The 72,089-nt window shown below is 42.5% G+C and overlaps 1 protein-coding gene across 3 annotated transcripts; it reads right to left on the bottom strand.

Moving 5' to 3' along the window:
- Positions 1-37,349: 37,349 nt before the first annotated feature.
- Positions 37,350-44,341, bottom strand: LOC109411911 (uncharacterized). Of its 3 annotated transcripts, XM_062845253.1 has the most exons (6): positions 44,134-44,341; positions 43,360-43,552; positions 43,156-43,298; positions 40,786-40,896; positions 39,641-39,850; positions 37,350-38,565 (listed from the first exon to the last, which is right to left on the bottom strand). In XM_062845253.1, exons 3-6 carry the CDS (start codon positions 43,203-43,205, stop codon positions 38,385-38,387), a joined length of 552 nt encoding a protein of 183 aa, XP_062701237.1. In that variant the 5' UTR covers positions 43,206-43,298; positions 43,360-43,552; positions 44,134-44,341; the 3' UTR covers positions 37,350-38,384. The 3 variants fall into 3 exon arrangements, 2 of the variants coding, with proteins under 2 accessions (XP_062701237.1, XP_062701236.1); XR_009996162.1 differs by lacking the exons at positions 40,786-40,896; positions 43,156-43,298; XM_062845252.1 differs by lacking the exons at positions 43,156-43,298; positions 43,360-43,552; positions 44,134-44,341 and having other exon boundaries at positions 40,786-41,649.
- Between the last annotated feature and the right edge of the window lie 27,748 nt (positions 44,342-72,089).

The raw sequence follows: 72,089 nt of genomic DNA on the forward strand, positions 1-72,089 counted from the left end.
CGTGCAACCCGATCTGACCTGCTGAAGGCAAGGGTATCACTACCCTTCAGGCCCTATCAGCTGCACCAGAAGGTTGCTGACAGCAGGGTCTCCACCTGCCCCGACCCTTGCAGGGGACCCCTTTCCAACCGCGGGCTCGGATCCAACCCAGTAGACCGACGTCACGACAGCACCGCTACCGGGACTTCCTCTCCGCGGCCACTTAATCGCTGTAAGGGTCGATCTCGACCGCAGGGCACCGGTATGCCCTACGAAGCCGACTCCGAACCCCTGGACCACCTCTTGTACTGCATCTGGACTAGCCATTCTCCGAGTCCACGCGCCACCTGCTCTGTAGCTCCCAGACAATATGGGTGATAGCCGTTGAAACGGCGTTCCAGCCAAACTCATCCCTACACATCCTCTGGACCAAGTTGTCCGGGTTTGTGTCCTCCCCGCATGTGGCAAGCATGCGGTCACGCATTGTGCGAAAACGCGGGCACACGAACAAAACGTGTTCCGCCGTTTCCTCTAAACCATTGCACACTGGGCATTCGGGAGAATCCGCATGCCCGAAACGGTGTAGATACTGTCGGAAGCAACCATGACCTGTTAGGACCTGTGTCAGGTGGAATGTAACTTCCCCATGGCGCCTATTAATCCAACTATCTACCCTCGGTATCAACCTATGGGTCCACCTTCCTTTGGTGGAACTGTCCCACGCGCGCTGCCATTTGACCATAGAGGCCATCCTGGCAGTCCTGCGTATACCTTTTGTGCCGCGCATTTCGAAGCACTCCATGTCCTCACTGATAAGAATGCTGATAGGCACCATACCAGTAACGACGCAGAGAGCGTCGTGTGACACGGTACGGTACGCGCTCGCAACCCTCAGGTACATAAGCCTGTAAGTACTTTCCAGCTTCCGTTGGTAGCAATTAGTACTTAGCGCAGTGCCCCACGCCGGGCCGCCATACCTAAGTATGGACGTAGCAACACTAGCCAGAAGCTTGCGCTTACTGGCGTACACCGCAGAGCTATTGGACATCATCCGGGACAGTGCCGCAATAGCTGTGGAGGCTCTTTTACAGGCATAATCGACGTGGCTACCGATGGTAAGCTTATCGTCGATCATCACGCCCAAGTGTTTGACGGAGCGCTTTGACAGGATAGTGCACTCTCCTACACTGATCTCCGTCTGCTGACCTCTGTCTTGTGGTGAGCCAGCTCCAGTTTCCTGGACCGCATCCACGCCTCCACAACCTTGATCGAGTGGTCGGTAGTCAACTTCACCTCCTCGATCGTTTCACCGTTGACTTCGAGCGTAATGTCGTCGGCAAATCCGACAATCTCCACTCCTACTGGGTACTCTAACCTCAACACTTCGTCGTACATGACATTCCATAACACCGGACCTAGGATGGAACCTTGCGGGACTCCTGAGGTTATGTGAAAGCACTTCCGACCCAACTCCGTGTCGTAGACTAGTAACTTCCGAGAATCTTGTACAGCTACTCCGGTATCCCCAGACGCAAGAGCGCATCGGCAATAGCAGACCAGCTGGCGCTATTAAACGCATTCCTTACATCCAGAGTCACTACCGCGCAAAAGCGAATTCCTCTCCTCTTAGGCTCGAGTGCTTTCTCGGCGGTTTTTGTAACCGACAAGATAGCGTCTACGGTTGCTCGAAAGACCCTTTTCGCCCTCGGTCAACCTCAACATTCTATTGAAGATGATCTTTTCGAGCACCTTTCCCGCCGTGTCAATCAAGCATATTGTTCTATATGCCGACGGGTCTCCGGGTGGTTTCCCCGCCTTTGGCAAAAGTACCAGGCTCTGCCTCTTCCAAGCTTCTGGGAAAACTCGTCCAGGCATTTCTGCATAGCAGACCTGAACATCTCGGGAGCCTCTGCAATAGCTACTTTTAAGGCCAGGTTCGGAACTCCGTCCGGACCTGGGGCCTTACCTACGCTAAGGGACTTAGCTATCCCCGCAAGTTCCACATCGGTGACCCTCTCCTCATCGCCAGCCCCAGTCCCCGGCTGTCCTACGAAAGGAGGCCAAGGACTAGGATCATGACGCGGAAAAAGTCCTCCAATGATCCCCTCCAACATCTCTGGAGATTGCTCTGTAGGAGCCATCACACCTCTCGTCTTGGCCATAACGATCCTGTAGGCGTCACCCCACGGGTTCGTATTGGCACTCTGACAGAGACCCTCAAAGCAGGCCTTTTTGCTTGCTCTTATCTCGGTCTTAAGCGCGGATTTTGCAGCGGCGAACACCACCCGCCGTTCGTTTCGCTCTTCCTCTGATCGTGCTCGCTGCATCCGCCGCCTAGCCCGTAGGCAGGCGCGGCGCAGGTCCGCAATTGCGTCGGTCCACCAGTAAGCCGGTGGCCTCCCATTTCTAGGGTGGACTCGCCTAGGCATGGTCGCATCACACGCACGTGAGAGCACCGCTACCAGCACGTCGCCGTCTAAACTGATAAAGTTTCGCTCACGGCGGAGCGCCTCCCTAAATACCTTTTCGTCGAAGTATGATGTCTTCCACCTGCGAGGGCTTGGCCTTGGCCTAGCCGCCTGTTCTTCTATCCGCTGTCTGCTGTTGTTGTAGTCGATACAGTAGCGAACCGCCAGGTGGTCGCTGTGAATGTAGCCATCGTCTACTCTCCAGTTCGAACTACTTGTTAGGCCAGGACTCCAAAAGGTCACGTCAATAATTGACTCCGCTCCGTTTTGACTAAAGGTACTCTTGGTACCGACATTAGCCAAGTCGACAGCTAAGATGGCCAGTGTTTCTAGCAGGATCTGACCCCGCTAGTTCGTGAAACGGCTTCCCAATTCCACGGCCCAGGCATCAAAGTCACCCGCTATTACCACCGGCCTTCGCCCTGTTAGCACGGTCGTTAAGCGGTCCAGCATTTGCGTGAGCTGCTCGATCCGCCACCGCGGAGGCGCATAACAGCTACAGAAGAAGACCCCGTTTACTTTGGCGACCATGAAGCCCTCATAGGTAGTAGACACCAACTCCTGGACGGGGTATTTACCCGTCGTCCATATCGCCGCCATTTTTCTGGTCCCATCCGCAACCCAGTTGCCGTTGCCGGCGGGTACTCGGTATGGGTCAGAAATGATGGCGATATCCGTCTCCCACTCTGAATTCGCCTGACAAAGCAGTTGCTGAGCCGCATCACAGTGGTTCAGGTTCAGCTGCGTTAACTACCCAGTGATTTGTTGTTTACTGCGGCTTTCTTGAAGGCCGGGCACCCTGGACCACCCATCGGATGACTGTTGTTCGAGGATTTCCCGGTACAGATCATGCAGATGGGCGAACTCATGTAGCTTTGGGCCTTATGACCTGCTCAGTTTGCGCCTGTAGGGGCCTTTGCTGTCCCACGACTTGTGTCCTGGTTCCAGACACCTAAATCAAAACTCTGGTGGCTCGTGGAATGTCAGGTGACATACACACCAACCCACCTTTATGCTCCCTACTTCAACGGACTTTTTGACGTCCGCCACAGGTAGCTTAATCAAAGCTATCTGTGTCCCTGCTGGCCCTTTCCGTAGCTTAACGGCTGCGGCGGCCACCTGCATATCGCACTGTTGCCGCAGTGCCGTGACGAGCTCTTCCACTTCGGTGATCTCATCAATGTCCTTGACCTTCAGAGTCGCCTCATGTGTCAGAGCCCTCACCTGCACACCCTCACCAAGGACCTCTTCTGCCAGCCTCTTATAGGCGGCGCCCTTGTGCTCCTTCTGGTGCTTCAGCTCCAGGATCATCTCGCCCGTACGAGTACGTCTAATACTGCGTACGTCGGCTCCAAGACCCTCGAGCTTGGCGTCGTTTCGCATCATCTTCAAGACGTCCGAGTACTTGGACTATTCCGTCTTGATGACGATCGCGTCGCCTTTCTCGCGCTTGGCACCTGCCCTCCTAGGCCTTGGCTTGGCGTCCTGCGCTACTACCTGCGGATTCGCCTTCATCTTCCTCTTCCGCTGTACCTTCGTCCAAGGGGGGTCCTCCCCTTGGGTCGCCCTGCTCTGTGGCTGTTGAGGGCCCACCAGCGGTCGCAACCCCTTGTTCCCATCGTTCCGGAACGGGCCAGCCTTTACAGGCCCACCCTTCCCAGCTTTCCGGGAACCCGGGACCTTCCGGCATTATTACCGACTTTCGGGGTAATGATTCGCTCCTCTCCTGACGGTTGCCTCATCGCTCGCTTCTGCGATTGCTTGCCCCGTTTGTCGCGAGCAGTCGCTTCCGCCTTATTCGGACTTCCTGCGAAGAAGGCCTCCATTTGGGTAAACTTCGGCATTTTCTCAATTGCAGGCTCCGCTGCTGCAGCAGTCAGCAACGCGAGTGCCGCGTGCTCCTGCTTGGCATCGTCGATCGACGCCCTAAATCGAAGCAAGGCCGTTTTCAGGTCCTTGCTTATGTTCGACTTAGTGGACGCAAAGTCGATGATTTTGCCAAGCTGCTACTCAGCCACCTCTATTGCGGATCGTCCTTTGGATTCTCGGTTAACGGCCCTCAACAACCACGCTCCGTCCATAACCTCCACCGGCTTGCTTGCCGGGAAGTGGACTGGAGCAACCACGCTTGCGCTGCGGACGCACCTCCCAGCGCCTATCTCCTCACTTCTCCTTGTCGAAGATCTCATCAACCCGCTTCTTCCGAAGGGGTTGATCCCTCCACTACTTCCACCTAGGTTCTGATTTGTTTTATTTGATTTCATGATTAAATCCCACGAGTAGCACGGGAAAGAATGTCCACCACGCCAGAACCCTGCATTAACGCGGTAAGGGACAGCTTACTGTGGGGGTGCTCAGGTAGGGTAATTCATGTATTTTGGACAGGCTGAGGACAACGTTTGAAAAATCGTCCCCTAGCTTCCTCAGAAAGCAATTGATTATTTTGCAAAGTTACTAATAAGCTTATAATATGATTGTACTTTGCGTTCCTGGTGACAAAAACCTTAACGAAGGCACTTTAAGCTGAGAAAATTACAATTTCCAATCGCCTGTTAGAATTGCATTTTGGACACCGAATATATGTTTTGGACACTCTCATGTATATATAATTTGGACAGGGCAATTATCTCAATGTTTAGCCATGAATACTAAATCACGGAAGTAGCATAAATTAACAAATATTTTCTTGCAAATAATCAAATATCTCCGCTTAACAGGCATCCATTTTGATAACTATTACAGTTTTTGTTAAAATCGAGGAAATATCGCCAGACCCACAGAATACGCCTCCAAGTATGCAATCGCATAGCATCCCCATGCAGTTCGTCAGATGACCAAAATATATGTACAGTAGAAAACATGCAATGTATTTTGGACACCTCTTATTTTAAGCGTTCTAGTTGAATGTTAAGAGATTGGCTGCCTAATGCTTCTTTATTAAACATTTTTTACTGCAATAAGGCATTTAAATTTCTTACAATTATTATTTCAACGATTCTGGGATGAATATTGTATGTGACTGTGAAGTGTATGTCGTCTTGCATACCTGTGCATTTGAGAGGTTTTAGTGAAATAATTTACATTTTCGATAATTTTGAAGTAAATCCGTAATTGCTAAGCATATTTTCAACGCAAGTCATCAGAATGGGGTCTGTTTGATTCAATAATCCATATTGAGAAGTATCTACTTTAATTAGCTCTCCGGAACAAGACATACATTGCCGTGCATGTCCAAATTATATACATGTCCAAATTATATTTTTTACCCTACCCCACAGGCTCCGTTAAAGATCGAGCATCTTTTTCACCCCCTCGATCACTCATTCCTCAGCACCGGTCGCTTGACACCTTGAATTGGGGTTAGTAGTCGTATTCTTAGTCGGCGACTACGCGGCTGACTCGCAAGCGGTGCGTCAGGCCACAGGACTTTCGTCCCTGCTGCCCGAAGTTTGGTGTACCTAACACATCTGTTGAGTACACCAAACTTACACATCATCACTTTGCTGTTTAGCTGTACCTACGCCAAGCCACGGTCAGTGATCTCATCTAGGCTCTTCAAATCCAGAGTCGCCTCCGTTTGTGAAAGCCCTTCCCTCGACACTCTCGCCAACGGTTCTTCCTCTTCTTCTTTCTATCCACGGGTTCATGGGGCATCCTCCCCTGACCCACCATAACTTGTAATATCTACGAGGAACTACCAATGGTCGTAACCCATCGATCCGAGATGAGCCGGCCTTTTCAGGCCCACCTTTCCCAGCTTTCCGGATCACCTGGCTGGAGTCCAACTTACCGGTTTGACTGCCCTTCACTTTCGGGGTTAACTACCTTATGACCTTGTGAGCGCGGTCTGGTAGCTCCTAACATTACGGTTGCCACGCACGCTTCTTCGATAGCTAGTCGTTAGCAATGGCGTCTGGTGTAATATTCGAGATACCAGCGAATGCGAAGACACATCTAAAGCCCCTAGAACTCCTCTGCAACCTCTTGGAGCCTCATGGAAGTCCCTAAGACCCCACTGAAAAGCTTTGAAATCCATGTGCAAAAGCCCTAAAGTTTTCCGGAAAACCCACCGAAGACAAGACTCAAGCCCTATTTTGGACGCTCTTTCCGGGTTGTCGACTCAACATTTTACATTACAAGTGGAACCAGTTGCTTCAGTTGTTCTAGGTTAAACCGGGGCGGCCGTCGGTACTGTACATGATTAAGAAATAGAGGTTTGGGCATCATACGATCATCACCAGTTAGTGGTCAGAGTCGATGTTACCGCGAAAATAGGTCCTGACGAAGAAGCGTCGTAATTAAATTGGGCTTACCTAGTGCGTAATAAGGAGTTACAATCACCAGAGAAGAAAAAAGAACATTTCTCCATTCAGTCCCAAAAATTGATCCTCGTCACTTTCCCACACCGTCATCATCACCACCAGCCAGCCACCCAACCAGCACCCGTCACTAATGTCCGTTTAATGTAGCCGAATGAATAGAAATTCACTTGGCGCCACTTGCTATTGCTCCGACTCATCCTCGTTTTCTCCGGGCTTTATTTGGTAGGTGCCTACTCGTCCAAATCCCGAGCACATGACTCTCCTTCTCAGCCGAGAAATTATTGGATCAACAAACAGTATATCGAAAAGTCATTATCACGCTTTTAAATACACTACCTACTTGGTGGCAAGGCGGAGATATCGAGGCCGAGGCAGGCCAGCAGGATGGTGTCAGCCGGGCGCGGCAATCGAAGCCAGTCAGCACCCTTAATGGGCTTGATCTCTCCGTTTCTTCTCCGGTCGGTCGTCCATTCTCCGCGCATTAGTTCTGGCTGCTTGAGGAGAGATGGCCGAAGCGCGATTAATCCGAACGCGACGCCAACGCCATCAATTGAGCCTCCGGAGAGTGCGCAGCCAGCGCACTGTTTTCAATTGTTAGGGCACCAAAATAGATCACCTCCCGATTGGACATGGTTCATTTGCTCGGTTCGATGATTGAAGGATGTTTTGCCCTATCGGTTGCCTTCGCCTCGTGTAGAGAGTTTGTTCAAGGTTTATTATTAGTTTATTGATTTCTTTCGAAGCTGTCGGCGCAGTTCAGCTCGGTCGTCGTCATCATCGTCAGGGGTTTAACGCTGGGCCACAAAAGAAGCGAAGCCTGATTATAGAGTGATGAAACGAGATTGGAAATCAATTTGCCACTTGCTTAGCGCACTCATTATACCCGCCGCTGTCCGCAGTCCGCAGTCATCTTTCCGCGAACCGTGTGAACATTTTGACCTGGTTGAAATTAGCCCCTATTAGTTGGTTGTGGCGGCGGAGAGCCGCACTGATATCAGAGACTGGCCGACCGATCTGCGTCATTGGGTGATAATAGTGCTTCTCTTCCCCGTGCCAATTGCATTCGAACAGCTGAATTTGAATTCACCCTCTTGGATTGCAGCCTTACAGCTATACACAGTTGGCGTACTTTCCCAATAATGAAAAATTCAGGCTTATAAAAAATGTTTGCACACTCGCGGGTAACTAGTAGTTTGCCTTCTTCTGGAGCGCAATTATTGGCTGTAATTTATGTTGAATATGCATAGTTCGCATACTGTGCAAAAAACATGTAAATGTGATAATCACGTATTATTACAGAGCAATTCAAAGTCGGAATTGATTATCCCAAGGAAAGGTTTGTTAATATTTGAGGAATTAATATTTAACGTGAAATCTAGCTAATGGTATGAGGTAAATTACTAACATGTGATCAACATGTCTAGGTTCAACGAATGCATCGTATGAGGTTTAGATCGATTTTGCAGAAAAGGAACGCAGCGCGGGCGGTAATGCTGCAGCAATAGACCCGACAGAACACGGAACGGTACTACAAGAAGCTTAACGCATCCCTCAACGACTTAGTACCACGAGCCTGATTGTGCATTCCCGAGGTGGTCGAAAGGTGGAAGAAGGATTTCGGCGAGCACATGAATAATGAGAGAAATGCAGCAGAACTAACTCCCACGCAGAGATGGGGACACTCACTTGCAAGAGTTATTCTTACTTGCTACTGTCTCAGTTCTGATGCATGCTCCAAAAAAAGTGTGGAGTACTATTTTCCTGTAATTTTATCTGAAACTTTGCCGAATACAGTAAGGGTCGCACAGCCATACCATCCACCAAAATCTTCTCATAGTTCTCTCATAACTTTGGGATATGCGTGTGCGGGTCTCCAGTTAGCCTAGTAGTTAAGGCTATGGATCGCCAATCCGGAGACGGCGGATTCGATTCCCGTTCCGGTCAGGAAAATTTTCTCGACTCCCTGGGCACAGACAAACAGACGTAACCCCTTGAACGAATTTCTTGGAAATCCATCGCCCAGTTCACACTACCATCCTCTGGTGGAAAAGTTGCACGAATCACTGTGTTGTGCCATGTCGTCTACAGGAGGCGCTAGTGTGAAACGTCAAACACATAGAAAAACGATGCGCGCGCCTCTGGTTGTGGAAGCTCCTCTCCTCTTTTTGGGGTAACGTCCTCACTGGGACAAAGCCTGCTTCTCAGCTTAGTGTTCTATGAGCACTTCCACAGTTATTAACTGAGAGCTTCCTCTGCCAATGACCGTTTTGCATGTGTATATCGTGTGGCAGGCACGAAGATACTCTATGCCCAAGGAAGTCAAGGAAATTTCCTTTACGAAAAGATCCTGGACCGACCGGGAATCGAACCCGTCACCCTCAGCATGGTCATGCTGAATACCCGTGCGTTTACCGCCTCGGCTATATGGGCCCTCAACTATGAAAATTTAAAATGATCGTTAAAAGCTTGGTAGATGGAAATTTCGCAAGTGTTACGTCTGTTTGTCTGTGCCCTGGGCATAATGTATCATTGTACTTGCCTCACAATATACAAAATCATGCAATGGCAGGCAAACGAAAGCCCTTAAATTAATAACTGTGGAAAGCTCAGAGAACACTAAGTTGAAGCGATGCAGGGCCAAGTTTCAGTGGGGACGTAGAGCCATAAAGAAGAAGAAAGAAGAAGTAAAAAAATACCTTTTTCAGCTTGCACACCATCGTTTTCCGTGTACGAAGCAGGGGATCTGCTCCACGTGAATCTCTTCGTCGAGATCTCCTTGCAGAAAGGCCGTGACTGCCTCCATCTGGTCTACTTCGAGGTCATGCTTCACAGCCAGGGCAAAAAGGTATCGCAGCGAACTGTACCGCACGACGGGAGCATATATGCTTCATCGTAGTCTACGCCCTTTCTCTGATGGGAATAGCCTTTGATGACCAAAAGTTCCTTGTGTTTTTGAGGGTTTCCGGCCGCATCGATGCAAGATACAATCGCAACAAGACCGTGTCGTCAGTTTGGTCTGCCAGTGCTGTCGTCTTCGGGGAACCCATGGAATTCGCTTGAATCATCGTCGGAGATTGGCTGTGGAAGTGGTAAACCGGGGAGGCCAGTGGTGTCAGCAAGAAAATGTTTGTATTGCCAGGCCGGACGTGCTACCGTTCGCTGCACCCCAACATCTTTGACCGAGATGGTTCTGAAGATTGTCACGAAGGGAGCAGTTGGTCGATAAATGCAGAGGTGCTTGTATCACAATCTTGGCTTGAAACGCATTCATCGTAGTCGTCATCTGATTCCGCTATATCTTCAATTACTGGATGTTCTGGTCCCTGATGCTGATACGATTGATCAAGGCGACGATGGATCGAGTGATGTGCGTAGTTCGAGTATTAGGGATACTCTTGAGTGCCTTCGAATCTCGCAGAGGGCTACTGCAAGGTGATGGTCTTTCGTGCTTGCTTGAGAAGGTGTAATAAGGAGAGCGTGGATAAACACGAGTAGAACGATTCTCCCCGAGGTTCGTTCAGCGGTTTGGTTTCGCTGATGATATAAAAGCTCGCAAAGTTGAGACGATGGCGGAAACGTACATCTGACTTAAGAATTAAGCCAGGCGAATCGGATTATGATTTTATTTATCAGTACTATCGAGATTTTTAGCCCTAGGCAAGTTCATCTCGGGATCCACGCTTTACTTTTCTTCCGAAGGAAGAACTCTCATTTTGTGAGTATGTCGGGATTAGTCATTAATGTATCGAAGACAAAGTACATGATGGCAAAGGGCTTCTGGGAGGAATCACCGCACCGGCCACCCCGAATTTCTATCGACGGTGATGAAATCGAGGCGGTAGAAGAATTCGTGTACTTGGGCTCACTGTGGACCGTCGACAACCAGAAAAGAAATTCAGAAACGCATCGTGGCAGGAAATCGAGCTTACTTTGGACTCCGCAGAACGCGTAACACGAAGTTAACTATCTACAAAACGCTGATTAGACCGGTCGTCCCCTATGAGCAGGAAACATGGACCGTGCATGCAGAGGATCAACGCGCCCTTGGATTTTTCGAACGGTAGGTGTTGCGTACCATCTACGACTGAGTGCAGGTGGAACACGGGACTTGTAGATTAATCACGAGCTGCATCAGCTGCTGAGAAAATCAACCATCGTCCACGCCACGAAAATCGGGAAGCAACGGTGGACGGGTCACACCATCAGGACGTCGGATAGCAAACCCGATTAAAATGGTTCTCGAGAGTCATCCGACCGATTCAAGAAGATGTGGTGCACAGCGAGCTAGGTGGGTCGATCAAATGGAGGACGACTTGCGGACCCTTCGCAGCGTGCGGCATTGGAGACGCACAGTCATGGGCAGAGTAGAAGGGAGGCGACTCTTAGGTACAGCATAGGACACTTAGGCCTTAGTCTGACCGGTAAGGTCAGTTTTGTGCATCCAGCAATTGTGGCAAGTAGTTTCAACCAGGGATGCCAGATGAGTTTTTGACCACAAGCTACAACCCGCTTAGGCTGCAGAACGACCTCTAAAATACTGCCTAAATACGTTTGACGGTTCTCCAGATTTGTGCTCGAGAAAATTGGAGCTATGTACTCCCCCCACTTATCTGATCTTTAGATAACCTTCAATGTAGAATAAAGTTAAAAAATGTAAATCAGAAAAATAATAGTTATTAACGTTTAAAACCTTATCCAGGTTCCAGGTTTTTCCGGTGATAATAACATCCCATGTAAAAACATTTACTATCATCACTCGCTCGTGAATAGGCAACAGGCTAATTAACCAACAATTATTGTAACAAAACGTCGACAAACGCTCCAAAGAAGCACAACGCGAAACAAATGCCTTTACACATGCTCGTAATCACAGAAAGTCAATGCTAGCAAGTCGGTACATTCGCGACAAGAGGACATCCATCCCTCCATATCCGTTCAGGTACTTACCTACCTACTGCCAGAGACGTTCGTTCGTTCGTTCGCTCATTCGATGATGATTACACAAGTTTACAAAATAAAACGAAAGTCGTGAACTTCTGTCAACGACCAAAATTTTTGAAGCACAATTTAGTGCTGATTTCGAAACCGACCTTCAAAAATTTTGAAGTAGAACAGTTTTTGAATTTTAGCTCAATATCGAGTTTTGCAACTTTTCAAAATATGTAATTTACTAAAATTCAAATATATTGCGTTTTGTTCAACCAATTTTTAATCTTTTTCCATAAATTAAAAGCTGAATACAATACCATTCGATCATCTGAATACAGGTTTTGCGTCAGATTGATGAAATTCAAGATATTGGCGATTTTTAGGGACGATCTTCTTAAATTTTTGCAAAATTCCCAAAAAATTTTGAAGAAATGTATTTTTTTCAATAAGAAAAAACCAACTTAAAAATTCTTTCTCGACGTTTATTTAACATATCATATGTAGGCAAGTTACAGTAAAAATTTCAGCTCAATCGGAGCATTGATTACGGAGAATGAGATGTTTGAAGTGAGCGACTTTGCTTAAAAATAGAACAAAAATCGATTTCAAATCAAAAACCTTGTAGGGAAAGTCGAAAAAATTTCCGCTCTACTGTAATTTTTTTCTTTCGCGTTTTCGAACTCAGAGCATGATTCTACACCAAAAATCATCATCAGCTTACCGAGTTCAAAAATGCTGTAAACTAGTGTTATCTAAATGCATCTCATGATTATGATATTTAGAAGGATGAGTAATTATTAATTACAAAACAAACTGCGCGCTTCGACTGTGCGGCGACTATGGGGTAAGTACCTACCAATCAGTTGGCTTACTGACAGGTTGAGTTATTGTAGGTTGCACATTTCATACGCGGGTTTAGATACGCCACGCTGCAAAGACGACGACCGACGACGGCGACGACCCCCGTGCTAGGTATAGGCAGCCAAAGAGGGGGTTACGATGTGCATCATGGGACATGACTTGCGATTATTAGCTAGCTCTAGCATTGGATACTCATACCACACGAGCAGCCGAGCAGTAAATGCCGGTCGCAATGGGTAATTTATAGTTATGAACGATGCAAAAAGCTGCATCTTTTGCGGTAACTTGCTAAAGAAGAATCTACGGAATGCTACAATTCACCACTCAGACTCGTTGATTATCTTTTTTCGGTTGGGTTACGCAAACTATGGGTCTATTAGAGCGACTTGATTTAGATAAACAAACGTGTTAACACGTTTGCGTCATCAATGAAACGTTATATTTTATTTACATATAAGCAATGTGGTTATTTTTAGTACGGTATTTTAAGACTTGCTAATTTTCCACTACGGTGGTCTAATGGCAACCCCTTTTTTCACACCAAATGAAATTTTCCACGCTAAGAAAAAGTTACTCTAAAATTAGGTATATTCACCCATTGTTTCAGAAAGGTGCTAGTGCATATCACAGTCGCACCCTCAAGGATAGCTATGTAGTCTGCAGCCTGGGGAGTCTACCAAGGTAGCATGCTGACGCTTAGCCAATTTCCTGAGAGGTCCTCATCACTTCCTTTGTCCTCGGAAGGTGCACGGGGTCAACCACTACGCCCGCGCCCAACTGTTTTGCAAGCACCAAGAACTGATATTTGCGTGCAACGCGATTTGACCTGCTGAAGGCTGAGGCCCGATCAGCCAGCACTAGAAGGAGTTATTACCACAGGGGCCCCTTTCCAACCGCGGGCTCGGATCCAACCCAGTAGACCAACGCCGCGACAGCAACGCTACCAGGATGTTCTCTCACTGGCCACCTAATCAATATACATAGCCGACTATGAATCCTTGGACCACCTCTTGTACAGCTCTTGTAGCTCCAAGACGATGTGAGTGACAGCCGTTGAAATGGTATCCCAGCCAAACTCATCCCTACACATCCCCTGGACAAGGTTGTGGCAAGCATGCGGCTACGCATTGTGCGAAAACGCGGGTACACGAACAAAACGTGTTCTGCCAGCACAAACTGGACATTCGGGAGAACCCGCATGACCGAAACGATATAGGTCAAGCCCGTGCACAGAAGTAGCGCCAAGGGAGGGGTTTTTCCCAATTTCGGCAAAAGGCGGAGCGGCGCCTAGTGTATGAAGCGTTGGTAATTGGGGGGGGAGGGGGGTTGTTTTGTGCGTAGTATAAACATGAGAGTGGCAATCAGTGCAGTTGTCTGGTCCGGTTCTAGCTGGGTTTGTCATCGTCTAGCTTGATGGGTCTTGTCCAAATCCATCGGGGTCCGTTTTCATTGCAGGTAAGTCTTCCAGGTTTTCAGTTCCGGTCATATTTCAAAAAAGTTCCTGTGGTGCGGTTTGCCTCCGAATCTCATTCCGTGCAAGTTCGGGTTTTGAACCCGAGGAGATGATCGAGTCGCAGGTTAGTTTTATCTAGAGGGTCTTGTTTCCCGGACTGAAAAAAATCCCGGGATTCGGGATCTTTATTTTCCGAATCCCGGGATTTCCCGGGAAAAATCGAAATTTTCCAAAATGCGATGAAAAACTAATAGAAACAATTTTAATCAAATTCGATCAACTATTAATAATTATATTCGAAATAAAAAACATACTTCATATACATTTAATAGTGGGGGACATTCAAAGATATTTGAAAATTTACAAAATAAAGGACTAATCTGCTTCCGGAATAGGTTAACTTGGGCTATTCTGCTATTCCGATCGAAGCGTTTGACAGAACTTGATGATATTTCTAGAAAAATCTTTCATAATTTACCCTGAGATGTCAATAAATTCTGGGTGGAATTCAAAGAAATTTCTGCAGCATTTATTAAACGGACTCGTGGGGTGTCTTTTATGTAACTTTTAGGAACAAATTTGAAAGTTTTATGACAGAATTTGGAGAAAGGTTAGAATGGTGATTCGAATATTACAAACGGTAGTTTCTTAAGATATTATTTGTCCGCATTTTTTTTTTCTTTTAAAAAATGTGTGAGGCTTCTCAATTTTTATTTTTTTTTTTTTTTTTGAAAATACCCACATTCATGTTAAAATATGGATTTTCGATTAGATTTTTTGGTGAAATATTTTAAAAAATCTGTGGAAAAAAATCTAGAGTAATTCAAGACAGACCCTCTCAACAAACTTTTTGTGAAATTAATATACATATCTTCAGAAAATCCCTCAATAAAAAAAATTTCGAAAATTTCTCCATGATTTTCATCCCAACATTTCTATCGAGAAACTTCATTGAACTTTTTTTTTATTTATTTGGATAACAACCTTAAGCAATTTCTTCATATGTTTTTTCGTGGCTTTTCCAACAATTTTTATATTTATATTATTCCTATTCTGTGGTATTACATTAAATTCTTCGATTTTATTGCACGATTCGCATTATTATTTTTTTACACTTCTATATTGCACGATTCTCTAAGGAGCTGAGAAACTTTAGCCCAAAAAAGTTCTGGTCTCACTGCTAGGGTGTGCTTTTACCTCGACAATATTATACACATTACTCTGTTTTTTGTCATAAATCATCGAAGAAATTACTGCAGAAATCTAAGAACGGGGTACTGTTCTTTCCTGTTAATAAATTCTAAAATTTTCTCAGAAATTTCGTCAAAATTATCACTTGTGTTTTTTATCTCTAGTGATTTCTGCTCAAAATATTCAAATGATTTCTGCAGGAAATTTCGCCTACAATAAAGAAAAAAATGTTTTAATGAATTTTATACGGAATATCTTTATCTTACGGAATATATTTACGAGAACTTCAACAAATATTCCAGAGACTATCAAAGTCCTTTTAGAATTGTATATCCACTTTCCTTTGAAAATTCATGCGAATTTTCCTCATAATTGATTCGAAAATTTGTCAAGCAATTGCTCAGGGCAGTTGAATATTATATGCCAATACAATATTCTTAAGGAATTACTCCAGAAACAACTTAAAAGATGTACATTAGATTAGAAATTTTAACAGAAGTCTACATATTTCACATGTTTTGTAAAAACAATAATACAAAATCTGCTACTAAAAATTCCAGGAATATTACCAGAACAATCTAGTAATAGTTTAAATTAAATAATTTAATTTTACATTACGATAATCTACCTGTTGAATCAGTTTTATAATAATTGTAATGTGACGCTACATGAATGAAAAATTAACATGAATTCTGCCAAAAAATTTTTAGTATAATTAGCTACCGTAGAATTGGATGAAAAATGGCAAAATTGATATAGAAGATTTAACCCTAGTCGTACATTGGGGACATTATGACCCAGTCAGACACGCTGAGCCAGCACTATGTCAGCGGGGTGAATATTAGCTAAAGCACGAAAGTTAAAGTGAATAGATTTGAACACATTATTGCTATAATTTTTTTGATTTTCGGGAAATCCCGGGAATTTCGGAAAAATATCCCGGGATTCGGGATTTTTCAGATCCCGGGATATCCCGGGATTTTTGTCCCGGGAAATCCCGGGCAAGACCCTCTAGTTTTATCGTTGTCCGTGTCGGCTGGATCTTTCATTAGCTTGAGAAAGTGCATGTTTGTTTCCTTAGAAGAGTCCGTTGTTTGCGCTGGGTCGTTATCCGCCCAGACAACCAGAAATTGCATAAGGATTTACGCTGTAGATCACATAAAGTACTATTTTAACTCACTATCGCATCCCGGGTAGAGCTTAATGGCAAAAGATTGGCAAATTTTACCATTAAAACAGAATGTTTGAATGGCAAAATGTGTTATTTGTTTGTTTGAAATAAGAGTTAAAATAACAAAAATAATAACAAAATTTTGGTAGCAGAAAAACTTAAAAATAACTTATTTTGCCATTGTAATAAAAAAGTAATGGTAAAGCATGCGGATAAAATTGAAGAACAAAATAAGTTATTATTGAGATATTGATAACAAAATAAGACCCAAATTAACGGTTGTCGGTGAATAACAAAATATGATATTCTTGAGTTATTGATAACAGAATAAGAACAAATTTAGCCGTTTATGTGGCGATCAAAATAATGATAGGTTTAGTTGTTCAAATTCAATTTTAAAATAATGGTAGATTCAGTTAATATTTCAAAGTAGCAGAAGAAAGGTAAAATGAGCTATTTCTTTTTTTTTCTTCCATAAAATTTAAGTTCATCAATCGATGTAAAAACAGTTATTTTGTGGAAATTAAAAAAACTCAAAACGAAACGAACTTAAACATCAAATTCACTTTGATGAACGTAGCCACCGTTGCCCCGCGATCTACTCTGGCTTCTCCTATTTAGGAACGTTTGCGCAGCGTAGGGTTGTAAGGGTAGATAGATACGTCGTTTTACAAATTATACTCTTTAATTGTGTGAGTTCTATACTAACATAAATTGATGTGCATCAAATAGAACCCATTGCGAATCAAACACACAGCTGAGAATCCGGATTTGTTTACTTTTGCGAGATACGTCGAATTGAAAAGTTCTTCTTCTTCTTGGCGTAACGTCCTCACTGGGACAAAGCCTGCTTCTCAGCTTAGTGTTCTATGAGCACTTCCACAGTTACTGACTGAGAGCTTCCTCTGCCAATGACCATTTTGCATGCGTATATCGTGTGGCAGGCACGAAGATACTCTATGCCCAAGGAAGTCAAGGAAATTTCCTTTACGAAAAGATCCTGGACCGACCGGGAATCGAACCCGTCACCCTCAGCATGGTCATGCTGAATACCCGCGCGTTTACCGCCTCGGCTATATGGGCCCCGAGGCGGAAAAGTTATGCTTGAAATATACAATATAATAGTTAATGGTATATTAAGAGTAAAATATGTTATGGGGCCAAATGTTTATAAATAATTTCTCACAATAATGACAAATTTAGCTAGGAATGAAAATTATGTTATTGTTTTGATATTTTATACAATTCATTATAAAAGGTGCTAAGTTGCAAGTTTTACCATGATAGTAATTTTTGTTATTGATGTGTTATTTAGCATTATTCATGAATAACATATCAATGACAAGATTTGCTATGATTGTATATTTTGCTATTGATTTGCCATTTTAAGTATTCGATCAACGATCAAACGATCAATTCTGACTATACGTGTCAATGGTTGCTCCTCCGTGATTGATCTGAACTGGTACCAGTTGCACTGTGATCCAACTGAATAAGGGGCTGGGACATTCCACTTATTCTCAAAGTGCAATTTTAGCAGCTCATGCATATTTGATCAATAACGGCGCCGGCCAAGTCCTTATAGTCAGCTGGGAAGGGCAAGGAATGTTAGAGTGTACTGGTTGTTGCTACTAGAGACCGAGAGCACTCTGCGTCCCACAACCCGCACGGACTGGGGTATTTGTTAGACGGAAAGGATGGGAGATCTGGGAGTCACCGTTGGGTCGGTGATGCGATCCATGGATAGGGTTATTTATAGTGTTCGTGATAGATTGTGTGGTGAATAAGGTGAATAAGATCAAGCGGCACAGCACGCTTTGGTTGCATAACTTATAGGCGTTATATATACACTGTGCTGTGAGTGGAAGTTGGAAGGGAAAGAAACGACTTTTTTTCAATTCGTTTCTGGTTCTAGCGATGGCTATGAACATATGAATATACATGAGTTGTATATGTAGAGAAGAGAGAGTGAGAGAAAGTGGATAGAAAGATACAAAGTAGGATGAAAAGGACGGGACAGGGATTGAACCCATGACCTTCTGCATACGAATCAGAAGCGGTAGCCACTAGACCACCAAGCCCGTCTGCTATTGATTTGCCATTTTAAGTATTTCATAATAACAGAAGAATGGCAAAACGAGATATGATGGCAAAACCAGTTATTATTTTGTCCTTTGTTTGCCATTAGCCTCTACCCGGGATACATATACGGCTGAATGACAATTTTCATCGCATATGATGTTATTTTTTGAACTTATTTCGATGTATCTGGTAAAATCATACAAGAGTGCAAATTAACTTTTATAATATATAACTACATCGTAGTAGACGATATTCTGATGTTTTATTGCGACAAACTTTACTTATTCGCAAAAGAATTCAAGCGGACTCGCAAAGTGCCAATTGAATTCGCATAATTGCGCACTGCGATGATTATACGACTTCGCTTGGTACTTTTCTTATTATGTCAGTGAAACTCGCATTGGTGCACAAACTAAGATGATATATTACTTCGCAATAGTGCACACCGTGCATCGCATAAGATATCGCCTGAAGTTATATAGCGTTATTATTTTTCCGTCAATGCACGTATAGCGCCTCCACTTTTGTACGCATAAAACACTTTTACTGCATTTTATGCGATGTAACGTTACCGCATAAAAGTACGTATAACATGAACATACGTGTAAATTGGTTGTCTGGGCGGGTTTGTGGTTACAATTTCAATATCAAATAGAGTGCCTTTGGTGTGGTCTCCCTCAGAGCTCCACCCCGTGCAAGTTCCGACTTGGAACCCACAGGGGGCAGAAATGGCAAGCCACAGGCAGTAGGACGTTTTATATTTCATTGAACAGCCCTGCATCTTTAAGGACAGACTTGTTAGAATCCCAAAATGGCCGCCACAATGCACAGTGGGAAAAATCGACCCAAAAAACGGATCTTTTTACGCCGCTGGTTTCGGTACGTGAAGTTGACCATTTCTGACGTAAAAAATTACGAGAAATCGATTGATGCTAATTTCATTCACCGCACGGCACGGGAAGTGGTCCATTTTGCCCCATTATGCCCTTTTTTCATAAATAAACAGAATCAAAATGTACTTTCAAACAAATAACACGACTGTAGATCATTGAAAATAGATGCAGGTGTAATTTGAAGTTAATAGAAATCATAAGAATACACGAAATAACCTGTTCACGCATATTTGTAGATAGAAACGATACGTTCGGATTAGATCGGCTAGACTTTAATGCATCCGTAACGCAGTTGCACTCAAATGAGTTGCACTCACGCTCTAGCAGTACTTGTAGTATTTATCCGCCAAATACGACCACAATGTAGAATTATCTTCTAGTTAAAGGTGATTGACCTTACCATAATAGCCTTTAGAAACTATCCTGTGGACAATTAGCCATCATCAGCCAATATCAGTTATTATCCAGTGTATTCCTATATAAGTCATAATAAAACTTCATTCCAGTTAATAACCGTTTAGAAGTTAACCAGTTTGTTGTACAGTGCCCAGTCCTAGTCCGTCAGAAACTCAAACATTCAGTGAAGCTAAGTTCAATAAATCCAGTCGTTATTACAGAAGAATAAGTGTATCTGGTGTACCGTCAAATAAATGTTGTAGCGTTCAGAACATTATGTATCCATTGCCTTATCAGTGCTCATCATCACCGCGATTATGATCGTTCAGTGTCCGACAGATTCTGACTCCTACCACAGACGCTCTTATGTGCGAAAACATAACCTTTTAAATGCTTATTTTGCCTCATATGCCCCAATATCTATCGAATATTCACAATATTTCCTAATTATAAATGGATTTTTAATGTTACTGGCACGAAGTTGATTTGTTTGACATAAACAAAAAGCACTAGATCTTTTTTCATCAGAATAATCTTCAGAAGTTGTCCAATTTGCCCCATTTTGCCCTATTTTCATGAAAAAATGAGATTCAAAATGTATTTATGAAAAACAAATACTGCTATGGAACGTTGAAATTAGTTTTGATGCAATTGGAAGCTAACAGTTACCATGCGCATATATGAAAGATATTTTCCCTATTTTACCCTACATGCCCCTAAAACTGCTGGATAATAACATATTTTGTTTGGTTTTGTAATGTCGCTGGATGCAAAACATGAAGGCCTGGATCATTTTTGATACATACAAATGCGGTTTAACGAATAATACTGCAATTATTCTGGGATTGGTATAATTAGCTGTCCATTTCACCTCAATTGGCCCTGATTACATGACAAAAATGACATGTAATGAATAAATCAATTTGCCCTGATTTTTTTGTCAAGTAATGAATAAATTAATTTCCCTTATTAGCATTGGTACTAAAACCAATGTTATCAAAAAGACATATATATGACTTTTTCTATAATTTCAGCTTTTGATGGGAAATTAAGGGCATAATAAGCATTTTATAAAATATGTCAAATGTGCGCTAATATGATTAAATAGGGCGTCTCAAAGCACCAAATTATATATATATTTAAGATGCCTCATTTAATCAGTTGTGTGCATATATGCCACAAATTGAGATTAACGTTAATGCTTATTATACCCTGTATTCCCCACCAAAGTCACATGTTTTAACTGTCAATTCGATTACATTGGTTTCAGTAACAAAAGTCCATCAATTCTAACATAAGCAAATGGAGGAAATCAATTCATACATGAGGCAAAAACAAATCAGGGCAAATTGGGGTAAAATGGACAGCTATTTGAACCCTCCCGTGAATGATTCTAAATCTTATCGATAAACAGTATTTGTATATATAAAAAAATGATCTAGGACTTCATGTACTGCAACCAGTGACATTATAAAACAATAGAAAAAATGTTATCATTCAGCAGTTTTAGGGGCATGTAGGGCAAAATAGGGAAAATATCTTTCATTTATGCGCACGATAGCTGTTGGCTTCCAATTGCAACTAAAACTAATTTCAACGTTCCATTACAGTATCTGTTTCTTATAAATACATTATAAATCTCACTTTTCTATGATGATAGGGCAAAATGGGGCAAATTGGACAACTACTGAAAATGATTCTGGTGATAACAGATCTAACACTTTTTGTTTATGCAAACAAAAAAGAATTTCAAATCAGTAACATTAAAAATCCATTCATAATCATGTAAAATTTCCAATTTTAGTAGTTGTTGGGGCATATGGGGCAATATAAGCATTTAAAAGGATCTTTCATAAATGTTTATGATTTCTAATAACCTCTGATTACACCTGCAGCTATTTCCTATAATCTACAGTCGTGTTAGTTGTTTGAAAGAACATTTTGATTCTGTTTATGTATGAAAAAAGGGCAAAATGGACCACTTCCCGTGCCGTGCGGTGAATGAAATTAGCACCAATCGATTTCTCGAATTTTTTTACGTCAGAAATGGTCAACTTCACGTACCGAAACCAGCGGCGTTAAAAGATCCGTTTTTTGGGTCGATTTTTCCCACTGTGCAATGGCCGACTTTGGGGCCTACTCACGATTTCGAGGGCACAAATCTCTTCATAAACAATACCAGTGCACCTGATCTTCTTATTTTAAGCTTATCTCAAGTGAGCAAGAACAGAATAATGAAATGAAATGAAGTGTTTGAAGCTTGGTTCTTAAGATTTGTGCGTCTGAAGTTCTGATGCACTGTTGAAGCGGGATTTCAAGACGTTTGTCCTTAAGAAAAAGAAATAGCGTTGTTTGTCGGACCTCATCTGGAGATGGTGCGCTTTGGATGTCCGTAATGTTATATTGAGTACGTAGGTCCTCTAGGATTCTGCCGTTTGCGATGAAATGCTCTACCGTATTCAGCTCTGAACAGGTACTATGGCAAAATCTAGTATGTCCCCTGTTCGCAGTCTGGACAGGACAACTTGGTCTCTTCGAGATGCCAGGTCGGGCCAACGCTGTGGGCTCGGTTTAATCTTCCGGGTGAAAAGAATTTGTCTCGACCAGAGAGACTCCCACGCTTCTCGGATCCTGTGTCTAAGCCACATCTTGACATCGTCCGCCGGTATCTTCAGGGTGACGAGTCCTCCGTCACGGCCGAGAGAAACCAGCATATCAGCTTCTTCGTTCCCCTTAATGCCGCAGTGCCCCGGCACCCACATGAAGGTGACCTCATTTCGACATTCGTTCAGCAAATCCTGAATCTCCTGGACAAAAAGATGCTTATTGCTAGGGGTCTGCAAAGCGTCGAGTACACTGGCCGAATCCGACACGAATAGTAGAGGGGCAGAGCGGCGGTGGGCAATGACTCGCGATATCGCTGCCGCCTCGGCTGAGAACACCGAGCACAGGCTTCCTAGTCGGTGGAACTCGTTGTAGTCCTTGCTATGTGTGCCGATGCCAACCAACTCGTTCTTTTTAAGACCCTCAGTGTAGATGATCCTCGTTTCTCGATACTTCTCACAAACTCTTTTTGCAAAAGTGGCCCTGACATTTTGAGGGTTCGCGCCTTTTCGGAAGAGCCTCTTGATGGATACGTCCATTAGCTTCTATGCCGCCCAGCTTCTAGGGACGATCCGGTAGAGTCCAGCCACCGGGGGAAGCCGAGGAATGGCCATATCCGCTAGGGCTCGGTTGGCTTGGTTGCCGAGGAAGCCAACGGACCCATCGTCGACTGTGCTCTGTAGATATTCGACGGCTCGGCAGCCGATCGTCAAAGTTAGCTTATGTTAAATCGGTAGTGCACCTATCTCGGCACAAGCTGCTAGGGCAGGTGTTGACGGTAGTAAACCAGTTATAGTGCGGATTGCCCCGTTATAAACTGGTCCTAGTATATTCAGCAACTGCTCCGTTGCCCGCCCGGCAAGTGATTTCGACCCCATAAAAAAAAATCGGCTGGTGATAATAGCATCGGCTACTCGAAGACGGGATTGTCGGTCACTACGCGTACGCTTCCCAGATAGAGTAAAGTGGGGCAAAAGTTCGAGTGGGGCAAAAGTTTCTTTTGAAGTTTTTGAGCTTAATTCAAATTATATCTTTTGGGTGTCAAGGTTGTTCGAAGCCTTTTTGAAAAAGAGTCATTCACTCCAAAAATTATGAAAATTGATCAATATTTCGAAAAGTTATGACAAAATGTTGGTTTTTGATCAAAAAATTGTAATATGCGATGGTCCTTCCGACACATGGAATGGAACTGTAATGAAATCGAATTCGATATTTTATTTTGGGGCGTAACTAGGTATATTTTGAAGATGCTTTAGCATGCATAACTTTTTGCAAAAAACATTTGGAAATCATATTTTATACATAGTGGGGCAAAAGTTCGAATTGTGGGGCAAGAGTTCGAGTCATGTGGCAACTTTAGGTAAAACCCTAAAATTCGGCAAAATGTACATATTATCTCTAAAAATGATGGAATAAGTGAGAAAATGCGATCTAAGTTGAAAAAAATGTTGTTTTATCTGAATTTGGCGGAAAACTACTATTTTTTGGTAAAGTAAGTTTAACCCTAATTTGGGTAAAATCCAGATCGAACTTTAAAGTGTATTCCAGTTCCAACATCAAATATTAATTGGTTTTATGTATTCCAATTACCAAAGTGTCGAAATAGTGTGCTACGGTTAGCGAAATATCACAAACACTCGATTCGAACTTTTGCCCCAGTGGTGGGGCAAGAGTTCGAATTAGACACACACATACAAAAAGTGTTGTAACTCAAAATTGAAAAGACATTTGGCGTACCTTTGTCCAGCAAAATTTTAGCTCATGGATGGTAAAATCACCACACGGTATTCATTTATTTATATCTGCTTCGATTTCTTGCAAAAAATTGAATTTTCAACTAGGGTCGAACTTTTGCCCCACCTTACTCTATCGCCCTGAGCAGGTTTAATCGAGTCTTACAGCGGTCCTTGACCTTGCCAAAATGGTTGCGAAAAGAAAGCGTTCGATCCAGTGTGATTCCTAGCACTTCTAAGGTTTTTTGATTAGGGATAGGAACACCTACGAACTCCTGGACCCGTCGTTCACATCCATAAGCGTAACTAGGTCATGGCTCTAGGGGGGGGCCAAGGCCATGTCGATGTAGAATTTTTATACTAAAATGATACTTTTCGCCTGAATTGCGTGATTTTTTTCCAAAATGGATTATTCTGGAGGGGGCCAGGCCCCCCCTGGCCACCCCCTATTTACGCCAATGTTCACATCGCTGCCATTTTTCCAAACCCATCCGCGACCTTATTGCCGTTGCCGGCGGGTACTTGGTATCGGTCCGCTATGATGGCGATATCCGTCCTCCACTTAGAAACTGCAGCTGCTGAGCTGCACCGCAGTGGTTCAGGTTCAGCTGCGTTATCTGCATAGTTGCATGTCATCCCAAGTGAGGCACGGTGCATTTAAAATGTAGTCTATATTTGTTATACTCTGTTCTAGGGGGAAACGCAACACAAGTTTTTACAACCAAAATAAGACGGAATATCCCACAAAAGTCGACATAGCTTTTACGGGATTTTTCGTCTATTTTCGGATTTTTTCGGGATGTTTCGGCTATGAAAAACTAGTGTCGCCCATTATGCTCTATTCTAAGGTTCTAAGGTGGGCAGTTCTACCAGGGGTCGGTTCTTCCTCCACCCCAATCCGGGTGACGGACGTTGAGGTCTCCGAGCCTCTTCGATTCCGATGTGCTGCTAAGGATGCTATCTAATTGGTTGCCTACGTTTGGCAGAGAGCCACCGGAAAGGTTGACGTTGACGATCGTGATTGTCACCCTTCAGGCCAACTCCAAGTCCAGGACGTCGTTGGAGGGAATCGAATAGTGTATCCCGATGACAACGAAATGTTGGATATTACCACCAATTTTTGTGGTCCAGGCGACTGTTATGCCGTAGCTCCAGGTTGGTCAGGATGTTGTAGTGTAGAACCTATTGAGGTTCCCTTAGAGGCAGAAGTTGGTATGTTCTGGCAGGAAAGGTGTGAAATTGATTCTATCGAGCTCATTGTTGAGAGTGTTCGTGAATGAACGGCCATTTCCTAGAGTGATCCAGAGAGTGAATAGATTCCGACTTCAAGTTCTAGATTCTGACTTGCGAAGTCGCCTGCAGTCTTGATGCTAATCCGGAGGTTAACCTCCTGAGTGCTACCCTGAAGCGGGACTGTTGGTGGATTGATCTGGCTTATTGGCATAAATTTAGCCTGACTGCTGGTTTATCCTCTGATCGTAAAAGCTGGAGTGGTGTCAACCTGTGATTCAAGGCAAACGTGGTGGATCTTACCACTTGAACCAGCTTCAAGCCCACCGTCTATCATCTCCTCTGGGTATACACGAGCTAGCGGATCATTTGCTTTGGGTTCGAAGCTAGGGATTACCGCCTTGGGTGGCCGTGAGCGAAGCCGATTGGCCCAGATTGGATCCTCGGAATTTGTGTTACTGCCAACGCACGGCAGGCTACGAGTAAGACAGCGACACTTACCACCTGGGCTGGTATGCCCAGAGTAACCACCACTCGTTGAAATCCCACCTGGAACGCGTCCTGGTGGAAAAAACTGTTTGCGATGATTTCAGGGTCTTTGAGATCCGGTGAAGGTTTTCACCCGGCCAACCCCACAGTCGACTCATGCTAGTCCCTTAGAGGCTTTCGATTGGGTGGTGCCCCGACTGTCGGAGGGACGGGGTAAGAAGATTGCTTGGTCTCACCCGGTCCATCCATGCTGGTTCTTAGATGGCGCGCAATGATCGAAGGGTTTTGATGCATGAAGGAGCAACATGGGAAGTTTTCTCAGGTTGGACAGTTTGCAGAGCGATAAGGCTCACTGTTGAGGGCACCCACCGTCAGGTTCTTGCTCCGGATCAGCTCCGGAACAGACCTCATTGTTCTACCAAAAAAAAACCATGATCCTGACAATGTCAATATGGAATGTAGATAATAATGTTTTTTGAATTACAAAACAACGGCCCAGATATGAACGCAATGGAATACCTCGTGCGTGGCAATGGAGATTTGCACTAACTTCAGCTAATTCCAGTATAGAGTTTGCTTTCAAAAGTCGATATTTGCAGCTCTCTTAGCTGCATACAAATCGAAAAATAAATGAAGTTTTGTGCTTTCAAATCTGCTTGTAGTTGTGCGTACCTGAAAAGATAAAAACGAAAAACAAATTTCAATTACCAAAAAAATAGAGGCTTCTTCAAGAGTTGTTAAAAACATTTGTTTTTTTTTTCGTTCTGTTTAATGCCCATAATATCAAAATATCATTCACTCTATCTAAGTTACTATTCTGGGTCTATGCTCAGGTGCATGACTGCACATTTCGCAACTATTTTTGCACTGACAGATTTCTGGCAACATAGCTCCGAAGCACAGAAGCACTCTGCCCGGCATGTAGATTTCATCCCAATTAGAACCGACAACGATTACAACTAATAGATAAATCCAAACGGTTCGAAAATCGATTATCATGTCCCAACAACAAAGAACCCGCTCACGAGCCATTATCGCAATGGACGACCCGAACAGGTTCAACTCGGCGGATGACCGCCCGACTCCGGCGACTTCGACTTCGACTCCAACTCCGGACTCCGAGCGAGCGTCTAAATTAGATCGTTCTCAAGACATTAAAACAAATCTCATCATCAATCCACTTTAACAAATGACCCTTCCCCCGGCTAGAGGCGATGGCGAGGGACGAGGTGGTTTTGTTTTTCGGAGTTCAAAGCAATTCGGCGCAAAGTTGGCCAATAGCCAGTCGGTCGGTCAGTCAGTCGTCGGAGAGGCACTTTCCGTTTGATGGCTTTTCTGCACGCCGAAAACTGACCATTAATCAAAAAGGTTCATATATTCCTTGCTATGTTACGACTGACTGACTGGACTGGACTGGACTGGGTCGGCTTTTGCGCTTTTTGGCTCCGGGTCGTCATCGTCGTTGTCGCCGTCGTGCGTGTGTGTGATGACCGGTTGTTCCGATTGACCATCTCTCATCAACGGAGTTCGAATCCTGCAAGAAAGTTCTTTGAGTTACATACATAGATGCCTACGTAAAGTCAAAGTCTCTAGCAAGCTAAAACAGTAGAGCATGGAGTGGGCTATTCATATACAGGCGAAACTTTAAAAATGAATGAACGATTGAAGCTGTTTTGGGGTTCTTTATTCGATCTGTTTTCAATAGTTGTCGAAAGGGAATACGAAAATATGTAAGCCCATTTAGGTTTCTTGTAGTCCGGTCAAGTCGCTAGATTTGCTTTGATCTTGTTAAAACGTTTATTTCGTATTTGCATCTATTTAGTGTTGGTTGGGACGTTAAACAGAACTGGCACGATGGCCCTCCGGCGAGACAGGAGTGTTGGCGTAGTCCCAATAAGCCACCCGTAAAAATCCCCATTGCGAATAACATAGGAGAAAATACGACTCGATACAATCGGCAAAGCCCCACGCGACGAAATAAGGACTACGATTGGAAACTTGGAACATGGAATTGCAAGTCACTTGGTTTCGCAGGATGTGACAGGATAATTTACGATGAACTACTTCCCCGCAACTTCGACATCGTGTCGTTGCAGGAACTTTGTTGGACTGGACAAAAAGTGTGGAAAAGCGGGCATCCAGCGGCTACCTTCTACCAATGAACTGGGAACAGGACCGACAACGTGTGATCGGGTGGCAGCCGATCAACGCAAGGATGTGCATGTTAAGAGTTAAGGGCCGTTTCTTCAACTACAGCATCATCAACGTCCACTGCCCCACACGAAGGGAGACCGATGACGAGTAAGAAGCTTTCTAGGCGCAGTTAGAGCAAACATACGATGGTTGCCCGCCGCGTGACGTGAAAATCGTTGGCGGCAACATGAACGCGCAGGTAGGAAAGGAGGAAATGTACAGTCCGGTAATCGGGCGAAACAGTCTGCACGCCGTATCGAATGATAACGGCCAGCGATGCGTAAACTTTGCAGCCTCCCGTGGTATGGTAGTCCGAAACACCTTTTTCCCCCGCAAAGATATCCACAAAGCCACCAGGAGATCACTCGACCATCAAACAGAAATCCAAATCGACCACGTTCTAATCGACGGTAAATTCTTCTCGGATATAACCAATGTCTGCACATATCGCAATGCGAATATAGATTCGGAACACTACTTTGTCGCTGTATGCATGCGCTCAAAACTTTCGACAGTTATCACCACGCGTCGAAGTCGAACGCCGCAACTCAACATCGAGCAGCTGCGTAACGTAGAAGTGGCTCAAGACTACGCGCAGCAGCTAGCAGCGGCCCTGCCAACGGAAGAGCAGCTAGGCGCAGCTACACTTTTTTTTCCTTCTAAACCATAAGGGGATAATCTGCTCAACAGACAGCCTAACAGGAAGGTTAGGGTAGTGTGGGGTTAAGGCCGTCTTCTACAACACTAGTAAAAGCAAGGACTAGTCTCTCCTCGACCCACTAAAACACATACCTATGGTCGCCAAACCCTTCGTCTCTCCGGAACCACCAAGAAGGCATTGCTTCAGAGAGGGGCTAGTGCACATCGCACCATCAAGGTGAGCTGCGTAGCCTAGCAGCAACGAACATCGATGACTCACTCTGGAGATTCCATCACGGTAACATACTGGCGCTTAGCCAGTTTCCCGAGTGGTCCTCGCCACTCCCTTTGTCCTCGGAAGGCGGGCAGGGTCAACCCCGCCCGTGCCCAACTGCTTTGCAGACATCAAGAACTGATGCCCACGTGCAACCCGATCTGACCTGCTGAAGGCAAGGGTATCACTACCCTTCAGGCCCTATCAGCTGCACCCGAAGGTTGCTGACAGCAGGGTCTCCACCTACCCCGTCTCTTGCCGGGAACCCCTTTCCAACTGCGGGCTCGGATCCAACCCAGTAGACCGACGCCACGACAGCACCGCTACCGGGACTTCCTCTCCGCGGCCACTTAATCGCTGTAAGGGTCGATCTAGACCACAGGGCACCGGTATGACCTACGAAGCCGACTTCGAACCCCTGGACCACCTCTTGTACTGCATCTGGACTAGCCATTCTCTGAGTCCACGCGCCACCTCCTCTGTAGCTCCCAGACGATATGGGTGATAGCCGTTGAAACGGCGTTCCAGCTAACCTCATCCCTACACAGCCTCTGGACCAAATGTCCGGAGTTGTGTCCTCCCCGCATGTGGCAAGCATGCGGTCACGCATTGTGCGAAAACGCGGGCAAACAAACAAAACGTGTTCCGCCGTTTCCTCTAAACCATTGCACACTGGACATCCGGGAGAATCCGCATGCCCGAAACGGTGTAGATACTGTCGGAAGCAACCATGACCTGAAAAGACCTGTGTCAGGTGGAATGTAACTTCCCCATGACGCCAATTAATCCAACTTTCTACCCTCGGTATCAACCTATGGGTCCACCTTCCTTTGGTGGAACTGTCCCACGCGCGCTGCCATTTGACCATAGAGACCATCCCGGCAGTCATGCGTATGCCTCTTGTGCCGCGCATTTCAAAGCACTCCATGTCCTCACTGATAAGGTTATACCAGTAATGACACAGAGAGCGTCGTGTGACACGGTACGGTACGCGCTCGCAACCCTCAGGTTCATTAGCCTGTAAGTACTTTCCAGCTTCCGTCGGTAGCATTTAGTACTTAGCGCGATGCCCCACGCCGGGCCGCCATACCTAAGTATGGACGTAGCAACACTAGCCAGAAGCTTGCGCTTACTGGCATACGCCGCAGAGCTATTGGACATCATCCGGGACAGTGCCGCAATAGCTGTGGAGGCTCTTTTACAGGCATAATCGACGTGGCTACCAAAGGTAAGCTTATCGTTGATCATCACGCCCAAGTGTTTGACGAAGCGCTTTGACAGGATAGTACACTCTCCTACACTGATCTCCGCCCGCTGCTCCGACTTCCGGCTGTTAACAACCGTCACCCCAGTCTTGTGGTGAGCCAGCTCCAGTTTCCTGAACCGCATCCAAGCCTCCACAACTTTGATCGAGTGATCGGTAGTCAACTTCACTTCCTCGATCGTTTCACCGTAGACTTCGAGCGTAATGTCGTCGGCAAATCCGACATTCTCCACTCCCACTGGGTACTCTAACCTCAACACCTCGTCGTACATGACATTCCATAACACCGGACCCAGGATGGAACCTTGCGGGACTCCTGAGGTTATGTGAAAGCACTTCCGACCCACCTCCGTGTCGTAAACTAGTACTCGATTCTGAAAGTAACAATCGAGAATTTTGTACAGGTACCCGGTATCCCCAGACGCAAGAGTGCATCGGTAATAGCAGACCAACTGGCGCTATTAAACGCATTCCTTACATCCAGAGTCACTACCGCGCAAAAGCGAATTCCCCACCTCTTAGGCTCGAGTGCTTTCTCGGCGGTTTTTGTAACCGATAAGATAGCGACTACTGTGGACCTCCCCTTCCGGAAGCCGTACTGGTTGCTCGAAAGACCATTTTTGCCCTCGGTGAACCTCAACATTCTATTGAGGATGTTCTTTTCGAGCACCTTCCCCGCCGTGTCAATCAAGCATATTGGTCTATATGCCGACGGGTATCCGGGTGGTTTCCCCGCCTTTGGCAATAGTACCAGACTCTGCCTCTTCCAAGCTTTTGGGAAAACTCCCTCGTCAAGGCATTTCTGCATAGCAGACCTGAGCATCTCGAGAGCCTCTGCAATAGCTACTTTTAAGGCCAGGTTTGGAACTCTGTCCGGACCAGGGGCCTTACCTACGCTAAGGGACTTTGCTATCCCCGCAAGTTCCATATCGTGACCCTCTCCTCATCGCCAGCCCCAGTCCCCGGCTGTCCTACGAAAGAAGGCCAAGGACTAGGACCATGACGCGGAAAAAGTCCTCCAATGATCCCCTCCAACATCTCTAGAGATTGCTCTGTAGGAGCCATTACACCTCTCGTCTTGGCCATAACGATCCTGTCGGCGTCACCCCCACGGGTTCACATTGGCACTCTGACAGAGACCCTCTAAGCAGGCCTTTTTGCTTGCTCTTATCTCGGTCTTGAGCGCGGCTTTTGCAGCGGCGAACACCACCCGCCGTTCGTTTCGCTCTTCCTCTGATCGTGTTCGTTGCATCCGCTGCCTAGCCCGTAGGCAGGCGCGGCGCAGGTCCGCAATCGCGTCGGTCCACCAGTAAGCCGGTGGCCTCCCATTTCTAGGGTGGACTCGCCTAGGCATGGTCGCATCACACGCACGTGAGAGCACCGCTACCAGCTCGTCGCCGTCTAAACCGATTAAGTTTCGCTCACGGCGGAGCGCTTCCCTAAATACCTCTTCGTCGAAGTATATGTCTTCCACCTACGAGGGCTTGGCCTTGGCCTAGCCGCCTCTTCTTCTATCCGCTGTCTGCTGTTGTTGTAGTCGATACTGTAGCGAACCGCCAGGTGGTCGCTGTGAGTGTAGCCATCATCTACTCTCCAGTTCGGACTACTTGTTAAGCCAGGACTACAAAAGGTCACGTCAATAATTGACTCCGCTCCGTTTCGACTATACGTACTCTTGGTACCGACGTTAGCCAAGTCGACATCTAAGATGGCCAGTGTTTCTAGCAGGATCTGACCCCGCTGGTTCGTGAAACGGCTTCCCCATTCCACAGCCCAGGCATTAAAGTCACCCGCTATTACCACCGGCCTTCGCCCTGTTAGCACGATCGTTAAGCGGTCCAGCATTTGCGTGAACCGCTCGATCGGCCACCGCGGAGGCGCATAACAGCTACAGAAGAAGACCCCGTTTACTTTGGCGACCACGAAGCCCTCGTAGGTAGTAGACACCAACTCCTGGACGGGGTATTTACCCGTCGTCCATATCGCCGCTATTTTTCTGAACCCATCCGCGACCCAGCTGCCGTTGCCGGCGGGTACTCGGTATGGGTCCGCTATGATGGCGATATCCGTCTCCTACTCAGAAATCACCTGACAAACCAGTTGCTGAGCCGCGTTACAGCAAATATACTATATTAACAATATAGGTCACTTCGTGTTTTCACATACAACGACATGGAGACGCCGTTTATGAATGATTACAGCATCACCTGTTGTCAGAAAAAGTCAATAATTGAATTTTGATCAATTTTAGTTTACCGTGCAAGCTGACATTTCTCGAAAAAAGATGTTAGGGGTGTCGAAGTTTTTTGTTCCCAAATAATCGATTAATAAGTAATCGATTTACAATATAGGTACACAAACAAAATAATATTTCATTAGATGACATCTACGAATATAAATAGTCTACTTAGCTGTAAAATACTCAATATCTGTAGAAGAATTTGAATGCTCCCTCATTGTAAAGTCACCGAAATCGTTTAACTACGAAATTTAAAATTTTCACCCTCAAAATTTGTTGAACTTTGCCTCGCAGTGGACACGGTTATACAGTCCGGATTCGCTGGTTGGGTCACGACTGCGCCCCGATTAGCGAATCGTGTTCGTTCGTTGGGGCAACTGACAACTGATCAAAATGCTCTAGACACACGCAAGTGACGAGAAATACGTCACGGAACACTCACATACTTGCGCAAACGTTCTGTAAACAGGAGCTGTGAAGCGACGGCGGTCAGACGTCAAACTCGTTTTGACATCTATTTTGACATTGACAGTCAGTGCTTTTTAGTTGGGTTTTGCCCCAACCAGTGAACATTCAACCATCGAGACAGCCCATCTAACGAGCTCTCAACGAACGAATCGTCACTGTGATTCCAACCGATCTATCACATCACTACCGTCCTGGGATTCACGTAACCAAGAAGAAATTGATTAACTCTCAGAGTGCGTACATTTCGACAATGATTTTTCTTAAGGGCCTAACTGACTTGATCGATTTCTCTTCGTCGACTCTCTCTTTCGCTAATAACTTGATCAAAACAAACAAAATCATTATTCTTTTTGTTTCTAGAGCAAGATGTTGTCGTCGTCTTCGCATTTCAACCAAAAAATCTTTGGAAAACTTAATACACTTTCCGTAATAACACAAAGAGAGGACCGATGAAGAGAAATCGAAAATGTCAGTTAGGCCCTAATGAAGAATCAGTGTCGATTTGTTTATTTGCCAACGGGCTAGTTCGGACTAATGATAAAAACAAAACAATCAACACAATTATTCAGCAATATGCTGCTGTTCGGTACTCGTACACATATGTACACACTGATAGATCTCATCAGTCATCATCATTCATCGTTATTATACAGGGGATAGACAAAATGATCGGGACAGGCAAAATTTTCACTTTTCAAAAAATGTTCAAATAGCTGTAACTTTTCGAAAAGTGCATCAAATATTCTAAAATTTTTACTGTAAGTTCCTCAACTAGTTGTGTATCAGTGGACAAAATCTGGAAAAGATCGGACAATTTTTCACAAAGTTATAAAGATTTTTGAAAAAGGTAAAATTATCCGATAGCCAACTTTGAGCTGTTATATCTCCGGATTCATTGTACCGAATGCAATGAAATTTTGACCATTTATGACTTATATAATGAGCTATGAAAAACCATTGACTTAACTTAATATTCTTAACACAGAAGAAAATTATAACAATTACATTATTTTTCTTATAAAACACCAAATTATCCAAAACATCAACATCGTTTCAAAATTCAAGATGCAAATTATAGTTCATTTAGTTTCCCTCTAATTGACTTATGTACAAGCGCGTTTTGAAGGAAAGTAACAACATAGCCGCCAATATATTGAAAAAGTAATGGGATGCATATTAAAAATAGACCACTTTACTAAAAAATCGTGAAAAAAATAAAATCGCTATAACTTTTTCGCTTGTTAAAAATTTCAAGTTATGTCAAATGTTTTCCAGAGTTCATTATATAACTTATGAATGGTCAAAATTTCATTGCAATCGGTTCATTGAATCTGGAGATATAACAGCTCAAAGTAGGCTATCGGATAATTTTACCTTTTTCAAAAATCTTTATAACTTCGTAAAGAATTGTCCGATCTTTTCCAAATTTTGTCCACTGATACACAACTAGTTGAAGAACTTACAGTAAAAATTTGAGAATATTTGAAGCACTTTTCGAAAAGTTACAGCTAATTGAACATTTTTTTGAAAGTGAAAATTTTGCCTGTCCCGATCATTTTGTCTATCCCCTGTAATTCTAGTGCAAGGGGGCTGTTACTACTTTACTCTAACAAAATTAACTTATATTTTGCCCTGGTGGTTTCTATTTTCCTTTGACAATGGCTTTTAATGTCATCTTTCTTAATGTCCGCGCTGACATACATACATCGGATTGGATAGCTTACAAAAAAATCCGGAAAATCATCAACCAAGACTCGCGTTTAGTATCATACAGGTGCATCTACAATAATCGATTTCTCTTCATCGATTTTCCCCTCAGATTATTCCGGGAAATACGACCAATATTCGGATGATCTCTGGGCGTGTTTCAGTAAAGGACTACTAGAACTAGCATCTAAAACAACAAAAACAGCCGAAAATGATTTGCTGGTCAATTTATTAACCAAAGAGAAAGTCGATGGAAAGAAATCGATCATTGTAGATACGCCCGTATGATACTAAGCGCGAGAAGTGCACGTCAAATTTCTTGTGGCAGAGTGTAAGACATTGCATCCATTCCGTGCTTACAAAAATAAGCTCCGGGACCAGACCTGAGAATGAAAATATTTAATTTCGATTAATTTCGTTGTTCTTCCTAAGTGAACTGTGAGTTTATTCGAATACTGATAGTTTTATTCCGGACTAATCGGTTTCCTTGCGCCTGCGGCTCAGTTAGCAGCGGTTAGCGACGGTTAGGAACGGATAAATGCGGATTTTTTTCAGAGATGTATTCAGGAATTCTTTTTGAAATTCATCCAAGAGTGCCTTCAGAGATTGATTTAAAGTTTTTTTTCTGAAATTTCTCCAGAGGTTCTTTGAGGGACCCCCAGGAGTTCCTACTGGAATTACTCCAGTAATTTCTTCTGATGTTCCTTCAAGAATTAATTCTAGGAATCCTCAAGAATTCTCTTCTTGGATTCGTTAAGAAGTTCCTTATAGGATTTCCTTATAGGAGTTTCTTGGAGTCTTTCTTGGATTCCTGCAGAAGCTCCTTCAATGATTCCCTCAGGAGTTTTTTTTTACGAATGCCTCCCGGAGTTCCTTCTTGAATTCCTCCAAAATTTCCCAAGAACGACCAGAAGTTGTTTCAGTGATTTATCCAAGAGTTCCTTCAAAAATTCCTCCTTCTGGGAATTTCAACCGGGATTTATACCAGTATTCCTCCAAAAGTTCCTTCTGGAATTCACTCCGTCCTTTAAGGATTTCCAGAAGGTCTTCTGGGATGAAGTGAATCTGTAAATCTCCAACGCGATTTTATATGAACAATTTAATTAATATTTTTCGAGGGATCTTTCCAGGATTCCTTCAGAAGCATTCTCTTTGAAGTATCAGAAATCCTCCAAGAATTATTTTTGTGATTCCTTCCGAGATTTCTATAAATTTGGAATGTCTTCAGAAGTAACTTATCGGTGATTCCCAGAAGGAATAAATGAATACTAGATTTGTAGTAATGAGTTGGTTTTTTGTATGGTGAGATGCTAAACTCTCCGTTACTGCATTGAAACGGTGATGCTGCCTCAGCAAAACTTTGGGGAACTATGTTGTTGAAGTTGCAATAAATGAGAATACAACAACACAGTTACCCAAAGTTTTGCTCAAACAACATCAAATCAGTCTAGCAGTCATAAAACCCTTGCTTGTTTATTACCATTATTGCAGTTATCATTTTATTACAGTAACGGAGAATTTACTTTCTCATTATATAAAAATTCAACTTATTACTACAATTCTAGTACTTCACTGATTGCGTTTTATTCATGGAGATATGTAATCCCAGAAGAAACTTTTGGGAAAAAAAAACCAGAACGAATATCTGGAGGATTTTTTTTTTCAAAACTGCTGGAGAAATTTGATAAAAAAAAATGTTGGAGGATGGAGGAGGAACGCTGGAACGCTCTCCCTAAGCAATCCCGAAAGGAGTTCCTAAAATAATTCCAGAATTATTTCTAGAACGAATCCCCCAAGAGCTTCTGTAGGAATCTTGGAGAAAAACAATCCAGGGTGCAATTCTTGAAGGGATCCCACAAGAAAATTCTTGTGTAATTTCCGGAGATAATACCGTTCATAACTCTCTAACGGAAAGCTCGTTTAGGGTCTTCTGTGTTTTAGTCTGTTATGTACGTTTATCAGTTTAAAGTTATTTCGCATGTCACGAGTCGCGACTTCGATTTGGTGCTGCAACGATAATATACGCCGAAAATTGTTTAAGAAGAGAGAATTAAATTTGTTCTAATTTGAGTAGGTTGAAAAAAAAATCGATTAATGTTAATCGATTATTTCAGAAGAAATGGGCATCCCCATCATGCAATGACAGTTCGACAGAATAAACGTCATTCGGATAGCGCATGCATTTAGTGTTGTAACCAGTGGTGTGTTGAAGTGTCCAAGATTTGTGAGATTTTCGTGATTTTGTGTTTCGTTGTTTTGTTATGTAAATCCAAGGAAGTCCTTAAATGTCTAAACTGGACACTACCCAACACCCACTGTGAGGTAACGCAGCCAATAGTTCCGCTACTCACCACCAGGCGTCGCAGAAGGACATGTTGGGCGGCCATTGTGGGTGGTGTAAAGGGGGCCATGATGGGGCGAAGTACGATGGGCGGATTACAGCACGGTCGAAGGCTTGGAGAATGAACCGCCATCGCTAACCCAGGCAATTACGTTGCATATCTCGAGAAAGCAAGACGTGAGCTCACCAAGCAAAAGCTAAGTTTTGAAATTATTCTGGAAGTAAAAGTGACTTTGTCATATAATTCGAGCGAAAATGCGAAGTGGAAGAAGCAATTAAGGAATATCATCCAGGACCCCTGTGCTAAAGTTTAAAAGCCAGTGCTTACCTGCGAATAGCGCTGTGCCTACTTACCCGCGTATTCTTCCAAGTTTACCCGGAGGATTGCCGTAAGTACGCCTGAACCCTGTGAGACCAATCGTGGTCCGGAGATTGGCCCAATCGTCAAGAACGCCACTCCGTCGACCGAATAGACCATCGTGGGCCATTCAGACGCCACACAATAGAGGCGCGGCCATTTTGAAAGCGTGTCCTGGAGTTCACGCGCTCAACCAACCGTCGTGACTCGGACTGCGTCGAACGGCCGTCCAACCCAACGGAAGGCGACAGCGAAGGACACCGAAGGAGATACGAAGGAGAAGGTGAAGTAGCGGAGCGAGAAGAAGGGGCCCCCGAAGACTGCGTAGAAGAAGGAAAAGTGAGGTAGGAGATAGCTAATAAGAAAGTGGGAGAAAGAGCAATCAATAAAGGTACCTAGTTTGTGTGTGTAAAAGCAAGAATAAAGTGGGTTTGTGATTAAGCAAAGTGTTTAAGTGTTTTCCTTGGCCGCGATAGTCAAGCGCGTACGCCGACCCTGAGGCAGTTGAAGGAGGGGGGTCTCACCAGTGCTGGGCAGGGATCGCCCACTAGTTACACTTGGCGCCCAACTGAAATTTGCGTAGACTATCAGAGCCCGGGTACACTTGAATAGCGATTGCGTGTCTTTGCGGAAGTCTCTGGGAAAACTTCCAGACTTCGCGGATGAACTTGACCAAAGCACACAAAACAGGTAACCGATTGATGAATGGGTGTCAATATAATCGATTCTTAAAGAGGGGTCTTGGATGTGAGTGAACGGTCTGACTAGCTACCAACAATTGAGCAAAACTTAATAAAAGCATACGAACGAAGTCGGAGAGTTTTCGCGGTGAATTCCGGAATCTCGAACAGTGTTGTGTGGTTTTCAGACTGTGAAACAAAACGCCAAACAAGAACGAAACGTTTATTCCAAATAAGCGAGCTAAAACTAGGATTTTTTTAAATTATTTGCTTCAATAGGGAGCGTGAACAAATTTTAGGTTTTTTTTTAATTTTTTTTTTACAGCTTTCAAGCTAACGGAAGAGTTTTCTAATTAGGATTTTCAAATTTGGTTCAGTGGAAACCCCCACTTGAACACCGTTTTAGTTTCTTTTTCAATTTTATTCTGATTTTCTTTGTTGAATGGCACTGGAAGAGATGGCTATGCCCCAGTTCGTGGCGTGATACCACGCGATGAATCCTGGGCATCTCACCCTCGATGAGCTGGAGCACGAGATGAAAATCAGGGACATTCCTCTGGACGTCTCTCGTAGCGCAGCTGAGCGGACACTGCGTAGCCATCTGAAAGAGGAGAAAGGCAAGTCTGAGATTAGAAAGCGGTTTGTGAGTGATTCTGTAGTTGCTGAATTAGAGGTTTGTGACGATAAGCTAAATGGGATTAAAAACCACCTGGACAAGCGAGTGTCTAAAAAGGCACCAGACCAGCTGTTCAAAACCAGGTTAATTCATATTCTCTTCCGAATGCAGGCGTTGAAAGACCACGCAGAGAAGGAAGAGGATTTGAACAGCCTTGCAGTGATTGCTGGTGAGTGTGTGAAACTGCTCAATGTGTACTATTCCGCCACCTCTCACCTCTCAGAAGTGCGAGATGCCGAATTAGCGATAATTAATAAGAGCTTGAACCACATTAGGCGTGAGCATGAGTCAGGTGAGGGCAATGAAGAAGAAAATGACGCGAATGGTAGGACAGATGAAAGGTCGACTGACGAAAGCGTGATCGAACCCAATGGTAGGAATGCGGATACAGATAGGGAAAATGCAGGTAGTCAACCCGAGAAAACGACAGAGAGTGAGAAAGAGGGCTTAGCAGCTGAGATCCGACAATTGACGGCAGTAGTGACTCAACTACTGCAACGCATCACAGTTCTTGAGGCTGGTCAACCCGTTGCTCAGTCTCAGAATTTACATGCAGGTACCGCTAACAGCACTCAGATTGAGAGACACGTAGTAGAGGAGAAAGATGTAGAAGAGGCTCAGGAAAAGTCAGTAGATTTCTTAGGCTGGTTGAAACAGAGAAATGAATCGATAGAAACTCTGAAAAACTCAGATGAAGGAAAGATCGTAGAAAGCAAACTGAATGAGAGGAGAGAAAATAGCAGGTCATTGAAGAGTGGGAGCAAGTTTCCCATTCATAAGTGGTCTGTAAGATATGACGGAATGGATAACGGTAGGAGGTTGAATGAATTCCTGAAGGAGGTGGAATTCAACGCTCGCTCGGAAGGATTTTCTGAAGCGGAGCTGTTGCAGGGTGCTCACCATCTGTTTACGCAGAAGGCGAGATCCTGGTTCATGGAGGTTAGTGGAGAGATAGGGTCGTGGAACGAGCTAGTTAGTGAATTGAAGAAGGAGTTCTTACCGGTCGACATTGACTATGTCTATGAACGGCAGGCGAATAACCGGAAGCAGGGTCCCAGAGAGAAGTTCCAGGACTTTTACTTGGACATGGTCCGGATCTTCCGTAGCATGTCGTGCCCCTGGGATGAAAAACGGAAGTTTGACGTCCTTTTCCGGAACACTCGTGAAGACTGTAGGATCGCGATGCTGGCAGCCAATGTGAACACGATACCTAAAATGAAAGATTTTGGTAAGCGTTTTGATTCCATAAATTGGCAAATGTACCAACGGAAAGAGAATAGGTTTTCGCGAAGAGAGATAGTTCAAATCGACGAGATTAGAGGTCAGCAGCGGTTTAGAGATAGTCAGGACAGGCACAAGAACCAAAACCAAGATAGGGAGGATTGGAAGAGTAGGAAGCAGTTTCACCCAGATTCTCAGCAGTTCCCAAAACGTCCGTGGAAGCAACAGCAACCCAATAGCCAGAAATCCGATGAAAAGCAGAGAGAGCATGAGAAACCTAAACCAAAGCCTGACAATGAACAACGGCAAAACAACTCTGCTCCTGGAACCAATGGAACAAACACGCTTCAGCGAATCGTGAACGCGTATGTTCCTCCCGGGAAAAATGTTTGTTTAAATTGCCATGAAAGTGGGCATAGCTTTGAGGACTGCAACAAGCTGGACTCAGAGCGTAAATTGTTTTGTTTCCGTTGTGGGTTCCCAGGTTTCAAAACTAAAAACTGTCCATATTGCCAGTCAAAAAACTTGCCCAAGACTGCCTAGAGAGGCAAGACAGTCTTGCAATGATTTCCACAAGACCTCACACAGAGCCGGCAGTTCCAGACTCTCTCGAACAGCTGGGTTACTCACGAGTGAGTGGAGATACTGCTGATGAGGCCGAGCTAGCAACCATCCTCGTGACTCTCAGCGATGACCCCAGACCATTCGTGAGAGTGGAAATGCTGGGGATCCCAATAATTGGACTGCTAGACAGTGGAGCAGCTAAAACAGTTTTAGGCATAGGCTGTAAAAAACTAATTAACGCCTTGAAGTTGAAATTGAGACCCACGAGAATTGATTTAAAAACAGCTGGAGGGCAAAGTTTAGAGGTTTCTGGGACAACTGACGTTCCAATAACGTTTAACGGAGAAACCAAACTCTTACCAGTTCTGGTCGCTCCAAATCTGAGTCGTCGCTGCATTCTCGGCTACGATTTTTGGCAGGCTTTCGAGATCCGTCCTACGGTATCTCAACATATCGATACGATCGACGAAGCTGAAAGAGAACCATTGGAAAAGATGAGTGAGTTGAGCGAGGATCAAATGAGGCAGCTGGAAGAAGTGAAAAGTTTGTTTCTCCCAGCGAGTCCAGGCCATCTGGGCAAAACAGGTCTCATTGAACACCACATCGAGCTGAAGGACGAGTTTGTGAAGGCCGATCCTGTTCGAAAGAACCCGTACCCGTGGAGTCCTGAGATCCAGAAAAAGATCCACCGTGCATTGGATAATATGATCAGGGACGGGGTGGTTGAACCTTCGAACTCGGATTGGGCTTTACCAGTCGTTCCCGTCAAGAAGCGCGACAGCGAAGACGTACGACTGTGTCTCGATGCTCGAAAGCTCAATGAGCGAACAAAGAGAGATGCATATCCTCTCCCACATCAAAATTGCATCCTCAGTCAACTTGGTCCATTCAGGTTCTTAACCACCATTGACCTTTCGCAGGCTTTTCTGCAAGTACCTTTGAATCGTGCTTCGAGAAGGTTTACTGCTTTCTCGGTTCCGGGGAAAGGTCTTTTCCAGTTTACTAGGTTGCCTTTCGGACTAGTAAATAGCCCGGCAACACTTAGTAAACTCATGGACAGGGTCTTAGGACATGGCGAACTTGAGCCCGCTATATTCGTGTACCTCGACGATATAGTTGTGGCGAGCCACACTTTTGAGGAGCATATCGCGAAGTTGAGGGAATTAGAGCGCAGGTTGAAAGAGGCGAATCTCTTTATCAACCTGGAAAAGTCAAAATTCTGTTGCCACGAATTGCCTTATCTGGGATACATCCTTTCTGAGAAAGGATTACGGCCTAACCCGGATCGAGTCCAAGCGATCCTGGGCTTTGAGGCACCCAAATCAATAAGGTCTTTGAGAAGATTCCTCGGTATGGTGAACTATTACCGCAGGTTTATCGCCAAATTCAGTGAACTCACCGCACCCTTGACGGATCTGTTGAAAAACAAACCCAAGAAAGTGCGGTGGAATGAGGCAGCAGAAAACGCGTTCATAGCCATCAAAGAAAAGTTAATTACTGCCCCCGTGATGGCTAACCCTGACTTCGGCGTACCGTTCTGCGTGCAGACGGACGCCAGCGATACAGCACTCGCAGGTGTGCTCACTCAAGTCCACAATGGCGTGGAAAGAGTGATTGCGTACCACTCGGAGAAGCTGAAAGGTGCCGAGCTTAATTACCATGCGGCGGAGAAGGAAGGTTTGGCAGCCCTCCGCTGCATCGAAAAATTTCGATGTTACATCGAAGGCACACGCTTCACTCTCGTCACGGATTCGTCGGCACTCTCATTTATCATGAGAGCCAAGTGGAGATCGTCGTCTCGCTTGAGCCGATGGAGCATCACCCTACAGCATTTCGACATGGAAATAAAGCACCGGAAAGGGAAGGAAAATATCGTCCCCGATGCTTTATCCCGGTCCATTGAAGCGCTGGAGGTAGTGGAGTCGGACAAATGGTACCGGAATTTATTTGAATCGGTTGAGAACGATCCCGAAAAGTATATCGACTTCCGGATTCAGGACGGAAAACTGTTCAAATTTGTAGCCGCACAGTCAGATGTGTTGGACTACAGATTTGAATGGAAAGAGTGTGTACCAGAGTCCGAACGCCAGCGCATCATTAGACTGGAACACGACGAGAAGATGCATATCGGGTTCGAAAAGTGCATCGAAAAGGTCAAGCGTCGGTACTATTGGCCCAGAATGAGTGCTGACGTTAAAAAGCACATTGCAAAGTGTGAGACTTGCAAAGAAAGCAAGCACTCCACCATATCTACTGCGCCGGAAATGGGAAACCAACGGATAGCCAGCAGACCATTCCAGATTGTGTGCATGGAGTATATCCAATCACTTCCTCGAAGCAAGCAGGGCAATGCCCACTTATTAGTCGTCCTAGACATCTTTTCTAAGTACTGCCTGCTTGCTCCGGTGAAGAAGATTGCGTCTGGAAACCTGTGCACAATCCTGGAGGAAAGATGGTTCCGTAAGTTGTCCGTTCCGCAGTATGTGATCACCGACAATGCGACGACCTTTTTATCAAAAGAATTTCAGGACTTGTTGAAGAGGTACGAAATTCAACACTGGGCTAATGCACGACACAGAAGCCAAGCCAATCCCGCAGAGCGATTGAACAGGACCATAAATTCGATGATTCGAACGTACGTCCACACTGATCAAAAGCTCTGGGATACTAAAATTTCAGAAATCGAATTCGTCCTCAACAACACAGTCCATGGGTCAACAAAGTTCTCACCTCATAGAATTATCTTCGGGCACGAGATGGTCACACGTGGTTCGGACCATCGCAGAGAGGCAGAGAGTGAGCTCTCAGGGGATGATCGTGCTGAAATGCTGAAGGGTATCAGCAAAAAGAACTTCGACCTCGTCAAAGAAAACCTAAAAAGAGCATATGAGAACACCAAAAACCAATACAACCTACGTCACAAACGCTACTCACCTACATTTACTGTCGGACAGCGAGTTTTCAAGCGTAGTTTCGCTCTGTCCGAAGCTGGGAAGAACTTCAACGCGAAGTTAGGCCCACAGTATAAGCCGTGCGTCATCGTCGCTAGGAAGGGCAACAGTTCCTATGAGGTAGCCGACATGAACGGCCGGTCGCTGAGAGTGTTCTCCGCAGCAGATCTAAAAGCCTGAAAGGAGAATTTTTATGATTCATACGTGATATCATTAACTTACTAGCCTGATTCTTGAGTGAGGGAAGGTCAATTGAGAGGAAAGTGACTGATCCGTGAAAACTCCTTTTGGATCAGTCTACTTGAATCCTATTGCGTAATTCCTGCATCGAGGATGGAATCAGGACTAGAATAGGGGATAGGTGTCTGCAGTAAACCTCCCTGAACTAAATGCATTCAACTTAGAAAAAGAAAATCATGTTTTAATATGTTGTTTTAATTGTTTTATAAAATTTTGTTTCGTATGTCCAATCACTTTTACAAATTTATGTTTCTCTGTTATGCACATTATGCAGTTGTCTGACTTGCATGCAATATCGTGAATAATAATTTGAAATTGCATTAGGAGCAGGCAACCAAGCAGTGTGTAATGTGAGTTTGTGAGTGTGCATTATGTTATGAATGGTCGTATTTTGTCCAAGTACTTTTGTCACTTTCGTAAATTAAAATATAGCGATAGTGCTGAATAATCCGTTGTCACCGTTATTTGTACCGTCACTTTACATTTTAAGCCACAATCATCACAGCTGTATACTTACCTTTCATACAATCATGCAGTTTCATCGGTGATGAACTTAGAGCTAAAATCATCAAATAATAGGTGATTTTGAGAATAAAACGATCAAAATGATCAACTGGCCAAAATTGAATTTCGACATGTCGTCAAAATGATACGAAAATTCTCAAACTGCACCATAACTCACTAGATTTTAGCTACAATTTCATCGCGAACATTCCGCACCATACCACGTTTCACCATATGGTAAACACAATAGAATTGACAGTTTGGTTATTCATAGTCATTCGTACGCACACACTGATAAGACCGATAATGGTATCAAAGCCACAGTTGATTTCACTGATGGGCTCTGACTCCGACATAGCGAAACGAAACGTTAGTGAAATATTTCATACCGTACTCTAGAGTAACTTTGTAAATGTTGTAAATATTATTCCGGAATTCTTTTTTTTTAATACCATGGTAGATTTAAGCTTGCATGATCATTAAAAATGATAAATGCATGTTTTAAAATGTTATTTTTTTTTTAAATTTGTTATTATAGTATGTTTGTATATATTTTAATTCGTTTTGCTTCAATGTTGGTCCAAAATTTATGTACAGTTTAATGGGTTCGCTGGAGACCGGAATCGTAAGATGTTGATGGTCAGTAGGAGGCCAAAGCCTCGAAACAGAGTGGAGTTGGAATACCAACGATGAAAACTTATGACCCCGACCCAAAATATGGCTGATACTAGTAAAACGCTACTTTTTCCCTAGCTTACAACTTTGATTCGTTATTTTTGAATAGGTTTGAGATTTTCAGGAGTCAATTAGTGTTAAAAAAAGAGTGTGTGAGTAAGTTTTGTTCTGTATGTGAAGACCCTGGTTCAGAGGTACGCGTCACAAAGTTGTTGTTCTTGTGTATGAAAACAAAAAAAAAATATCGGCTTCACCGAATTTTTTTAACCCGAGCGGGGGGAGAGTGTAACCAGTGGTGTGTTGAAGTGTCCAAGATTTGTGAGATTTTCGTGATTTTGTGTTTCGTTGTTTTGTTATGTAAATCCAAGGAAGTCCTTAAATGTCTAAACTGGACACTACCCAACACCCACTGTGAGGTAACGCAGCCAATAGTTCCGCTACTCACCACCAGGCGTCGCAGAAGGACATGTTGGGCGGCCATTGTGGGTGGTGTAAAGGGGGCCATGATGGGGCGAAGTACGATGGGCGGATTACAGCACGGTCGAAGGCTTGGAGAATGAACCGCCATCGCTAAACCAGGCAATTACGTTGCATATCTCGAGAAAGCAAGACGTGAGCTCACCAAGCAAAAGCTAAGTTTTGAAATTATTCTGGAAGTAAAAGTGACTTTGTCATATAATTCGAGCGAAAATGCGAAGTGGAAGAAGCAATTAAGGAATATCATCCAGGACCCCTGTGCTAAAGTTTAAAAGCCAGTGCTTACCTGCGAATAGCGCTGTGCCTACTTACCCGCGTATTCTTCCAAGTTTACCCGGAGGATTGCCGTAAGTACGCCTGAACCCTGTGAGAACCAATCGTGGTCCGGAGATTGGCCCAATCGTCAAGAACGCCACTCCGTCGACCGAATAGACCATCGTGGGCCATTCAGACGCCACACAATAGAGGCGCGGCCATTTTGAAAGCGTGTCCTGGAGTTCACGCGCTCAACCAACCGTCGTGACTCGGACTGCGTCGAACGGCCGTCCAACCCAACGGAAGGCGACAGCGAAGGACACCGAAGGAGATACGAAGGAGAAGGTGAAGTAGCGGAGCGAGAAGAAGGGGCCCCCGAAGACTGCGTAGAAGAAGGAAAAGTGAGGTAGGAGATAGCTAATAAGAAAGTGGGAGAAAGAGCAATCAATAAAGGTACCTAGTTTGTGTGTGTAAAAGCAAGAATAAAGTGGGTTTGTGATTAAGCAAAGTGTTTAAGTGTTTTCCTTGGCCGCGATAGTCAAGCGCGTACGCCGACCCTGAGGCAGTTGAAGGAGGGGGGTCTCACCAGTGCTGGGCAGGGATCGCCCACTAGTTACAGTGTGTAGTAGTACCTCTTCTGACGCTTGGTGGCGCCACATTCACTAAAAAGGTGTCGCCAAAAAATCGTAAGAGTGACCTATATTGTTAATATAGTATATTTGGTTACAGTGGTTTAGGTTTAGCTGCGTTACCTGCAATGTGATTTGTTGTTCACTACGGCTTCCTTGAAGGCCGGGCACCTTGGACACCCGTCGGATGTCTGTTGTTCGTGGATTTCCCGGTACAGATCATGCAAATGGGGTGACTCGTGCTGCTTTAGGCCTTATGACCTTCAGCTCCGCATCGCCTGCACAGTGTGCGCCTGTCAAGGCCTTTGCAGTCCCACGACTTATGTCCTGATTCCAGACACCTAAAGCAAACCTCTGGTGACTCGAGGAATGTCAGGTGACATACGCACCAACCCACTTTAATATTGCCTACTTTAACGGACTTTTTAACGTCCGCCACAGGTAGCTGAACCAAAACTATCTGTGTCCCTGCTGGCCCCTTTCGTAGCCTAACGACTGCGGCGGCCCCCTGCACATCGCACTGACTGTTGCCGTAGTGCCGTGACGAGCTCTTCCACTTCGGCGATCTCGTCAATGTCTTTGGCCTTCAGAGTCGCCTCATGTTTTAGAGCCCTCACCTCAACACCCTCACCAAGGACCTCTTCTGCCAGCCTCTTGTGGGCGGTGCCTTTGTGTTCCTTCTCGCGCTTCAACTCCAGGATATCTCGCCCGTACAAGTACGTCTAATACTGCGTACGTCGGCTCCAAGCCCCTCAAGCTTGGCGTCGCTTCGCATCGCCTTCAAGACGTCCGAGTACTTGGACTGTTCCGTCTTGATGACGAGCGCGTCGCCTTTCTCACGCTTGGCACGCACCCTCCGACGCCTTGGCTTGGCGTCTTGTACTTCTACCGGCGGATTATTCTTCTCCTTATTCCACTCTACCTTCGTCCAAGGAGGGTCCTCCCCTTGGTTCGCCCTACTCTGTGGCTGCTGAGGGCCCACCAACGGTCGCAACCCCTTGTTCCCATCGTTCCAGGACGGGCCAGCCTTTTCAGGCCCACCCTTCCCAGCTTTCCGGGAACCCTGGCTGGGGTCCGACCTTCCGGCATTGTTACCGACCTTCGGGGTAATTATGCTGCTGGTTTTGCGTGCACCGCCAGATTACTTCTCGCCTGACGGCTGCCTCGCCCGCTTCTGCGAGAGCTTGTCCCGTTTGTCGCGAGCAGACGCTTCCACTTTTTTCGGACTTCCTGCGAAGCAGAAGGCCTCAGTTTGTGTAAACTTTGGTACTTTCTCCTTCGCCGGCTCCGCTACTACAGCAGTCAGCAACGCGAGTGCCGCGTGCTCCTGCTTGCTTATATTCGACTTGGTGGACGCAAAGTCGATGATTTTGCCAGGCTGCTGCCCATCCACCTCTATTGCGGACCGTCTTTTACTTCCTTGGCTGACGGGCCTCAGCAGCCATGCTCCGTCCATTATCTCCACCGGCTGGCTTACCGAGAAGTGGACAGGAGCTCCTACGCTCGAGCTGCGTACGCAGCCAATTTCAATTTCCAGGGAGGCTCGCAGTGTAATTTGAAGATTTTCTAGGGGTTGGGACTTTTCGGATTCTAGGGGGTCTAAGCCCTTCCTAGGCCCCCCATATTTACGCCAATTCTACATTAAGGTGATACGGGACGCCGTGTTAATTTTTCTATCTTCCCTCTCTTTCTAAGAATTTGCCTCGCGATTTTGAAGATGGTAATCTCGATTTCTATCGCTCAAAAGAGGCTGAAAAACAATCAGCATATCTAGCGTGGTTCAAAAAATCGTTTTTGCTCCACACCGCTTATTGGATTCCCAACCGGATTATATGCCTTCTCCCAAAATTTGAGCTCAATTGGTTGCAAATTGAGACTGCACAACCCGAGCAGAAGAGAAAAACAACAGCATAACAAAATGCGTTATTTTGGCAAAATAACTGCATAACGGAATTAGTAATTTTCATGTTATTAACATAACATATTGAGTTATAAACTTGGCTGTCATAAGCGGCAAAATAACAAGTCACATAACAAAAATTTGTTCCTGAAAAATCATTTTAATAACATGTTTTGTTAGTGGCAATAACAACTTAATAACAGTGAATTTGGGAAATATTTCAATAACAAATTTTGATATTAAAGAGTTATTGATAACATTTCGAAAGCAAAATTAGGGTAAAAACTAACTTTTTTACTCATTTTTGGGTAATTATTTTAAGTGTGTTATTCTATTTTTAGAAAATAACAGGTCACATAAAAAAATCGAATTCATTATAAAACTTACAAACATGGACGGGATTTGAACCTCCAAATCCTGCTATCGTAAATTTTCAGTCGCCTTTACCAATGAGGCTATCACAGCACTTGCAGTGAAGGACGATAGAAGCTTTACTGGTTCTACGTATTGCCAGTTTCCCCATTCCCCCATTTCATGTTTGCCAGTCGCAGGACAAAAATAGACAGAGATTTGAATGCAAGATCAAACAATGAACCTCTCTCTCTTACCAACAGCGCTATCGCGGTGCGCAGACATGTGCACTGTAACACTAATAACAGTGGTGGTGTTCGCATGGCCCGTCGTCGGCTGTTTCGGAACAAAGAGAACGACGAAAAAGTTGATAGTCGACTATTTATGATTGAGCTTCGTCATGGGGTGCATTTTGGCGGTGACAAAGATTATTTCCAGACGGAGATGATTTTTTTTTTAATTTTTTGTTTTGTTCGCGTTGTGAGAACGGCGATTATACACGTACCTACGTGAGCGAAGGTAAAAGGTAATTATATCATATGCCGATATGATTACTTCTGCAGATGCTGTTTAGTTTTATTCTGTTTTAGATTATTTTTAGTAATGAAAAAAGATATTTATGACATAATGTCAAACAATATATGATCGAATAATAATAGATCGAAAGAAAAAAGTTATAATAGACAAATGCAATCATTAATTGAGCAGAATTGTCTGTATAGTTGACATTTTTATTGATTAGAATTATTTAGTAGGTACCATATTTGCTATCTCCACTCTCACTAACATTCATTACTTCGTAATACATAGTCTGTTCGGTACTTTTTGACGTTATAATTAGAGGTTAGAATAGCAGTACTGTTAAAATGACATATAAATTCAACTAAGTTTACTCAATTTTGAGATAAAAAAAACTTATTTGCAGATGTATCACTTTTTGAAGCTAAAATTTTACTTAACCTATAAGAATTGGGAATCGTAGAAAAGTGATAGGAATTTGGCACCGTAACGGGACTGGGATATTGAAAGAAGGAAATTAACACAAAGATAAGGGAACGTCCATAAATTACGTCACGCTTTTAGGGGGGAGGGGGGTTCCGTAAAGTGTGACAACCCATACAAAAATTTCAGAGGTCTCATACAAAAAGTGTGACATAGGGGGGAGGGGGGGTTGAAAACGGGCTTTTTTTGCGTGACGTAATTTATGGACGCTCCCTAAACATATCAATAGCTATGATGCTATATTTACCCAAAACTCATATTATAGCAATGAATAAAATAAAAAATACGGAAGAGTCTGATGAAATTTCTAGAAGTTGCAATGCCTTTATTTTTTACTTCATAATATGAAACAGCAGACAATAAAATAAAGAAGGTAAACTATGTAATGGTTATATCTGCGATAAATTTTCTCCGATTTTGACAATATTGATCTCATGTGATCCAGATTTATTTTTTCCATCAACAACAAATCCGACTGAACCGATCTGGTCATCGTGAGTTAAGAAAAAACCCGAATTGCCATACACGTGGAATTTTCCATAGACCAGCTGCAATTGGCTTCTTTAGTGAGATAATTCCATATTCACAATCTATACATGCCAAACTGAGCCGACATCCAAATTTTCATGAACTTTGGTGCCCGGGAACCTATTTAAAAATCGATTTAAAGTTTGTATGGGAGCGATTTGTCGAATCACCCCTCGTCCCATTTCGTACTGGGCGGAGCTGTCAAGCAGTTGCCCAGCTGTCAAAAGGTGATTTCAAAAAATCTTTTTGTAATTAAATTTAGGTATCAAAATAAAGTTTTAAAAATCTGAAAAAAATCATACTGGCTTAAAAAAAGGTGCTCTTTCGAATAAAATCAAAAAATCAATATATTATTCTTAATTCTTAATCTTATTGAAAACCCAATTGGTGATTGGTACAAATTAAGTACCTTACCAAGAAAAAAATGTTAAATTTAAATTTATACGTTCAATATGTAGTCCGTCCAAAGTCTTACACCGTACATCAAACCGTTTTTAATTAGATTTTGTTTCAGATTTTATAGAGGCATTTTAAAATCTTCTCCTGTGTGGTAGGGATAGGATTTTTCAAAACACCATCATTCTTCTTCTTCTTCATGCACCATCAAATCACCAATAGCATATCTGCCCAGCCTAGGCCCAAAGTATTGACTTCAAAGTAACCATTACGAAGCATCAATGTCAATTTCTTGATTTTGCTTTGGCTGACCAAGCCAAGGTTGACCGTAGCATTTTCATAATTCAAATTTCAATTTGTTCATCGAGCACATGTTCTGTTGTGCTGCACGTGGATTTCAAAGCGTTTTCAACAGTGTAATTACGAAGCATGTTTCACGAGAGACCATATCTTTTCAATACGCTAACTCCACAACAACGCCGATATTACTGCGCCACTTGGGCAGTGGCTGGTATTTTGGGTACTTTTCAGCTACAACTCAGTCAATTTCAGAAATTTAGCAAAACCTAGCGCCGCCCAGCAGGGACTTTGTTTTGTACACATTACAGCACCTCCATGTCACGTAATATACCACACCTCTTATCAAATGTGATACCGTAAGCGTATCATACTTTGCGCACCTAGGGCCTAACTTTGCGCACTTTTCAAAAAATCGTTAAATTTCTGGTGCATTATGCAAACTTTTTCCCACGGTAATGATAAATGGAAGAGGCAGACAAATTGATGAGTGAATATGCAGTTGCTTTCCCTAAAATGCTGTAAATAACGTTGTAGAATGACGTAGGTTTTGTATCAAAATTTGTTTTAGTTTAGATAGCAATACCATAAAGTATTTGTGCACTCTCAATAATACAATAATAACCAAACTTGTTCCACAACAGAATGTAATATTGAAATGTTATTTAAGGGCTGCATACCAATTTCTTGATCATAACAAAATAAGATTGTCCAACAAAACATGTTATGGAAACGTAATGCCTTGATAATTCAATAATAACAAAACAAGATATAAAAACAGGTTTTGTGATTTCGTAGTTATTAATTTGATATTCCCCTCTGCTCGGGAAGCCCTTCAAAGTTTGTATGGGAATTACTATGGGAAAACGAAGTTTTTCATTCAATCGACTGTAGCATTTCCCCAAGTGCCCTAGAGGGTTAGTTGACCCTTGGTACTCCTAGGCTACTCTATCAGCTACAACTTTGCCGAAGACCGCATTCAAATCGGACGCTTCATTAATTAGTTATCGATTTTTATCCAGAATTGAAATCTTTACTCATGATGGTTAAACTATTCGGTGGGCATCACTGCATTTTGCAGTGAAACATAGTAGCCATGATTTATGTATGCTATCTTTGGCGCCACATGCAGCAATGTTGCCTGCTGGGAAGCTGGAGGATCACTGTTAAATTTAATCCAGTTGGATACAAATCGATAACTAATTAATGAGGCGTCCGATTTGAATGCGGTCTTCGGCAAAGTTGTTGCTGATAGAGTAGCCTAGGAGTACCAAGGGTCAACTAACCCTCTAGGGCAGTTGGGAAAATACTAAGGCCGATTGAATGAAAAACATCGTTTTCCCATAGTAATTCCCATACAAACTTTGAAAGGCTTGTGCAGTCTCAATTTTCAACCAAATGAGCTCAAATTTTGGGAGAAGGCATAGAATCTGGTTACGAATCGAATAAGCGGTGTGGAGCAAAAACGATTTTTTGAACCACGGTAATATGCACTGCAAGTGAGCATACACAATGATAAGTTTTTGTTCCATAATATGAAGTAGATTCTGAGATTACCTTCTTAATAGCAACAGAGCAATGGCAGATATATCTCGAACGTCTCGTTCGCCCTTAACTACAGTTTGAGTTAATGCGGCAAGTTCTCAAAAATGAGGATAAATATTTTTTATCGAAATCGCCCGGAACACACAATCGACTTCCAAATCTGTCAGCAAAAACTCGGTTGTTATATATGAGAGGCAGTCAATCACGTGCGGTGCATTGTCTGGTACCGCACATTATATTCAACTAGCCTTCATACCTATCTAAAGACCAGTTCATGCATTCGACAGTGGACTCTATTCTCTACGCCTGAATGAAATGCACTTAAATCACTGCACTGCTGACTAGCCACAGAAATTTGCGGTACCCAACAACCGGTACCGGTAGTTCATCAGACCAGAAGCCCAAACTGATCACAGCTTCCGAATGCGCACGGGAGTAGATCACAGACCATCGATACGTTGGTACCTACAAAAGAGAGCACACGCAAACGGTTGTGGCGGCGCGGCAGCAGTACGGCACAATGCACACTTTACATCTAACCGAACAACAGCGACGGTAGTGCAGTGACGACGACGTTGATAATAGTTATTTGCACGTCACTACTATTTTTCGCTTCGGCTTCTCGTTCGATCTCCTCCGGATGGATTCCTTCGAGCGTGGTGGAGTCGTTCTCGCGCTGCTGCTGCTGCTGCTGCAAACAGCTACCCTTCAATCAGGGCAGCAGAGCAGCAGCCTGGCACACGATGCATACGATGCCGTTCCGGGAGAGAAAATTATCCAAACAACTGTGTGCAAAGCGTTCCGAACAGCTGATGATCTGGAATCAGGGAATCCTCCGGGGCTTTCGGTTGGTTTGATTCGATTGTTGTTGAGCGCCCGGGAAAGGCCAAACTGCATTTTAACTAGAATGGCAGAAAATAGTCACGTCGTCCACATCACAGCTGAGCTGATGGATTGAGCTGTGCAATTCTCTGTGGTTGGTAGCTAGGCTACCGTTCGGATGGAAGCTGATTGATGGGTTTTCGGATTGGATATATCGGACACAAGTTGAAAATTATCGTAGCTGAAGTTGATTTGACAATTGCTTTCTGACATATTAAGTGGAACTGATTCAACTTTCATTTAATCAGTTCAAATAATAAAAAGTGAAAATCGGGACCTAAACCTCACGGGGTTCCAAGTTCTAGGGTATCTCTGGAGCAGGGATGCCATATATACAGATTTATCTGTATTATACAGATTTTTGAGCATCTATACAGATTGCGTTTATATGAAATACAGATTTTGCATTTGTATTGGATACAGATTTTTTACCCGAATTTTGTATGGGATACAGATTTTTGAACGAGTGATACAGAAAATCATCTGGCATCCCTGCTCTGGAGTGTTAACGGAGGTCTCAGGGTCGTTTTAGGGGTTCTCAGTAGGTTCCAGTGGGCCACAGTTGTGTTTCAGGCGGTCAAAGGGACACTTAAGAGGTTCACAGGGGGCTTTAACAGTGGCTCCAGGGGTCTCAGGGGAGTTCCAGCGATTTCTCGGGAGTTTCGGGGGTTCTCAGTGGATTCCAGGATTATAAAGCCGGTCCAGGTTGAGTTCCAGGAACCCAGGAGGGATCATGGGCGTTGCAGAGGCTCTCAAGAGGTTCCATAGAGAGTTCCAAGGGGTCCCTGAGACATTTCAGGAAGGTTTAGGGGATCTCAGAGGCGTTTCAGTGGTTTGAGGGAGACATCAAGAGTAGACTTGTGCGCCGAAGTAGCTTTCACCGGCAGCGGCGTTTATAATAATATGATGCAGCGGCGGCGGCGACGCCGGCGTCACGCCGTTCGCCTTACACGGCGGCGGCGGCGGCGACGCCTGCGGTGGCGTAATCGGCGTGAGCTTGTTTTTTTTAGTTTTATTTTGTAAATTGCTCACTTGCTTTGTGTACTTGAACAACAATTTACGCCTGCCTTGTGTGAAAGGTTTGAACGCATCCTTACAAGAATTTTGCTACAGATTTTTAAGAGTATTCTTGAATACGTTCACTAGGAACTTTATTAGGAATTTTTCTAGATTGTAATTCACAAAGTTGCACGTCTCTCCTAATGATATTCTTTTCTAAAACTAATTTTGGACCAGTGAGTGCTGTCGTGATAAAATCAAAGCTAGTTACTAAAGGTTTACAAATTCCAGTGCCCCATATACTGATACTAAGGAAATTACTTTAATATTGAACATTTTCACATCATTTGGATGATTTGTCCTAATCAGGACGATAGAATTTCTTCGTTACCTTGAGAAATTCGAATTTCTGAAATATTTGTAGTTCCTCCAGAGGTTTCATAACGAATTTCTCCCTTCCTTTCAAGAATTCCTCCAGAAAATTCTCAAGATATTTTTCTGGAAGTTCCTTAAGGGGTTGAATCGTAAATTTATCTTGGGATTTATAGAAACCTTTCCGCAGAGATTCTTTCAGATTTTTTTTCAGGTCCCAGAGATTTTTTTCGGGAGCTGCTTCAAAAATCACTCCAGGATTTTAAATAAAAAAAAAGTCGAGTCAAGTACAAGACACTGAAGAAGACCTTACAGTTGAGGTCGAAATACGTATCTGTCAAAGGATGCAAATTCTTAGTGGAATTCAAAGGAACAGTACTTAACGCGTTTTTCTTTTTATTTACAGATATTCCCCTAACAAGCCCAGGTTAATCATCATCAAACTCCAGGATTTATTTCTGAGCGTTTCTTCAGGAACACCATAAAAATCTTCTTGGAATTGCTGCACAGCATTCTCCAGTTTACCAGGCATTATATAAATATTTCGTAGGGTGATTCCTTCAAGAATTCTTCCAATTGATTAAAATTTACTCTAAAAATTCCTCTAGGGAAATTGCTTCAAGAACTTTATCCACTAATACCTTTCAGACATTTTGCAAGAAATCCTTTCAAGAATCCTTCCTGAAGTTTCTTCATGAGTCACTCCAGAATTTGATCCAAATCCTTCTCCAGGAAGCCCTTCAGATTTTTTAAGAAATTTATACAAGAATTCTTCCAATACCTATCTGCTACTTCGATGACACTTATGTATTTCAGAGATTCGTTAAGTATATCCTTTAGAAGTCCCTTCCGGGAGTTTCTCAGAAACTTCTCCAGGGTTTTTTTTCTTAAGTTTCTCCAAAAGTTTCTCACAAAATTCTTCTATAAAATTCTCCAAATCCATCTGAAGTTTCAAGTTTCTCCAGGCATTTCTCTAGAAACACCTCCAACGATTGTATCTGAAATAACTTTAATAAAATTTGTTCAGCAATCTCTTCAGGAAATTTTCAAAAATTTCTTTTGAAATTTTTACAAGTTACCCTTGAAAAATGAGCGTAGTATTTCTATGTTATTTCATAAAATACTTCTTTGAAAATCTGTGAAGAAATGTCTTCCCTTGGAACCCTTGGAAAAATTCCCATATAAATCAATGAAAATTCTGAAATCTAAAAAAATCTGAGGTTTTTTCTTGTTGACATTCATTAACAAATGCTTAAATTAATGAAGAAATCTGCAAATTTCTGGTTCTTTCAGCTCTCAGTCTAACAAATTGTGTTGATTTATCTTCATCGCCAGACGATGATAGAAAATTAATCAACGCAATTTGATGGACTGAGAGACGAAAATATCTGAGTAAGTTTTTGATGGAATCCATTTCTGAAAGAATCCTTGAAATAATTTTGGAAAAAAATTGTCTATCTGATTCCTATAGAAATCCCTGGAGATATTCTTAAACGAATCCCAGGGAATTCCTGAAGGAATTTTAGAAAGAGTTGCTAAAGAAATTTCTGGAAACTCTCCCTCAGAAACCCTTAGAGGAATTCCTACTGATTTATTCATAAAAATTTAAAAAAAAATCATAGAGCAATCTCTTCCCAAAATTAAAGGTGGACTTTCTGGAAGAAATTCCTAAGGAATTCGTGCACGTATTTTTAACGTCTTAACGTCTGTAGAAACTTTTAAACTTCGGTAAAGATTCTTAGACAAATCTCATGAGAAATTGCCAAGAAAATTTATGTAAAACTTTTGTTTCTGAACAAAATTTCCAGATTCCTAAAGAATCCGAGTAAAAATTGCTTAAGGTATCCTTGGAAGAGATCCAGGAGAATTTCTGGTGAAATACATGAAGTAAAACCCGGAGGAACTCATGAAGGAATATCTATATGAATTTCTGCAAAAATGTCTGGGAGAATATCTGCTGGAATAAGTAAATAAAATCATGAAAGGACTTCTGGAGAATTTCCTGGAGACATTCCATGAAGAAATTGATTGAAAAAGCCCTGAAAAAATTTTCGCAACAATAAATGAAGGAATTCTTGGAACCTTCGGAATACTTTGGGAATGGAATTCCTGAAGTTATATTCCTGAAGGAGGAACGTCTATAAGTAACGTTACGCTTTGAGAAAAGAGGGAGTACACAAATTTCAGAGGAAGACCCATACAAAAAATATACCGCAGGAGAGAGGGACGTTTTTGCGTGACCTAATTCATAGAACTTCCATGAAACCAATGGAGCCACTTGGAAGGCTTTCTAGAAGAATTCTTTATGAAGTTTCTTGTGGTTTGTCTAGAGAAATCCATGGAAGAATTTTGGAAGATAATTTTATGAAACATGTAGGATGAATCGCCAATCATTGTACACCTTAAAAACTCGCTAATTATTGCACACTCCATGCTTTTCTTATGAGGTGTGCAACAGTTGGCGATAACCCTATATTCTTCCAAAAATGTCAATCGTAAATTGCCAAATAAATCTTCCAAGAGATACGCCGATAATATATAGTAGAATGTTTTTGTGAACTTCATGAGAATACCGCCAATAATTTTCTTGATAGGGTAATTGATCCGATCATGGAGGAGTTAAGCGCTGGGTTCATGTTAACTAATAATTTGCACCCAATTAATTAATTAATAATCCGCATCGAACGCGTCCAGAGGCGCTTCATACGTTTTGCGCTTCGCAATCTACCATGGAACGACCCTGAGCATCTCCCGGACTACCCTGCACGCTGCCGCCTAATCGATCTGGAACTGCTCTCTGATAGGCGTAAAAAGTCACAGCAGCTAGTCGTGTTCGATTTACTGCAGAACAATATTGACAGTCCGGATCTCCTACGGCAGCTGTCATTGAATGTACCGACGCGTCAACTTCGACAAAACGACTTCCTTATTGTTCCTGGGCATAGAACAAACTACGGCCACAACAATCCTTTGAGTTCCTGCATACGAGTGTTCAATGAAGTTAGCAACATGTTCGATTTTGGCATGACGAAGGAGAACTTTAGGAATAGGTTAAAAAATTTGATTAAGAACCAGTCTGTACGATTTTATCGAAGACATAGTAATAATAAATAAATAAATAAATAAACCACAATTGTATCGCCCCAAGCAAACTTTTTACATGGATTGAATTGAAAATAATAAAATCCATCCTTAATCTACGGGAAAATAACGAAATATTGCCACTTTGATGTTGTTATTAGCATTTTATTCGTTTTTATCTGAAAGAACATTGTGTTCCTAATGTTGCGGTATTTTGTTCCTATTGTTGCGGTATCCCATTGAAATCATATGGGATACCGCAACATTAGGAACACAGCAGCAAACACATTTAGGAAAATATTTTTTTTAAATAGGTTTTTGGGCAAATCTTAAGCAAACAAATGGTGCAATCTCATAATTTAAACACCATACATCTATTAAAAACACCTTTTGGTAACATTTCAGTCGAAAAAGTGCTCAATTGCCATTACCGCAACAATAGGTACTACCACAACGATGGGAACAATTACCCTAATTCGTTAAAGTTTACAGAGATCTCGTTTAGTACTAGCGAGGATCTACAAAGTATTGGGAAAAGTACTAAATGTAAACATTTTCAAAAATTACAACCATTATTGCTACACTGAAACCTCCATTTAAGTCGATGCATGGCTGATTGAAAATAATTTTTGCCGTACAGGTAATGACTAAACTATACAATTTTATATTTTTTGACAAATCTCCTTTGTCATGCGAAGTGATGAAAAATATAAAAGTCTATAGTTTTGTCATTGCCTGCATGGTAAAAATTATTTTCGATCAGCTATGCATCGACTTAAATGGAGGTTTCAGTGTATCAGGTTTAAGCAGGTGGTTCGTAAAGTGTAGGCGAGAAAAAAATCTTTGTCGTTTTCTCATCGGCGTGGGAAAATTTGGTCGGCGGCGTGGAAAAACTGGAACAGCGGCGCGCCGAATCAACTTGACTGGCAGCGGCGGCGTGGAAAAACCGTCGGCGTCGGCGTACACGTCTAATCAAGAGCCCTCATGGGAACGAGGGGCATCTGAATGGCCCAAATTTGGTCTACTTGGTTTATGTTCAGACCTATACTAGCTTGTTATACGCCAAATAGACCGGCACCTCAGCTTGGGAACAACTTACTAAGCTGTTTAGTGTAGTAAATGATCTAAGAACTCCTAGGACTTTCGGATTTTGAGAAATTGGCATGACTCGTGACCTCAGATTGGAAATTTATGATGTTTACAACACCCGCATATTGTAATAAGTACTACTTGAGACAAAGTTATTTCAGTATTAGTGCGTAAAAGGGGGGGGGGGTGCATCCTGATAAGAGTGATAAAAGCCGCTTATGTCCGCGTTCGATTACGAGCACATCAACACTGGAGCTAAGAATTTATCGGTGAGTTCGTTCCATATTAAAACAACTATTTGATGATTTATAAAATTAAACTATATTTTGCGTACCCAACAAATATTGAAAGGTTCGTCACGTCAAGTGTCGATACAAGTTTCCAAATCACCGTTTGTTACTATTGTTGTTTTTTTATGTCTGCATTGACAAACAATTGAAACGGTTCGCCATCTTTGGTGTCTACATATATAATATTTTAGTCAAAATAACTACGTGTTTTGATTCAAATAAAGGTTACATGAATCATATTACTTACCGAAATGAATCCAGACCATGTGAAATTTCTCCCTCCCCACTAACAAAAACTTTTTCTCGTGACAGTCGTGCAGAAGATGAGGTAATCTCGGTCTCTAGTAGCAACGTACGTCACACTAACATTCCTTCCCTTCCTCGATAACCGTAAGGACGTGGCCGGCGCCGTTTTTGACTTAATAAAGTTTGGAATTCTCAAAAATGCACATTAAGAGCGGTATACCGAGTAGCTATATGTAGCTACTCCCAAGCTCCAATTGTTGGTTCCTTGTGCAATTTCCATTGTATTAGTCAATCACGGAGTAGCAACTACGAATTGTACGATCATCTATGCTCATGCTCTTGCTCATGTCCACACATACCATTGGAGGTATTATTTGTAAGAACTTTTTATTTATTTATTTTTATGTTCATGAAAACTGCTCTTAACACATTAATAAGAAACGAAATCTCATCGAAAAATGACGCACCACTTTCGGTTTGCTGTCGATCGTAGAATGAAAGTCTAATGCGTAGGCTCCTGCCTCGGCTCCTGTTTTACATATCTGCGACCACTTTTAATATTCATGAAGCGGCTCGTCAAAATGCTTCCAAGAGGAACGAGCTGCCGTCGCCGACGACGACGACGATGATTTGAAGAAAAATATTCATCGCCCAGCTCTCGCGGTCAGTTCTACCTCTCAGTCAGCCCGCGATCGTCCTCGCATCGAGCGGCTGCGGGTGAAGCTTCGAAAATACATAAAGCTTAATTAAATTAAGTAGCCGAAAATGGGAGGACGTTTGGAGACGCCTCGCGAAAGCCCCCTGCAGGCGATGCTGTGTAGGTCGGCAAACGCCGCTCTTCGTCCAACAGCTTCATTTCCGAGCTCCGATTGATAGGACCAGTCCCAATCAGCTTCTGTACTTACGGAATGTCATTTCGGCTTCGGAAGGCCGCTAGATGAGTGGCCGTGATTCAATCTGGAGTAGCTAGAAGCGTTTCAAAAATTATCATATGACGTATCGCCCTCTTGCCGTCACTCCTCCAACCGTACGTACGAACCGGCGAAAGTCAGAGCGAAACTGCGGCCACCAGTTTGACGCCACCGAAATGATCTTTGAAGTCCGCTGACGCCAGCGCTGGTCGGTTGGTCGGTCGGTACTCACCGAAAAGCTGATGAAATAAAATAAATTGAAAGACATGACGGAGCTGCCGCGGCGCTGCTAGCTGACCGCATCCATCAAAACCGGTCGGCACCGAACGTCCGTCAGAGGGCATCAAATCCGACAAATGGTTTTCCAAAAACGCACTTAAGCGCGATGTGCAAAACGTCTCACCTTGCAGTTCCGCCACCACCATCTGAGGTTCCACCCCCAAGAATCGAGGGGGGTTCTCAACCATTTGAGGGGTAAGTATCCTGCGGCCAGGTGAATATATCTGATATTCCTTGGGATTCGGGAGAAACATTGTTGTTTGGTGCCATAACAATTGCAAGGTAGTTATTTTATCAAATGCTCATTGGTTAACAGCGGTGGATTCATTATTGTAGTGTCGGTAGTTGATCGAAGCTATTTGGGTCGTACTGAACGTCATAGGTTTCAGGTATCAGTAGGTCGGCTCCAGAGGCACGTTCTCTTTTTGGGAAATCTGCGCCATAGGACGGTCATAGGTTTAGTCGCGTACATACCCAACCGTACTGCCGCCCAAAACTCCAGCTACAATTAGTATAGCCAATGTTGATACCAAACTTTGCTGAGCTCTCGTCGTAGTGTGCACTTCTGCTCGTTAAACTCGCGACCGATCTTTCCCTGAAATATCTCGGATTACAGTCCCCTAACCATTTTGACTGGAGCGACATCACCAAACGATACCCCTTGAGCCAACACTTCCAGAAATTGTCCAGCGTAACCTGTACAGGATTCCAATTGTAACGAAAAGCTCGCCAGTCGATCACACAGCAGGTTGAACCACCCCGCGAAAAGGCTCGTGCTCTTCGCTGTCCAGGCTTACATAGGTCAGCAAGTCAGTGGGCGTGAGTTAACGAATGATTTGTCCTCGGCAAGCATAATCTTCATCATCGCACTATGGGGCGGCTCCATACAAACAGGTGGCCAAAAATATTTTCGCGTCTATTTTATAATGTCTTGCTCCTATTCGTAGGGTTTATGCCTGAAAAATATGAAAAACATGTTGAACAGGTTGTTTCAACACGACAGTTTAAAAAAAAACAAGAAATTACAAGGGCATTGCATTCTTTTAGGCGTTTAAGGATTTCTGTTCCTATTTACAAAATGGATTCCAATTCGTAAAAACACGCTTCGCTAAGAGATCCAAGACCAGATTCAGACAGCACTATAATTGATCTACCGATAAAAGTGGCCATGACGACCAAATGTTTCCTTAGAGGTATTTAATAACCAATAGGGTGATTTTATGTAGCAATATCTCAATCATCGCCGACAACATGATTGGAATTGCAGAATAGCAGCTAGTAGCAGTCAAATTTGATTTTAATGCCTCCCACGGATCCTAAACAAAGACACAGAAGTAGTCCCGAAGCGAAACTCAGCGAAACTTTTTTTGTATGGAACAGTTTGTATGGGAAAAATTTTAATTTTTTGATGTGGCATCATTTAATAGTTTTACAATCTACATTTCTACGTCTGATACGTCATTCGAAAGGTTTATGAGCAAGCTTTTAGAAACTACTTTAGAAGTTTGACAATTTTCATTTAAGCCAAAAATATGCTCAGTTGAACATTTCATTAATTTTACCAAGAATTGGCAATGTTCTCATTTTGCTGCCAATATCTCGATAAGTATAGGGATTAGTCTACTACCAACTACCGAACCTGAATTTCAAATGGAATAAAGTCAATTTTCGATTTTTGGCCACCTGAATCCCCTTAGTGCATCGAGATGTGAATTCGTTAGTAGACACACAGATAGAAAAAAGAGTGTAAAATTCTATGACATATGTTGCACATGTTTGGAGCGTGGGATATCACAGAAGTTTACATGACATATCATGTAAAAGTCATAAAATATCGTGTAAACTTCCATTATATGTCATGTCATTCCGCATGACTCTGAATGTTTACATGACATATAACAGAAATTTACATGATATATCATGTAAACCATCATACCACTAAGCAGGCTTGTCCGCACTGAGCGCGTGAAAATTCTGCTCTTTGGATTTACACCATCAAGCACATCATAAATTAGACATCTTTTCATCTTTTCAGATAGAAGGATGTTGAAATACGCAGAGCCACACGGAGCGCGCAAAGAGATTTTCACCCGGCTGAAAACACTCTAGTGAATTTCACTTTGAATGGCCCGTGCGGCACTGCGGTGTGGTTTTTTGACAGTTCGAAATGACATTTACAATATTTCAACATCCTTCTATCTGATAAGATGAGGAGATTTCTAATTTATGATGTGCTTGATGGTGTAAATCCAAAGAGCAGAATTTTCATGCGCTCAGTGCGGACAAACCTGCCACTAAGTTTACATGACTAAAATGAATTAACATGACGAGTAAATCTCATTATTTTTATCAGTGCAACTAATAGGGCACTGCATGAATTCTCTCCTTCTCTTTCACTCTTACAGAAATTATGTAAACAACAAGGCCAAGAAACGTCAAAATCCCATATAAAATCAAAACAATGCAGTGCCCTATGGTCCAAACACAATGTGAACGGCAAAACCCTTGACAAAACCGCAAGAACGACGAGAATGGCAAGCACGGAATGTACTAAAACTGCCGTTGCCGTTATTCCGTTCCGCTTCGCTGTATCCAGCGCACGATGTACACGCTTTCGAGAGAAACAGTGTTTACATTTTGAATTGTCCTGGCAAATTTACCGGCTAGTTCACATACTGCAGAAATGCGTTCCCCCGGAAATTCTAGCATTCCTGGAGTTGGAGTTGCCTCTATACTCCATCTGAATTTCCTTCTCGGATTCTTTTAAACATTCATTATGGTTCTCATACAGGAGTTCCTTCTAGGATTCCTCCTGCAGTTCTTCCTGAAGAATCTTCCCTCTGAGATACAGGAGTTTGTTCCGGCTTTTCTTCTGATATTCCTCCAAGTGTTATTCTCAAGAATACTTTACTGGCTTCTCAAAAGATTCCTTCATCTGTATTCTTTCAGGAGTTTTGTCTAAGATTCCTTCAAAAGTTTCATTTGGTATTCCTCCAGGAGTTTCTTCTGGGATACCGTTGGGGGTTATTTCTAATACTCTCCTATACTGCAGCATTCAGTTTTCACGTAACACTAAGATCGAAATTTTTCGAACCCCCTTCACTCTCCGTAACGCTTTTTTTTGTATATAATTCCTAGAAATCATGTATGGGCCGTAACACTCGGCCATACTCCCTTCATCCCCGTAGAGCGTTACGTAATTTGTGTACGGCACCTAAGTCCTTCCGTGATTCCTACAGGAATACTTTTTGACATCCCTCCACAGACAAACAGACGTAACTCATAGAGGAAATTCATCAAAAACTTTTGCCCGGTGTCATTTTCATGAGCACACTGCGCGCGACACTGTCGGCCATGATGGATTTCGATTTGACGTTTTGCTGACACGCACACTACTACACAAATTGCCTGTAATTTTCGTTTGCATCATTCAGCAACGTGTACATTGGCAAACGACAAAGCGATCGAACACTAGCGCATCTGGTGGAACGATCGCGCAAATCAAATGAAATTTGAATTGATCGTTATATGCATGTGCCAAGCCGTTTTGAAGAGTGTTACGTCTGTTTGTCTGTGATCCCTCTATGAATTTCTTCCAGGAATCATCAAGTAAGTCTTTCTGGAATTCTTTCCGGAATTGCTTCTGGGGTTTCTCAGCAAATTCGTTCACCCGGCATTTTTTTTTGTGCAATTCCTTCAAGAACCCCATCTGGGATTGCTCCAGGAGTTTCTTGCGAGGTTCCTCCAAACATTTCTTCCGGTATTCCTCCAACATTTTTTTCTGTGATTCATTCAGATGTTTCTTCTCGGATTCGAGACATTTCTTCAGGGTTTCTCTAATGTCTGCAAAAAATCCTTCCCAAATTGCTCCTAGGATTCCTCCAGGAATTCCTTACGGGATACCTCCAGAATTTATTTTTGGGATTCCTCCAGGAATTCATGCAGGAGTTTAATCCGCGTTACTTATATGAATCCATATAGAAATTCTAGAGAAGTTCTGGAACAATCTCTTGGCGGATTCATGCAGAATTTCCGAGATCGTCTCCTGGAGGAATCACATGGTATCATGGAAAGAACTACTGTTGGAATTCTGAAGAAATTTTCAGGATGAATCCAGGGAGAAACTCTTGGAAGGATTCTGGAAAGAACTTTATTGATAATCTTGAAGGCAATGAATTAACTACATCGGCTGTTTTTCTACTCTCCGCAATGTGGCGCTAGCTTCTATGCGCGAAAAATCGATAAAAGTAAATCGCAAAAATATTGTATGGCGAATAGCATCTAAAGGCAAATTTATCGAAGTGGAATACATTATTCGAAAAAATATTTGGTAGAGGTTGTGCACAATGGTGACTACTATTAAGCCTACCAAATATTTTTTCAGTAAAAGCTTTCTATTTCAAGTAATTCAAGTTTAGATGCTTTTCACAATACAAAATAAAATGGATTTACTCCTGCTGATCAACTGTGGTTTCGCGCAAAGCGGGTAGTCCATTGGAGGGAATTTCTGTACGAACCCTAGAAAGACATCTTGGAAGAATCTCGGAAAGAACTCCTGGAGGATATCGGGAAAGATTTTCTTGAGAAATCTGGGAATGAATTTCTGCAGGAATCATGGAAGAAGTTTCCGGAATTCCGTAAGAGATTCCTGGAAGATTCTCAAAGAAGCTTTGAAAAGAATCCCAGATGGATTTCTTGAAGGATTTTTTTCGTGAGATTTCTAAAGGAATTCCTGGTGCAATTTCTGAAGTAGTTTTTGGGGATTGACGAAAGTAATTTCTGGAAAAATCCTGGATCGAGTAAAAAAATCCAGAGAATTGGGTTGTTTAGTGAATTAAATATTGCCATTTTCTTTAGCCTAATCGAAAAAGCTCATTTTTCTGAGTATAAGGTGATTTTATTGCGTCCTGATTAATTTGTTTTGATGGTTAAATAAACAAAACAGTTTTAATTTCCGTGGCTAGAATGACAGTTCAATCGATAAAGTGACAGTTCGCCCCGAACAAAAAAATTTCCCCATACAAACTTTAAATGCATTTTAAAAATAGTTCCCGGGCACCGAAAATGATGAAATTTTGGATTTCGACTAATTTTTGGACGGAGATTCCGATTATGCAATAATCAGCATACCCCTAAAGAACCCAATTCCCGGAAGAAACTTCTGGAAGAATCTCAAAAGGGGTTGCCGTAGAAATCCCATAAGAATTCCAGGAATTTAGGAAGTATTTTTTGGAAAAATACCGAAAGGAAACGCTGGAGAAATTCCTGAAAGAAGTCATCATTAAGGATTTTCTGAAAGAAAACTTGACGATGTTATTTTTGGAGCACTTTCTGCATGTACTTTCGAAATAAAACAAGTCAAATTTCTAGATAATATCTTGAATTAAGTCCTGGAGAAATTCCTGTTGGAAATCATAGGAGATTCCTGGTTCAAAATTTCATTGAATTCGGTTCATTGAATACGGAGATATAACAGCTCAACGTTGGCTATCGAATAATTATACCTTTTTCCGGAAGCTGTATAACTTCGTGCAAAATAGTCCGATCTTTTCCAAATTTTGTCCAATGATACACAACTAGTTGATCAACTTACAGTGAAAATTTGAAAATATTTGATGCACTTTTCGAAAAGTTACAGCTATTTGAAATTTTTTTGAGAATAGAAAGGTTTGCCTGTCCCGATCATTTTGTCTATCCCCTGTACATATGCAAGAAATAAGTTTAATTGGGTTCTTTGGTTGGTGCCTCTGGAGCCGGCCATACTCGCCATAGTAACCGGAAATTTCAAGGATTCCTTCAAAACCTCCTTCAGAGAGCATTTGCGAATTTTTCGAGTTTTTTTTAAGGAAATTTTAAAAACATTTCTTCAGAAGTGCTTATTTTCTTTCGAAACTTTGTTTCAAAAAACCTTCCGAGTCAAAAGATCTTAACAAATACTATTTTTTTGAAGTTTCATGAGTTCTACAAAGTTTTTGTTTTTGTAGAAAACCTTGCGTGGTTTGACTCATAAATTCGCCCATGAATTTGCCTTAAAATTTCTTCACGAATTCCTTCAGAAATTCATCTATATATTTATTCGAAATATTTCCCAGACATTCCTATAGTAGTTTATCCGGTAGTTTTCCAGAAAATCTTTCAAAAAATCCTCCAAGTATTCCTTTGGAATTTTTTTTAAATAAATTCTCCATAAACTCCTAAAAGAAACTCGCGGATTTATCCAAAAGATGCTATGACGATTAATTTTATGTTTTGCTTTGAATTCTCCTCCAAGAATGCCTTCAGAAATTCTACCAACAATTTCACCAGAAATATCTGAAAGAACAAATGATGTAAAATACCCTCAATTTTTTCCTCATTAAGTGATATTTGACATTTATTCAAAATTGAAGAATTCAGAAAGAAGCATTCATCAGAAAGTTTTCCAGGGATTTCTGCAGAAGCTAGTTTACAGATGCGTCGTGGAGCGGATCTGATGTGATGGTTAAAGCACGTGACTATCACGACTAGGACCTGGCACCGAATCCAACTTCCGACAAACTCGCAAAACTGGTAAAAGCGTGGTTTCTGAGATGAACTAACCTAGGGCTAAAAATCTTTTTAATACAGAGAAAAAAATACAGATACCTTCAGAAATTTCTCTATATATACAATAAAGAAGTCTGACATGCATTCCTTAAGACAATCCTTCAGAGATCCTTTCAGAATTTCTTCGGATTTTTGTTTTCAAGAAATTTTCAAACCATCTATTCAGCCATTCCTTTCTTCTTGCCATTTTCAATCTTGTCTTGAATAAGCGTTATCTATTCAGTCAAAAAAACGGAGGGTTTTTTGAAATTCCACAATAGATTCCTCTAAAATTAAAGAAAAATAGAAAACTTTTGATCAACCCATTAAACTTGTGCATGAATTTGCTGAAAAATTTCTTCAGTGATACTTTCAGAAAATCAGATACTTTTTTTAGAAACTTTTTCCAAAGATTCCTTTATTCCTTTATTATTGGAAAAACTTCTTAAAGCTCTTTTAGAAATTCTTCTAAGAACTCCTCCGGAATTTAACCACGGATTTTTCCAAAACATCCTCCAAGGATTATTTCCAAGTTTTTTTTTTTAGGAATTGCTTTAGATTTTTCTCCAGGAATGCCTAAAGATATTCGAGAATTTCTCAAAGAATTATTTCGACAACAAAATCATTTAGAATGCATTAATTCAGAAATTCTTTTAAAAATTCCTCCAGAAATCTCTCGAAGGTTTTCGTAGGAAAACCTCTATGGATTTTTCTAGAAATTCCCCTAGAGAGGCTTTTCGGAAATTTCCCAGCGATTTCTTCAGAAATTTCTCAAAGTATACTATTTAAATATCTTACATTGATTCCTTGAGAATTTTATTCGCTGGGGGATATTTATTTCGCTGGGGGATCTTGCACAGGCTGTTCTGGAAATTGCTCCAGAGCTTACACAGAAATTTCTTTAGAATTTTCTCCCGGAGTTTCATCAAAATAGCATATTACGAAAGATTTCTTAATTTTTATAAGAAAAAATTTCCACTAAAATTATAAGAAAATTTCCGGAGGAGTTTTAAAAAAATCTGTGAAGCAATTTCTAATCAAATTGCCGAGATTATTCCTAATGCCACTGTCGGAGAAGTAAAAAAATATTGAAGAAATTTATACATAAATTGCCGGAGGCATTCCTGAAAAAAAAAAACAATAGAAAAAACCCTAGAGAATTGCTGAAAAAAATCGTCGAAATTATTTTTTAAAAATCAGAAAAATGACTAAAAACCCGATTTAATCCACCTATGGTGAACAGAACCCTTCTTACACTTATTAAAACTATTGTAGTATTATTTGTATTTATCATATTTATTTTGTGTGATGGACCAAAAGTTCTAGAAAATATTGTGGATTTGGCATCTAGTGGATTGGTTTCCAAAATAGCATCATGGACCATGGACAAAACTACCAGAAATGCCACCTTCTAGAATCTTGTGTGAAATTTTTAAAAAATAGCTCACATATTCTGGAATATTTTATCTTCTGTTAACTGCCAAAAGATCTTAATCGATTAACAAATGGATAAGAAAATCAGCGAGATACACTTTGTCTAATATCTCTTAATCATTCGAATAAACTAGCTCCGAAGTACTTGGTATTCATGGTTATGGTGTAAAGAGGACAAAAATAATATATCTACTATGCTAATCAGTTTTGGAATGAGCTAGTTATTTTGGCTGTCCAGCTCTTGCATTTTTCCCACAATATATAAATTCAAAGCTTTCATTTAACATATTGTTAGTTTTCATAGAATTCCTATTTATTTGTAATTTGTTATTTATAATTTTATTGAAAACAATAACCTGCTTGTATACACTTTATATGAGGTCAGCATTATTGATTGAACAATAATTTTCCATAGACTGATCAAAAGCTCATGTAAGATAACAAATGAATATAATTATAAAAAGGGAATTTATTGAGATACTCTTCGAAAGATATTTCAGTAACCAAATGTCCAATCGAAATATAATTTCAGGGCCTTTTACAAGGATACTGTAGCTAGCTTTCATTTGGTGCTAAGAGAACCCAAATCGGTTGACAGACGGCTGAGATATTTATTATGATACACTTGGTCAAAAATCTCTCAAAAGGTTAAACTGTATTACTCCCAAGTACTCTTTGAAGGATATCTCGATAACCAAATGTCCAATCCTAATAAAATATATAGGGTTCCACTAGGATGTTATAGCTTTCATTTGGTGCCAGTAGAACCGAAATCGGTTGACAGACGGTTGAGATATTTATATTGATACAATTGGTCAAAAATCTCAAAAAGTTTAGTTGAATAAATCCTAAGTACACTTCGAAAGATATCTCTGTAACCAAATGTCCAATCCTAATAAAATTTCTGAGCAACCTGCTAGGATGTTGTAGCTTTCATTTGGTGCCAACAGAACCCATATCTATTGACACATGGCCGAGATATTTAGTATGATACACTTGGTTGAAAATCTCAAAAAGTTTAGTTGTATAACTCCTAAGTACTCTTCGAAAGATATCTCAGTAACCAAATGTTCAATCGAAATAAAATTTCAGAGCGTTCTACCAGGATGTTGTAGCTTTCATTTGCTGCCAAGAGAACTTAAATCGGTTGACAGACGGCTGAGATATTCATCAAAATGCCAAATGTCAAAAATCTCTCAGAAAGCTAACCTATATTACTTCAAAGTACTCTTCGAAAGATATCTCGGTAACCAAATTTCCGATCGTAATAAAATTCAATAGGGTTCTACTAGAATGTTGTAGCTTTCATTTGCAACTAAGAGAATCCAAATAGGATATCAGATGGCTGAGAAACGTGCGTGATTTTTTTTTTGTAACATACGCACACACACACACACACACACACACACACACACACACACACACACACACACACACACACACACACACACACACACACACACACACACACACACACACACACACACACACACACACACACACACACACACACACACACACACACACACACACACACACACACACACACACACACACATTTGCTCAGTTCGTCGAGCTGAGTTGATTGGTATATGAGACTCGGCCCTGTGGGTCTCGGATCGAAAGTCGGTTTTTCGAGCGGTATTTATACCCTTCTTATGGGTGAAGAAGGGAAAAAAGCCCAAAAAGAATTCCTGAAGAAATTACTGAATAGATAACCAAAGAAACTATCAAAGGAACACAAAACAAATTGTCAGAGATATTCCCGATGAATTGCTCAAAAAAAAATCCCGAAGAAACTGCCACTGAAGTTTTTTTTATTCCGTGTTATTTGTTTGGTCCATTGTGACATATTCTCCGTTTTGTTCTTGGCTTTGACTCCTGCCCGGTATTGCGTTTTGTCGCTAAAGTTTCTTAACAATCTGGCCGAGGAATTTCTGGAAAAAAAAACGGAAGAAACTTTATGAAATTGCAGTTGAAGTTTTTGAAAAAAGCACGGCAAAATCCTAGCGAAATTAAAAAAGTTATTCCTGAAAAAAAATCGTGAGAATTTCGTTTTTATTGAAAAAAAAATCCTTAGGAACTCTAGAGAAAATTGTTCAAAGAGTTCCTGAGGAATTTGACGGATGAGTTCCTTTCCGGGATGAACCTGCCTACGGCAGAAAACCCCGTAAAAAAGAAATAAAAAAAGATGAGTTCCTAATGGAAATACCGGAGGAATTTCCAAAGCAATAGTTAGAGTGATCGCGTTCTCGCGACCTCGCGTTCTGAGCCTAGAGTTGCCACATTCCAATGACCATGTAGGACGACAAGTTTGCTGAATTAAAAGTTTGCCCTGGTAAATCAACAGTAATCACTGCCGAAATTAACGGGGTAATACGGTAGTGGAACTTCTGAGCGAAGGTTAAATAAATACTCTAAAAGGAATGCTCTACGCTCGATTCAGTATGTATACCCAAACAGAATGCGCAATAAAAATCCAGAGAATTTGCTTGGCTGCATGAGGGGGACTCGCTTCAAATTCTAGGTAGAATTGAGCGAGGAAAACGCAAAAATTGAATGAGTGTTTCCCATGTTTGGACTAAAACTGTTGGAACCGTTGTCATTGTTGTCAAGTAGAATGCTCTCTTAATAGCCATTTTTCTACAAATAATGATAAATTTGTTCTATTACTTTCCGGCACTTCGAAGATATCAGCAGAACCTTTTCCAGATATCTCCAGATATTTTCCAGAATTGTCCAGAAATTCCGCCAGACATACCATCAAAAATCTCTGCACGTATTCTTTCAAGAGTTCCTACAAAGACAGCTTCTGAAAGTCTTTTAGTGAGTTCTCTACTCGAGTGGAGGAAAAATCTTAATACTAGCATATTTTGATTTCAATATCAAAAAGTGATATAAGAGATAAAAAAAATAATATCAAAAATTTACTCCTGGAATAACATCATCATATCATATTTAGCTCTTGTAAGATCTAATCAATAGCAGTGAGCTATTCGTTTGATCGTCAAATATCAAATTTTGATGTTGTTCAGATGTTCCAGGAACTTTTTAGGTATAATTTTCAGATCTTTCATCTCATATATCAATTACACCAATATAACGTTTTGATCGTCAGTACTTGACCTCTGCCCGGGTAAGCATTCATCCAGGGATTAGTCTAGCAGCATCCTTCTGAAGATTCTTCAAGGAATTCCTATTAAAATTGAAAAGAAAATCCACCAAAGATTCCTGCAGGGAATTCTGTATAGATGCCAAACAGAAAAAAAAAACTTTAAATTCTTATCCGGGAGGCAATCTCAATATCGTTGGGAGATTTTCTACGACAATCTCTTGAGGATCCCTTGAAGAGTCCCTGACGGGGTTGGAAAAGTAATACCTTGAGTGATTTTTTTAGGGTTCCTTGGGAATAATTCTACAAAAAGTCTTTTCAAAAGCTTTTGGAAATGACTAGAGGAGTCCATGGGGTAATATTTAGAACAACATCGTGCTAGAGGACTCAGATCTCGGTGCGATCGAAAATATTCATCCTGTCCGAATCAGTGGTCGGCAGGCCCTTAGAATTTGAACACCTCTGCTGCAAAAACATGATCACTACTGCCAAACTCGTCCATTGCCGATGCCACCGCTGCTAGCCAGGCCAGGTCAGGCAGGTCAGGGAACTCGACAAGGAAGAGAAAGAGCTCGGCTAACTGCATGCAAAGATCAATCGATCGATCGACGGGACCGACCGACCGAACGCTTCTGGTTTCGAGCACGGAGGACTG

Source organism: Aedes albopictus, chromosome 1 (genome assembly GCF_035046485.1).
Source record: "Aedes albopictus strain Foshan chromosome 1, AalbF5, whole genome shotgun sequence".
Lineage (NCBI taxonomy): Eukaryota > Metazoa > Arthropoda > Insecta > Diptera > Culicidae > Aedes > Aedes albopictus.

What these genes read in the sequence shown, in the direction of transcription:
- LOC109411911 (XM_062845252.1), bottom strand. Translation starts at nt 40,997, where the DNA reads ATGGCCTGGACTCGCTGGGAGAAACAAACTTTTCACTTCTTCCAGCTG. An exon ending in ATTTGGAGCGACCAGAACTG is followed by an intron (nt 39,851 to 40,785) that starts GTAAGAGTTTGG and finishes CTTTCATTTTAG; the next exon opens with GTATCGTGTTCACATTGGCT. An exon ending in GACATAGTCAATGTCGACCG is followed by an intron (nt 38,566 to 39,640) that starts GTAAGAACTCCT and finishes CTCCTCTTTCAG; the next exon opens with ATGGCTACGCAGTGTCCGCT.